This window comes from Chiloscyllium plagiosum, chromosome 33, assembly GCF_004010195.1.
Source record: "Chiloscyllium plagiosum isolate BGI_BamShark_2017 chromosome 33, ASM401019v2, whole genome shotgun sequence".
NCBI classification, from domain to species: domain Eukaryota; kingdom Metazoa; phylum Chordata; class Chondrichthyes; order Orectolobiformes; family Hemiscylliidae; genus Chiloscyllium; species Chiloscyllium plagiosum.
The window spans coordinates 17,707,447-17,779,535 of record NC_057742.1 but is presented as its reverse complement, the minus strand read 5'-3'; the positions used below and the strand labels follow the sequence as shown (position 1 = coordinate 17,779,535).

The window sequence follows — 72,089 nt, the reverse complement described above, 5'->3', positions numbered from 1 at the left end:
AGCATTCCTCCAGGGCCGAGGAGGAACAAATGGACAGAACAAATAACACAATCGTACATGGCATAAAATGCATAAGACGTGCAAAACACACAAGTCACAGTGTAATAGAAGGATGATAAATAATAGACATTGTTCTATTGAAAGCCGTGCAAAGCATTTCAGATGGGAAAGAGTCCGATCGTACTGTGTTAAGGAGCCTGATGGCTTGGGGGAAGAAACTGTTGCACAGTCTGGCTGTGAGAGACCGAATGGTCTGGAATCTTCTGCTAGATGGCAGGAGGGAGAAGGGTTTGAGTGACAGGTGTGTGGGGTCTTCCACAATGCTCTTAGCCTTTCGGATGCAGCATGCGGAGTAAATGTTTGTAATGGAGGGAAGAGGACCCTGACAATCTTCTCAGCTGTCCTCACTATCCGTTGTAGGGTCTTACAATCTGAGACGGTGCAATTCCCAAACCCTCTGTAGAATGTGCTGAGGATGGGGGGTGGGAGGTGGGCTTTCCTCAGCCTGTACAGAAAGTAGAGATGCTGCTGAGCTTTCTTGGCTATGGAGCTGGTGTTGAGGTTCCCGGTGAGATTCTCTGCCAGGTGTACACCAAGAAATTTGGTGCTCTTCACAATCTCCAAAGGGGAGCTGTTGATGTCCAGCAGACAGTAGTCGCTCCGTGCCCTCCTGCAGTCAACAACCATCTCTTTTGTCTTGTCCACGTTCAGAGACAGGTTGTTGGCTCTGCACCAGTCCATTAGCTGCTGCACCTCCTCTCTGTATGCTGACTCATCGTTCCTGCTGATGAGACTCACTACAGTCGTGTCACCAGCAACCTTGATGATGTGATGTGATTTGATCTGGGCAGTGGTGTGTCAGCAAGGTGAACAGCAGTGGACTGAGCACACAACCCTTGGGAGGCCCCCATGCTCAGCGTGATGGTGTTGGAGATGCTGTTCCCAATACGGGCTGACTGAGATCTCCCAGTCAGGAAGTCCAGAATCCAGTTACAAAGGGAGGTATTTCGGCCCAGCAGACTCAGCTTTCCAATCATATGCTGAGGAATGATCGTGTTAAATGCAGAACTGAAGTCTATGGACAGTGGTCTGACCTTCTTCTCCAGGTGGGTGAGGGCCAGATGGAGGGTGGTGGAAATAGCATCATCTGTTGAGCGGTTGGGATGAGACATGAACCGCTCATCCCAATATATTCCTAATCACAACCCTCTAAAAGCACTTCATGATGATGGGTGTAAGCGCAACAGGGCAGTAGTCGTTGAGACAGGACGCTGAAGACTCCTTCGGCACAGGGAGGATGGGAGCAGCCTTGAAGCATATTGGAACTATGGCACAACTCAGGGAGATGTTGAAGATGTCTGTGAGAACATCTGCCAGAACGTCAGTGCATCCTCTGAGTCCTCTGCCAGGGATGTTATCTGGTCCAGCAGCCTTCTGTGGGTTGACTCTGCATAGGGCTTTCCTCTCATCAGCCGTGGTAAGACACAACACCTGGTCATTGCGGGGGTGAGGGGGTGTGGGGAGTTGTTGGACTTTCTCACTGCCATGTCATTTTGTGCCTCAAACCGTGCATAAAAGCTGTTCAACTCATCCAGGAGGGAGGCATCACCAACACAAGCAGGCGATGCTGTTCTGTAGTTGGTGATGGTCTGGATGCCCTTCCACATGCTCTGTGTGTCACCGCTGTCCTGAAAGGGGCTGTGTATTCTCTGTGCTTTTGCTCGCTTTGCCTCTCTGATGGCCCGGGTCAGGTTGGTCCTCGCTGTTGTTAAGGCCGCCTTGCCATCGGCCCTGAAGGCGGTGTCACGGGGCCTCAGCAGCACACACACCCTTGAGCTCATCTACTGCTTCTGGTTGGGCCGAGAAGTATTGGTCTTGGATACAGTGATGCTGTCAATACACTTGCTAATGTAGCAAATCCCCGACGCTGTGTACTCCTCGAAGTTGATGGAATCTCCATCGGTTGCCACCTCCTTGAATACGTGCCAGTCAGTACACCCAAAACAGTCCTGAAGAGCAGAACTGACTCCACCCGGCCAGGTTTTCATCTGCTTCAGAACCGGTTTGACATGTCTGATGAGTGGTTTGTATGCTGGGATTAGCATAACAGACCTGTCGCCTGAGGAGCGAAGGTGGGACTGGGGCTCTGTCCTGTATGCGTTGGGGATGTTTCTGTAAACCAGACCCAGTATGTTCTCCCCTCTCATCACAAAGTCCACATGCTATTGGAATTTAGGGAGCACAGCCTTGAGATTTGCATGGTTCAAATCTCCAGCAACAATAAACATTCCATCAGGATATGCATTCTGCAGACCACTAATAGCCCAATACAGTTCACAGAGTGCCTCCTTAGCATTAGCATTGGGAGGAATATACACCCCAATTGTAAGGACAACAGTGAATTCCTGTGGCAAATAAAATGGTCTACACCTAACAGTTACAAACTCCACCAGTGATGAGCAGTAACTGAAGACTAGTTTGGAGTCTTTGCAAGACCACGATGTACCAGGTTCAATCCCGGGAGTATGTTAAGTAAATCTTAGCTAAGATAATGCCTTTACTATTGAATCTTGTGAGCATGTTCTGGGAGAAGAAACAAAAGAATTAGCAAGGGTTTCCATTTCTGAGTTTTGTCCATCAATTACTTTTGAGTTTATCATCAAACCTGAAGTAAATCTTAGCTAACCAGCCTGCCAACATTCTTCACTCAAATACCTTCATGAATATTGGTCACTTGATTCAGTAGATTGGTCCCTGGATGAGAAGTTCATTCTAAAATGACAGGATTAGTAAACTGTGTTGCTACACTCTGGACCTTTGAAAGACAAAAGCTCATCTCATTGAAGGGGGTCAGTTAGCTCAGTTGGTTGGATATCTGGCTTGCAACACAGAGTAACACCAATAGCCTGGGCTTAATTCCTACATTGGCTGAGGTTACCATGAAGGATTTTCCTTCTCAACCTCCCTGAGACATGGTGACCCTCAGGTAAAACTATCACCAGTTGTCCCTCTTTGATGAAACCCCCTATAGTCAACTTGGCCTATGGCAACCTTTTGTAGTTCACTGAATCAATAAAGATCGCAAAGGTGCTTACGAGGGTGAATATTGAGATGTTGTTTTCCTGACAGAGCAATCAATAAGTGACTGCAGTCTCAGAATAAGGGGTCAATAATTTAGGACTGAGGTGAGGAGAAATTTCTTCACTCAAGAGATTGTGAATCTTTAGATTTCTACGTAGAATCATTGATGGGTCATCATTGAATATATTTAAGGCTGAACTAAACAGATTTCTGGTCTCATCGAATCAAGAGATATGAAGAGTAGACTGGAAATTGAAGTTGAATACGAAGATCAGTTATGATCATTTTGAGTGGTGGAACAATATTGATGTAACATGAGGTATAAATCCTGTTTTTATTTACATTCTCACTGAAATGTTTCCTGGCTACAATAGGCTAACCCAGCTTGCATCAATACTGGCCAGACAAAAGCTGAAATGCTCAGGAAAATCCAGGAGTAAAAATAGTTTGACCCTTTACCAGTTTCTTAATTGAGCAGTAATGTATCATTGTCATTAAACAGAAGGTCTATCGATCTGAGATCGCTGGGTAATTGTGCCATTAGAGTGCTACATTAATGTTGCTAGAGACAAAAAAATTGCAGATACTGGAATCCAAAATAGACAGGCAGGAAACTGGAAGAACACAGCAAGTCAAGCAGCATCAGGAGGTGGAGAAGTCGATGTTTCGGGTGTAACCCTTCTTCAGGACTGAGGGTGGGTGTGGGGGGAGCTGCATTACTGATGCTGGCTATGGTTAGATTAGATTAGATTCCCTACAGTGTGGAAACAGGCCCTTCGGCCCAACTAGTCCACCGACCCTCCAAAGAGTAACCCATCCAGACCCATTCCCCTGACTAATGCACCTAACTCTATGGGAAATTTAGCCTGACCAATTCACCTAACCTGCACATCTTTGGACGATGGGAGGAAACCGGAGTACCCAAAGGAAACCCACGCAGACACAGGGAGAATGCGCAAACTCCACACAGACAGTCACCCGAGGCTGGAATCGAACACTGGTCCCTGGCGCTGTGAGGCAGCAGTGCTAACCACTGAGCCACCATGTCACCCCTTAATTTGTAAACATTCAGCAACTTACAGAAGAACAGATATATGTCATTAGTTCTAAACCTGTACAGATTGCTCAACCATATGTGCTGCTGTGTTATTAGGTCTTGCCAAAGCTTTCAAAAACTTATTGTTGCCTTTCAGCTCTCTGTTGTAGTTACTTGAGGATTGCAGGATTAATGCTGTGATCAACCAGACTGAAAAGAAACAGTATGAGTGACCTGGAATGGTATGATTTACAAACATCACATGACTCTCAGTTTGGTATGTCAGTAAAGAGGCTGCTGCAGCTTTTTTCTCTGCAGACAAAAAATTATTTAAGATTCTTTCATTATTTAACATGGCATTTTTGAGAGTTTATTCTTGCCTGCCTTGTTTTTTCAATTACTGAAAGCTGTACAAGGCAATTACATTAGGACCCAAGTTATTTCTAATGCAAGGAAGGTTAAAGCAGGGCAACGTGCTATTTATGGGACATTCATCAATTACAAAGAATGACCTTGAGGATTTGTAGGGGGTTCAAATATGCCACATGAGGGCATTATGGCTGGAGACTGAACCAATTGCACGCTATAAAGAGGGTACAGGAAATGCAAGTAATTCTATCAATGATAATAGAGGAGTTGATGGCTCTAATTTTTTACAACATTGGTTTCTTCCATTCAAACATTTGGGACACCCTCCTGAGTGGAATTGTGGGTTTACCTACAGCACATGAACTGCAGCAGTTCAAGAAGGTAACTCATCACCACATTCCCATGGCAAAAAATGCTGGCTCAGCCAGCCCATTCCCACATCCCAAAATACTGCAAACTCTGCAAAGGAGTTTTGAGGACTTGCATTCAACTGGTGACAGATACTAGACCATCTAACTTCATTATGCATGGCAAGCTCCCTCTGCCGCGAGGAGACTGGTGCATCAAAGTCCATGGATTTGCTGACTTCCCCAGGGGGTAAAGGTACAGTTGCCATACTCTTAACAGACCATAGGCCTACTCTCGCTTTAGGGAGTTGTCTGGTGGTGGTTTAGCCTGAGGGTCACCACACCTCAGGTGAGGGGAGAGATTGAGAAGGAGAGTCCTTCATGGGAACCTCAGCTGGTAGTAGGAATTGAATCCATGCTGTTGGCATCAGTCTGCATTTCAGACTAGCCATCCAGCCAACTGAGCCACCTGACCTCTTCCCTACAAGAGTATTGGTGGGATCCATTGAACTGGAACACTCTCCTGAGAACCCCATCAACTTTGTCATTAGGTGCACACCTGCTAAATGTGATCAGCATCAATGACAGGTGCCTGAGCTGCTCTGACAGACTCACAGGAATCAATGCCCTACCTACTGACTGTTGGAGATATGATTATAAATATTGCAACTGTTTTCATTGCAGGATCATCTGATGTAAAAGGGAGGTATGTTGTGTATTTGGTAAGTACTGTTACTTTTAGAGTTCAGTCACTTGTCATCATGATGATGCCATTGGCCATTTTAAGAGGGAAACAGCTTAGTTTAACCTTGCTGCCTACAGAGTGAACACCACCTTAATGAAGTTCCTGTTGTTAAACATGTTGGCCTCTTGCTCCTTCTTGAAATGTAACACTTATGAGATCCTTTTAAAATGCTCTGGCCTGTGAGAAAAGCCACTGTCGCCCCTGGCCCCTTGATTCATTACTGATCTTACTGTACTGTTAACAGATCAGCAAGTTTGTTGTACAAACCTAGTGTGAGGTTAACAAGGTGCTCAAAAGCCCAATTTTGTCCATTACCAAAACTGCAATAACAGCAATTGCAGACACTTAATATTTAATACAGATGCTATATATAAAATCATAGTTAGTCTGTGGCATATTTTCCAATCAGCACTGCTCCTGGCCAACACGCTGTGCTAATGAAGTGTGGAATGATTTAATATGAGAGGATCAAGATTTGTATGGAAATGGAGGCTGGTTTGGAAATGATCCCCAGCCTATCAAAGACCCTTTTGCTTAAGCCCACACAGTTATAAGAGAAACAGGAATAAGAGCTTATTTAAGGCTAATAATAATTAATAACCATTTCATGGTTTCTACGTGAGAAGTCACATCGGACTAAGTTGGACAATAATTTGTAACTTGCCTCCAGGAAGTAAATTATTTTCTGAGTAACTGTTTCCAAATGTTGGACAGAAAGGAAAAAGGGCGAAATAAAGATCTCCGATGATTCCAATCAGAGCAGACGTTTTCCAAACCAGCTTCCACAGTTTTTGTTAATTCTAAAACAGGATCAATGTGGGCTACATTTGAAGGACCAGTATCAGTGCAGGCTCAAGCAACTGTTACATTCCCTCTCTGCTGTAATCCAATGATAGCATGACATGGATAGGACAGTGAGATCAGGATTAAACATCAGGTATTTTTAAAACATCAAAATAAAAGGGAATGAAAGGGATTGCAGCAACATGTGTTATGGGCCAAGCCAAACCCCTCAAGAGATTTTAAGAAGGTAGCCCAGACCCTAACCTTTTTAGTTGTTTTAAGTAGATGTATAGTGGATGTTCCAGGAGTGATGCAGCTGGTCAAACCACTCAGTTTTAAATAAAACAGAGTTTACTTACAGACTACCGAATGAAACATGAACAGAACAGAATATGGAATAACTTAACCTATCAGAAAACCCAACCAACTCTAATGCAATGTAATGCTGCAGTTCTAATTTCCTGCAACATCCTCATAAACACACCCCATTGGCAAAAAAAAAAGTAAAATCAAACCCAGGTTCTTACAGGAGAGATGTTAGGGAGAGAGAGAATCAGCCAGGGATCATTTGCTGAAGCATGGAACCTCTTTTCGCTGTAGCTACTTCTCTGTGTCTAGCAGTTTCTAACCAAACTAGAAAAATCCCTGAAATTGGAGAACTGGCCATTCCCCTTTCATTGCATAACTGTTTTTAAAAAAAATGTAAAAGCCTTTTCCCTGATTGCTGCCTTTGGCAGTATCTGTTAGCCATTATAAAGACCCAAATGCCAGACAAATCAGAACCTCTGCCTTTTACAACCCCTCTTGAAAAAGCCAAGAACAACATAACCTTGTTAGAGGAGCAGCATTGTCACATGTAGATATAGGATTGGCTAAGTGATAGGGCATTGTGGGTGGAATCTTATAGAGAACTGAGCATTTGGGCGATGGTGGGATTTGTGACAAAATCTGATGAGAAGTTCAGTAAAGCCAGTTTAGACACTGGGAAGATCTCACTCCTTCTTTACACCTTTGACATGAGTGCAGTGAGTTGCCAGTTAAGGGCTTTTATTGTTTACTAGCTGCCTTGTTAATAACCCAACTCAGCTCTTTGATATTCAGCTCCCCATCTTACCAAACTTGGCAAATGAGCCAGACTTTGGGAAAATTTAAATGGACGTTAAAGTGGCTACCTGGTGAATTCAGCTTCATGTTTACCCTGAAGGCCCTCCATGTTGGACACCAGGCATCAACATCTCATGGCAAATTCCATGGGCACCAGCCACACCCACTCCACATATTGACATCTGACGTGCCAGTTTCTAAAAACAGTTATGGCACATCAGCAATCAATTAACAGCACACTTCTGCAAGTCAATGCCATACATTTACTACACTGAAAAATTTCACTGTAATACTGCAGTAAGGACACTGTGTGCTCAGTGGCATACACTAAGCTGATGGACTGGGTCAGGCTGCAACTCCAGGCTCTTGTCTCACTGTCATATGGCTCATTCACTCTGAATCTATCTGGATGGTCACAACATCCCTGTCTTGCTTTCTATATGAGGGTTGAGGGGACAAATATCAGGGCAGCCCACCCCCCCCATCTTGAATTGAATTGAATTGAATGTATTGTCATGTGTACCAAGGCACAGTGAAAAGCTTTGTCTTGTGAGCAATACAGGCACAGATAAGTAAATAATAGGTAAACAGCGGCAAAAACCAAAACACAGGTACAGGCCTTAAGACACCACCTTAGAATTAGAGGGGGTAAATTCAGAACAGAAATGCGGAGACATTTCTTCAGCCAGAGTGTGGTGGGCCTGTGGAATTCATTGCCGCAGAGTGCAGTGGAGGCTGGGACGCTAAATTCTTCAAGGCAGAGATTGATAAATTCTTGATGTCACAAGGAATTAAGGGCTGCGGGGAGAATGCGGGTAAGTGGAGTTGAAATGCCCATCAGCCATGATTGAATGGCGGAGTGGACTCGATGGGCCGAATGGCCTTACTTCCACTCCTATGTCTTATGGTCTTATGGTCTTTAATGCTAAGAATTTGTGAGTCCGTTCAGTATTCGAACAACAGTCGGGTAGAAACTGTTTCAAAACTAACTGTTGCTTGTGTTCAGGCTTTTGTACCTTCTCCCCGATGATAGAAAAGCATTGCCAGGGTGGGGTGAACCTTTGAGAATGCATGCGGCTTTTCCTTGACAACGGGCCTGGTAGATGGGTTCTATAGATGGGAGGTTGGCCTTTGTGATTGTCCGGGCTGAACTCACCACTCTCTGTAACCAGTTTTCCTCATGGAATGAGAAAGGGGCAGCTATTAAGGGGGATGAAATTACTTTTGATGCAAGTAAGGAGGCGGCCCAAGGGAATGATTGGGCAACCAGAGGGCATGCAGTTGTGTCAAGACATTGGGTGGGTGAAAACAAGGGCTGCAGATGCTGGAAACCAGATTCTAGACTAGAGTGGTGCTGGAAAAGCACAACAGTTCAGGCAGCTTCCGAGGAGCAGGAAAATCGACGTTGCGGGCAAAAGCCCTTCATTAGGAAAGGTGGGTGAGAGTGACAGAGGGAGGGAAAATGTTGCAGATGATAATGACAGTGGTATAGCATGAGCTTTCAGGTGGGTACTGTAGCAATGATGCAGTGAGTGTGGGGTATTAGAGTGAAGATGGTGACACTTACACTTGGAGGGTGGTGAAGGACATTGACTTTCTTCCTACAGTGCTGTGCGTTCCTCCAAATGGTAGAGATTGCTTTAACCCAGGTTATTACCAAACTGGCACGGTCTGCTATCGTGGTCTCCACCGCAGGTCCTCAGGGAAGAGGGCGTCCTGATTGTTTCATCCCTTCCAGTAGGCCTTCCAGGTCCCTTCATGCAAAGCACAGCCCCAATTTCCTCCTGTCTTCAATGTCTGGGGCAAATGTCAGGAACTGTGCAGGGCAGCTCTGGTCTGACAGGGTGAGTCTGAGTGTACAATGCATTTTCAAAGATGGAGCAGATGTAAGGGCTGCCAGGAATTTGGGGACATCTGCTGAGTGGCAATTTGTTCTGGGAATGGTGCTGGGTAAGATGTGACTGGAATCAGGTGAGGAGGATACTTGAGGGAATTTTGATCAGATACGGTAAGAATTCTTGCTAGACCTTCCACCATCCATAAAAATACACCACAACTCAGACTTAGCCAACATAACGTAGGATTCATCCCCATGTGATTGTTTTATGAATATTTTGCAGGAATGTTTGTAATAGAATTCCTCAGGGATTGGTATTTGGACCCTTCTTTTTCCTGATCTATTGTACGGGGGACAATTTCAAAGTTTGTAGATGGTCTAAAATATGGAAACATTGTAAACTGTGAGGAAGGCATTATAGAACTGAATGGGAAGACAAGCGACAGGTGAAGATCAATGTACAGATGCTTATGGTGATTCATTTTAGTAGAAAGCACACAGAGAGAGACAGTATAAGGGCATTATGCAAAATATTTAGCATAAACACCTGGGTGTGTATGTGCACAAGTCATTAAAGGTGGCAGGACAGGTAGACAGGGCAGTTAATAAAATATGCAACATCCGAGACTGTATTAATAAGGTCATGTGTACAGTTATGGTTTCCACACTCAGGAAGGATGTAAATATCTTGAGAACACTGAAGAAGTATTCGAGAGTGATTCCAGGATGATACACTTTAATTATAAAAAGTTGGATAGATTTCTTTGTAGAAAATGGCAAGAGAAGATTTGATGGATGTTTTCAAAATCACGAGGGGTCTGTGTAGAGTAGATAGGGAGAAATTGCTCCCAGTCTTAAAAAAATCAAAAACAAGTGTTAAGAGACTTAAAGTAGTTTGCAAATGAATCAAAATATTTTTCTCACACAGCGTGCAGTTGGAGGTTTCCAAGTCTTGACCACCTGGAATCATGGTCAAGACAAGCTCAAGCAGGTGAATGAGCAGGGTTACATGGAAAAAATTGGAGAATGGCACTAAGTCATAATGCTCATTTGGAGAACTGGTGCAGACCCAAAGGGCTGATTGGCCTCATTCTGAAGAACCACAATCCCTTGATGTTATGTGATCGTGATTTAGAGTCAAAGATTCATATAGCATAGAAAACAGGCCCTTTGGCCCACCATGTCGATGTTAACCAACAAACACCAAACTACACTAATCTCATTTACCTGCACTTAGTTCATAGCCTACTGTGCTCTGGCACTTTAAGTGCTCATCCAGATGCTTCTTAAATGTTTTGAGAGTACCTGCCTCCGCCACCCTCTCAGGCATCATGTTTCATATATGCGCCACCCTCTGGGTGAAACAAAAGTCTTCAGATTTCCTATAAGTCATTATTCCTCACCTGAAACCTACACCCTCTGATCCTAGACACATCTGCCATGAGGAAGAGACCCTCACTCTCTATCCTGTCCAAGCCTGTCATAATTCTGTACGTCTCAATTAGATCTCCCCCTCCCCCTCAGTCTCCTCTGCTCCAAAGAAAACAAACCCAGCCTATCCAGTCTCTCCTTGTAATTGAGACTTCTCATCCTAGACAACGTCCTGGTAAAAATGTGATGCAGACAACGTCTCTATTCTGCATTTATACTAATGTGTCTTAAAAGACGTGCTCGGTACTGTCAGAAGGACATCAGTTATATCAGAACTCACACAGTTACCACAAAGACAAAGATTATTTATTACAAATCACGGCAAAACCAGAAATAAAATAAAATAAACCTCTTCTATATTATTCTCCAATGCTAAACACAGTGATTAAAATTAAATACAATGGAATTTATCGCATACTTTCCACCGTATTTCCACTCCAGCCACTGTAGCCCACAATAAAAATCTACAAATTATTGTTTGCAATATTGAATGAACATTTCACACTTCAATATGCTACTTCCCTGTCTTTTAACAAAATCCTGGCAATAAGCTACTTATTAGTATGTACATTTTGGAATTTGTTTTTGCTATTGACAAATTTTCACTGGAGTCTTTAAAATTTTTAAGAACTGAAGCATCCACATCATCACACATAAATAGTTAGAAAAATTAAATCTTCTGCATTCAAAACGCAATTACAAATTTACAGACAGGTTCATCCAAATTCAGCCAGATGCCAACATGACCGTGAAAGTTGGATCCCAGTCTTAAAACCTCATATCTATATTACAGCTTTCTAACCCATCACTTAACTCAACCACACAACCTAAGCTACAGGTCTCACCAACGCAAAGCAATGTCTTCATACATAGAAATGAGTGACTGCATGAGATTGATGTTCCTTACATCCCTTCCTCTAAGCCATATCACACGATTAATCCAGTACCCTACACTGAACTTTAAGCAATAATAACATCCTGATGCCAACATCAAATTTTAAATAATGTAATCATTTGGAATGTGGTATCAGTTGTTTAACTGGTGGGTTGGACTAAGTAATACATTTCAAAAGCTGCATGCTTACTTCAGCCGGCAGAGAGAGAGAAAGAAACTATGTAGATGCTGTAAATTAAGTGTTCTCTTTGATCACTGGCCTGTTGTGCATTTGCTTTGTTAAAGGCATATTTTACCTTGTTCCTCTGTGATTAACATCAGCTGAAACTTTTGGAAGGTAGTTCGTCAGAACATAAGTGCACTTTGTGTTTGCTGGAGAGTTAATCCTATCCTGCAATATGTTACTCAACATGAACTTCAATATAAATTCAAAAAATTGGTACCAGTCCCAAACCACACTTCCCAGCTACTGACTTTTTCCTTCTCCCTGGCAACTGAGTCTAAGCTAATCTGTTTGCAATGTTAGTGTTATGTTTGACACTGAGGTGAGCTTCCAACACGCATAATCAATTCCTCCCATTTCTACCTTCTTAACAACTCTGGACTTTGCCCCTGCCTCAGCTCATTTGTTGCTTCAAGTCTTTGTTAACTCTGGCTGTGCCTATTTCAGTGCAGTCCTGGCTGTTTTCCCACATTCTACCTTCCATATTTTGACATTACCAAACCCCTCCTGCCTGTGTCTTAACTTGCACCAATCTTGTTCACCAGTCATTTCTGTGTTTGATGACACAATTTAGCAGTCAAGCAAGATCAGGATTTTAAGATTCACATTCTTGATTGCAAATCCATTGATGGTCTTCCTATCTCTGTAATCTCCAATCACATGACCCTCTGAGGTATCTTCATTTTTCTTGTGCAGCCTGAATTTTACATGTTTCACCATTGGTGCCCACACCTTCAGTTGCCAGTAGATCCTAAACTCTGGAATACCATCCCTACACATTTCTGCCTCTCTCCCTCTCTTTCTCCCTGTAAGACTCTTTAAAACCTACCTCTTTGACCAGAGTTTTGGTCAATTTACCTAATATCTCTTTATGTAGCTCATGTACCAGGTTTTGCTTCATAATGTGTCCTGCAAAATCTGGTACCATGTTGGTTAGGTATCATGTTCTGATAGACATATAAACTGGCATGTTGTGTGAAACTATTGACAGAGTTGAAAAGTGTGGCGTTGGAAAAGCACAGCAGGTCAGGTAGTATAGGAGGAGCAGGAGAGTTGACGTTTCAGGCATAAGCCCTTCATCATGTATTCGGACCCTTCCTTTTCCTGATATATTTCAATGATCTATTATACAGGGGATAATTTAAAAGTTTACAGATGGTCTAAAACATGGGAATACTGTAAACTGTGAAGAAGGCATTATAGAACTGAAAGGCAGACATGTGACAGATGAGGATCAAAGTACAGAAGCTTGTGGTGATACATTTTGGTAGAAAGCACATGGAGAGGGACAGTATAAAATAAAGGGTACTATACAAAAGAGTTAGCATAGACACCTGGGTGCGCACGTGCACAAGTCATTAAGGTGGCAGGACAGGTAGACAGGGCAGGTTAATAAAGTATACAATATTCTAGACTGTACTAATAAGGTCATTGTGTACAGTTATGGGTGCCACACTCAGGAAGGATGTAAATGTCTTGGAGAGTACTGAAGAGGTATCCTAGAATAATTCCAGGGATGATACACTTTAGTTCTAAAGGTGGATTCGAAAAGTTGGGACAGGTTTTTGACAGAGCAGAACATAGAGTAGCATATAAGGAAATGAAAAGATGTATATAAATCAACAGTATGTGAAGCTGATACAGCAAGCAGACAATACAGTAAACATTGTTTAACAATGTACTGTATGGAGACAACATGTGCCTCACGGAAGTCTTAAGAACAAGATGAATAAATGTGCAATATTGATTACAAAGAGCAGGGCTTTCCAAAGTGGAGGTCTGGTGGGGTTGTGAGCTAAGATTTTGAGATCAGGGCTCTACAGACATGTGAACATACAAACTAGAAATAAGGGAAGGCCATTCAAGCCTTTAAGCCTGCTACACCATTCAATATAATCACAGCTGACCTGATTCTAACCTCAGTTCTCCAATCCTTCATGTCCCTAATAATCCTGTTTTTATACTCCCAAAAAATAGGAAGCTATTAGGATGTAACATGATGTACAGATATACTTAGGCATTGCTATCAACTTGCAATATTGCAATTGATTGTGCATTAAATTCAGTCGCAAACCCCTATAACGTAGCATGTTGTCTATACCCTGGCTTTTATATCAAAGTACTATATGGTAAAGTGAAGGCAAAGTCTTATCAGACCATTGGGCTGCACTCCCATTAGAGATGACTGGTGATGGTTTAATCTGAGGGTGGCCACACACCTCAGGCGAGGGGACTGGTAGGGAAGGAATGGCCTTCATAGTAACCTCAACTGGTGTGGGACAACATTGGATCAATATGGTCAAATGTGACAATTTATTTAAGACTTTAGTCGAGGAGTCTGCAACCTGTGGCTCCAGAGCCACATATAGGACTTTGAGAATTCCTCTATACATACAAATATACAAACAGGCAAACATATAGAGACTGCCATGGATCTTTGATTGAGTTATAGCAGACATAACCCTACTTCAATAGAGCCGGTGAAACAAAGTTCAAGCCATGAAATGGGGTCACAGTGGTAAAAGGTTAGGGAAGTACTGACAAGAGACTGTACACAGAACATATAATAATGGTACATATTTTTCTGGCCAGACTGTTTTGATTGGTCAGTTTAAGGGAAGTGTCGATTGGTGGGTTTATTTGGTGGGCGGTGCATGGTGTTTGAAGAAGCATGTGGACTTTGAGGAGGACTGGAGTGTGTGGAGGCACCTGTGGCCTGTCAATGCATGGCATTGTCAGAGTTAAGGGGGGGATGGACAGGGCCTTCCACATCAAAAACAGCAGAATCCAAGCAGAGCTCATCAAGAATGTGGCCCTGAATGGAACAGTTGTTACCATGAGGAATGGGATTGATGTGAGGGATTGGGATGGCATGGGGTAAATGGAAGGGATGAAATGAGGAGTGGCATGAGGGATGGCAGAGAATGCTGGAAGAGTGTGGGATGTGTATGTCATGGGACGGATGGGTGAGGTGATGGAATTTGTTATATGTGGCAAAATGGCAGGGGCAATTATTTGAAAGCTATTCTTTGTGCTAAAATTGAAGATTCGCGAGATTTGAGTGGAAGAAGTTTTAGAAAAGTTATCAGGTGAATTAAAAGAATCCTTCACTGTTGATTCTATGGACAAAGAAGATGATAAGTGTGGACCTTCTGAAATTTCTACACAGTCTAATTCCAGTGGGCACACCTATGTACAAAATTCAATTGAAGAAAGGAGGAATAATAATGCAGAACTTGAATCTTAGAAAAGGACTATGTTAAGATTGGTAGTTAGGAATCTGTTTCCTTTGATGATAGATGCAGAAATTATAATGAGCAGTTTTTAAGATAATTTATATTCGTTGAATAAGATTGAAACCACCCAATGCAAACCTGTCTTTTCAACTCAGAAAAAAAAGTTCCCAATTAGACTTTCATGTTCTTGGATTATAAAGAAGTATCAAAGAAAGATTCTTGAGAAAACTTGTACCTATATTCACAGATCTGCTTTAATGCATTGTGTGGCTTTCTTCCATGTTAGCTGTTGAAACTTTATTGCTGGAACAGCACAGCAGGTCAGGCAGCATCCAGGGAACAGGAGATTCGACGTTTCGGGCACAGGCCCTTCTTCAGGAATGATTCCTGAAGAAGGGCCTGTGCCCGAAACGTCGAATCTCCTGTTCCCTGGATGCTGCCTGACCTGCTGTGCTGTTCCAGCAATAAAGTTTCAACTTTGATCTCCAGCATCTGCAGACCTCACTTTCTCCTCCATGTGAGCTGTCCCAGTCTTTAGTGAAAGAACAGCTAGAAATCCCAAATTTAAAGAAGTACTGTTGCAATGCTAATTTGACTATAAATGCTGGGGGAGGTCTCTGCTGGCAAGGACATATAGCCTATCCCATACAGGTCAACAGTGTTCTATTGCGCAGAATAAATAGAAAAAAAAGCTTGAATTTATAAAGCACCTTGTATGACCTTAGTCCCTGAACACTGTACAGCCAATTGTATGTTACATATCTTCACACATCCATTTTTTTCCTCCTTGGGGAATAAGGGGAAGAGTTGTCTGGATTAGCTTCATTAACTTGTTGAACCATGTCATGAACACTCCTTCTATGACCAAAAGGTCCTGGAGTGGGACTTGAATACAGAGTTTCTGACTCAGAGGTGGAAGGATTACCTACTTAGCCATAAGACATCTCCCTAGCAGTCAATAAATCTTCGCATGCTGGCAGTTTAACATTGTGTACGTACAATCCTTTAATAAAAGTATTTTAACTGTGAAAATAATAAGTTACTTTTGAAGTGTAGCTACTGCTGTGATGTATGAAAGGCAGCAGCCTATTTGTACATCCCCAAACAATCTCTTTCATTGTGATGTTGATTGATCAGGAAATTGGAGATCACTCCCCTGCTCCTCTTCCCAATACTGTGTTGAAATCTTTTATGTCCACCTCAGGCTAGAGAGGGCCTTGGTTTATTATGCCATTTGAAAGATGGTTCCTTTGACAATTCATGTAACTCTCCTTCAGCATTGCTCTGTTGCATCAGCCTTGATTATTATGCTCAAGTCCTAGAGTGGGACTTGAATCTAAAACCTTCTCAGAGGTGAGTGCATTACCAATGAAGCACTGGCTGACTCAATATGCAATTATACAGCTCCGACACAGGCAATTTGTATTACCATCAGGACACAATGCTGACGTTCAGAGTTGTAGCTGAATAAATACTTGAAAAAATTAAAATCCATATCTTAGTCAGGACTGGTACAGCTGAATTTATTGCTGCTATTCAGTCATGAAATTGTCACCACAATCACAAAATATTTGAGTTTCAATCTGCGGTTTATGAGGTCAAATTCATTTTGATGGAGTTAAGAGGTTAAGAAAGCATGAAATTAAGTACTCAGCCAATCAGACTCCTCCCTCGGTTCATGAACAATGTATCCCAATTTAGTGTCACTTGTTGCCAGCCAGTCATTGTTTCTGTGGTGAATCATTATACAAACGACCAGTGGCTCCGATAAACAAAGCTAACTGTGAATCAAATATTACTTCACTAAGACTATGTTTTGGATCTGCTCTGTTAATGTTTCTGGAAACAAAATAATCGTATCTCACTTGGTTGACAAAACATAAATCACAGAGAGTCTGTATTAATCAGGTCAGAATTATTTGAACATTGCCTAATGTACATTGTGGTTCTTCTTCATTCACTATTATATATAGGTCTATCGTTACAGAATAGTACTTCCAGTCAAAGTATCACTAAAAATATCATTAGATCATGGGTGACTACTCCAATTAATTTAGTGGGAGCGTTTTCACCAACAGGAAGGCAAAATTAGCAAATTGCAGTTTTAAATTTGGTTATTAGTGCGTGCTTGCTTCTCTGCAATCCCTCCCTGGCTGTCCTTAAGAATCATCCACCTGACAGACACCAGACTGCTTTGCAGCAGCACTAGGCACAGACAAGCAAACACCAGAAAATCCGCAGCATCACACGGAACACAATGAATGGACGATCCTGTCATGTCAACCACTACAAGACGGGTCAGAGGGTCACCAAGGATACCACCATTACCCGTTAGGGACACCACCCATCGTGTACGTGGCAGGTACTCATGTGACTTGGCCAACATTGTCTATCTCATACGTTGCAGGCAAGGATGCCCTGAGGCATGGTACATTAGTGAGACAAAGCAGAGGGTATGACAACGGATGAATGGACACCGCACAGCAATTGCCAGGCAGGAGTGTTCCCTCCCAGTCGGTGAACACTTCAGCGATCAGGGACATTTGGCCTCGGATCCTTGGGCGACCATCCTCCAAGGTGGACTGCGGGACAAACAATAACACAGAGTGGTTGGGCAGAGGCTGATAGCCAAGTTCAGTAACCATGAGGATGGCCTTAACTGGGACCTTGGGTTCATGTCACACTACAGGTGACCCCATTACACTATACACACACACACATAAACACACATACTCACAGACTTTACCAAGCTTTCACACACGCAAATGCACACTCTCTCGTGAGCACTCACACTCACACTCACATGCACACACTCACTCTCTCATGCATGCGCACACACATATAAGCCTACGGGGTGAATTTGTATTTGCAATTAATTCTATTTTGCTTAAAAAAATGTACAAACTGCAGGTAGTCAATCCATGTAATTTTTTTTTAAATTCCCCTTTGGAAATGGAACCTGTCTGACTCAAGATTGGGATACAGCCAGACTCTAACCTCACACTTTTAACGCATTGTCTGAGCTGAGATGTCACCTTTTGTTATAAAACCTTAAGTTATCTCAAGAAGGTGACTTAAAAGAATTTTTGGATTTACATATTAATGAACTGAAACCTGCAAACCATTCTAAAAGATGAAAGACAACAACAATCCAGGTTTATTCAATATATCATTTTAGTTGCATGACACTGTAACGTTTTGCTATAAATTCTGTGTCCTATGAACCTGTTCCACAGCTACCTGATGAAGGAGCAGCACTCCAAAAGCTAGTTTTTCCAATTAAACCTGTTGGACTATAACCTGTTGTTGTGTGGTTTTTAACAATGAGTGGAAGAATTGGGTTGAGTACTCAATGAGTACTCCACAGAATGGCAAGGAAGCCATACATGTGTATGCCTGATGCTGTAGAAATATAATAATTTTAGAAATAAGCCTCTTAAAAGTTTTTTTTTAATTTGTGTAATTTATAGTCACAAGCAGGTGCACTTCTTCAGATCTAGTATTTTTGTATAAGAGGGATATTAGTTTCACAATGTGTGTTTATCCCCCCCATGTCAATTTCTGAACTTAGCACACAGATGAATTTCTGATATATTTTGTGCTGTTGGGTTTAGTTTCTGTCACATTGGCCATTAGATCTGACTGCGAGATATGCATATGAAACATGTTATACCTCATCACAAAGTGGTGGAATGTCATGTGATCTCGCCATCTCTCGCAAACTCTTGGCAAGGTGAAGCCAGAATAAAATGTTTTTAAAATAAAATTATAGGGTCATAGAGGTGTACAGCACAGAAACAGACCCTTCGTTCCAACTCGCCCCCAACCAAATACCCTAACTTAAGCTAGTCCCATTTGGCCCACTTCCCTCCAAACCTTTCCTATTCATATACCCATCCAGATGCCTTTTAAATGCTGCAATTGTACCAGCCTCCATCACTTCCTCTGTTAGCTCATTCCATACATGGACCACCCTCTGTGTGAAAAAGTAAATGTTTTTCTTCTCTCTGTATGACTCTGTAAATATTCTTTACTAGCATGTCAAGACTATGAATAATATAGTTTCCTATTATCGTATGTACTCACAATGATCTCTTGTATGGTTTTGCCTGACCACCAGTCAGCATCTTGGTTGGAAATTAGCTTGTCTTGAAAAAAAGCTTAGAAGGAAGAAAACAAATGTTTTGGCTTAAAGTTTCTTTCAATGAAATTGTGAATGTGAACCATCTCTGTACTGTGTCTCTGAATTTGTTCTGTCAAATTGTCTGTCAAATTATATTGTGGAACAGAATCTACAAAGGCATGTGGAACAATAGAGTCATAGAGATGTACAACACGGAAACAGATCCTTCGGTCCATGCCGACCAGATATCCCAACCCAATCTACTCCCACCTGCCAGTACCTGGCCCATATCCCTCCAAACCCTTCCTATTCATATACCCATCCAGATGCCTTTTAAATGTTGCAATTGTACCAGCCTCCACCATTTCCTCTAGCAGCCCATTCCACACATGCACTACCCTCTGCAGTCAGTCTGAATGAACATTGGAGCACAGACAGCTTCATACAGGGCACCTCACACCTTCAGTGCACTATCTGGGCCAACATGACACCTATTGGTAAACTTCACTTGAGAATGTAACTTTAAGAAAGTTGTAGGATATGTATATGAAAGAACTGAAACCAACATGATCATTCTAAAAGATGAGAGACGTAACAAACAATCCTAGTCTTTTTCAATATACAATTTCAGTTACGTCACATAGTAAACTTTTGATATAAATTCTATACCCTACGATCTTATACTCCACAACGAACCTGATGAAGGTGCAGCGCTCCGAAAGCTAGTGCTGCACTTTGTACTGCCCTAAGTTGGTTTGTACAGAGATGAATGCCTGAAGTTTAACACGCTCATCCATGTGTATAAATTCTTTCTAGTCTTGACTGGTCTTAGATTCACAACTTATTTCTAAGAGTCACTCCAGCCCATTACCTCATCTCACATTCTCCTTGAAACATTTCAGAATAAGTTTTTGGTTGGCCCTATTTAAATCTCCCAATTTAGGTCAGTGTCAGTTTTAATTTCCCTTACTTGTTTGGTAATCAACTTGTGTTGTTTTATCAAATTATAGATATATAAAAACAAATTCTTCCAAGTTGCTGCAAATTTAGGATACTTTTGCTTTTAGGAAAAGGCCCTTTTTTCACAATGAAACATCGCCATTATGAGCCTTATCCCACAAAACATGAAATGTTGAAATGTTTGACTAAAGTAGCACAAATAAAATGCTAGTGGCTTTACATTTTAATGGGACTTATGCTTTGCAAGTTTCCCAAACAAACAGAATTGAAAGAACATTTGTAGTTAAGCCGTGAAAAAAAACACATTTGTTGACATTGTTACAGGGAAAACTGTTCTAAATTTGGGTGTATCTGAGTTACTTGAAAAAGAAGAGAATACGCCAAAAAAAACAAAGACTTTGTGGCTTTAACTCCAATTTCGTTTGCTGTTTTCACCTTTTCTAGTAATCTTTAACCATGGATTGCTTTGTCCTGCCAGAAGGGATTAGAATAAAACAAAGAGACACAGGTGTTCTTTATATCAGCAATTTACCTCAAACTGATAAAGGGATCGCTGATTGATTTTGACCTGTGACCAGAGGGCTGTAAAAGTCAAATTCACAGTATTGTTTATGCATCTTTTTCAATATATTGAAGTCTGGGTTTACTTGTTTAAAATGTTAACGTCTTCAGTTTCAAACTATACCAAAAGGTTTACAACATTTTCTTAAAATATGAAAACCAAATGCCAACAAATCTACTTTATCAAAGTACTTACCAATGGGAGTTGCCATATAGACTAACCCCAAATAGGCAGTTATAAAATACATTTTGTGCCAAGACACAATCCTTTGAATATTTCATTGTTTATAGAGTATTTCAGATATGAAGCCATTCAAAACTAATTAAACTCCAAGGTGTGAATTCAATTCCAGACAGTTTTCTGCCTTAGCACTTAACTTCACAACAAGTGCAGCTGAATGGCAATGTCACAGAGTAGTACCCAGCAGGGAAATAGAATCTTTGGTCCAACCCGTCCATGATGGCCAGATATCCCAAATTAATTTAGTCCCACTTGTCAATATTTGGCTCATATCCCTCTAAACTCTTCATGAATGTCGCAATTGTACCAACCTCCGGCACTTCCTCTGGCAGCTCATTGCATATGCATACTGCCTCTGTGAGAAAACTTTGCCCCTTAGGTCTCTTTTAAATCTTTTCCCTCTCACCTTAAACCTATCCTCTCTAGTTTTTGATTCCCCTACCCTGGGAAAAAGACCTTGGCTATTCACCTTGCTCATGCCCCTCATGATTTTATAAACCTCTATAAGGAACCTCTCAGCCTCTGATGCTCCAGGGAAAACAGCCCCAGCTTATTCAGCCTCTCCCTACAACTCAAACTCTCTAACACCGGTGACAAAACAAACATTAAGCTGTCTTTCGGGTTTTTCTAAACAAAATCTTTTTATCATGAGGATTGAAGCAAAGGGCTCATTCTCATTTTTTTCATAAAATAAAATTAAATGTCATCCAGACTCTTTTAGCTAGTACTGGCATATCTAAAGGCCACTGTAGAACTTGCACGATGGCTTGGTGTCTTTGCAATCTTTATGAATACCAATTCTCAAACTAGTTATATTACAATCAACTTGAAATACATCCAGGCATAGTTCCAACCAATATCCTATTTTGGTTAAATAGTGTTTAAAGGTAAGCCATTAGGCCCAATTACTTAGTAGGTGTTAATAGAAATTTCCATCTATTTATATTGACGGTGTTAAACTCATTGCAGTTTACATGCAATAATCTAATGTTCTTCAGCTACCCAATGTTAAAAATCACACAACACCAGGTTATAGTCCAACAGGTTTATTTGGAAGCACTAGCTTTTGGAGCGCTACTCCTTCACCAGGTAGTTGTGGAGTATAAGATCATGAGACACTGAATTTATAGGTTACAGTGTGATGCAACTGAAATGATGTATGAAAAAGACCTGTATTGTTTGTTAAGTCATTCCCTCTTGCAGACCCTCTCTCATACACAAGCTCTCTCTCATACACTCATGCATACCCACTCACAGACTTATATCTCTTTACACTCACACTCATGCACATACATACACTCTCTCACAGACACTCATAACCCCACACATACACACACACACATATACACAAGTTTGTGGGGTGAATTTGTACTTGCAGAATTGCATTTTATTTTACTCAAAAAGTATACAAATCCATCTGAGATTCTGTAAATCCCTTTTTTAGATATGAATTAGTCTGAACATTTGGGCACAGACAGCCTCACACAGGGCACCTTACACCTTCAATGCATTATCTGGGCCAACATGGCACCTATTGTTAAAGTTCACTTGAGAATGTAACTTTAAAAACAAGTTCTGGAATTTACATATGAAAGAACAGAAACCAACATGGTCATTCTAAATGATGATTCGGAGATGCCGGTGTTGGACTGGGGTGTGCAAAGTTAAAAATCACACAACACCAGGTTATAGTCCAACAGGTTTAATTGGAAGCACACTGGCTTTTGGAGCGACGCTCCTTCATCAGGCAAGCACCTGATGAAGGAGAGTCGCTCCGAAAGCTAGTGCCTCCAATTAAACCTGTTGGACTATAACCTGGTGTTGTGTGATTTTTAACATTCTAAATGATGAGAGACTTAACAAACAATCCAAGTCTTTTTCAATATATAATTTCAGTTACATCACACTGTAACTTTTGCTATAAATTCTGTCTCTTATGATCTTATACTCCACAACCACCTGATGAAGGAGCAGCATTCCAAAAGCTTCCAATTAAACCTGTTGGACTATAACCTGGTGTTGTGTGATTTATAGTCTAGATTAAAGTGGTGCTGGAAAAGCACAGCTGGTCAGGCAACACCTGAGGAGCAGGAAAATCTGCTCAGGCAAACCTTTGTACACGCCAGTCCAACACCAGCACCTCCAAATCAGCCACACAACAGTTTGGTTGGGCTTATTTTTATATGTGTGTGTCTTATGCCAGTTACAGATTCAAAGGAAGAAAGAATACCCAAACCATTAACAAAAGAGGTTTAATATTAAATCAATGTATGAAGCAAAGAAGCCATTTGTGATGTTTGGACAGGATCATAGATTTATATGAAGTAAATAATGCTATCGGTCTTGTACAAATATTAAGCCTCAAGTCCCTGGAAAATGACAAATGAATGTGGTTTGTGAAATAAAGAAAATGTCATTTTGCTCACAAAATGATTACTTTAACCAGTGAGGAGATGGAATCACTCAGTGGTCACTCAGTCTAGTGGCAACAACTCATGGACATGTTTACTGCTTCTCATCTTTCAGTCTTTTTAAGAACGTTGTTTTCCTTTCGAAAAACACAGAAAGATTATCACAATATCCTTTTGCTGCTTTACCAGGTAGCTCTGACATAGTCAATTGGGAAATATTTTGTCAGCCCACACATTATGAATGGAATGTTTTCGGCATTGGCTCATTCGTGACACTTACAACAGATGAGAATGACGTGGTCACTTAGCACATTACAGCATTGTCATCCCATAGATTTTTGAGCCCATGACTGTAATTCCTCACATAGTAAATTAGTAATCGGCCATTTGGCAACTTCTCTTTGAAAGATGGGCAAGTTGGAGGCAGGGATTTTCTTGACTACTCTGTGTCGGTAATTATTCAGAAATAGCGACAGAGGTTAGGATAGAGCAGTTTGCACTGCCCTCTCAACTGGGCATGGCACATGTCATTGACAGATCAATGAGTGTATGGAGCTTTAAGATTTTGCTTTGATATGATTCCTTAGGGCACTGAAGTCCAGCGCATGGTGAAAGTAGACAATAGGCTCCTCTCTCAACAGCTCTTTTTGATAAACAGTTCTCTCCATTCAAGAACATATGAGAGAGCAAATTCAAGAGACAATTTTCCTGTGATTTTATTTGTCAGTGAAACAAACTCAAAACTGTCAAAATTACTACTGTTACATCACAAATCAGGGAGTAGTTTCTATCAGTAAAATATAAACAATGTCACTTTCCATTTTAATTTTTTCAAGTTATGATACTGCTTGCATCCTAGCCAATTTTATCCCTTAACCAACATCTCTTAAATAGACTACCTGGTTATTATCTCAATGCTGATGTGTGCAATGTGGCTGCTGTATTTCCCGACAATGCAGCATTAATTCTACTTCAGAGTGCCTAATTAATGCATTAGAACATTCTTAAATCATGAAATGTGCTTTCTCAATGTAAATTCTTTTGTTTCACATTTTACCACTGGATATAATATTAAATCCAGAGTCGAGAGTGTGGTGCTGGAAAAGCACAGCAGGTCTGGCAGCAACCCAGGAGCAGGAGAATCGATGTTCCAGGCAAACAGCCTTCATCAGGAATGAGGGTTGTGAGCCAAGGGAGTGGACAGATAAATGGGAGGGGGGGTAGGGCTGGGGGGAAGGTAGCTGAGAGTGCGATAGGTGGATGGAGGTGGGGGTGGGTGCCCGAAACATCGATTCTCCTGCTCCTGAGTTGCTGCCTGACCTGCTGTGCTTTTCCAGCACCACACTCTCGACTATGATCTCCAGCATCTGCAGTCCTCACTTTCTCCACAATATTAGATCCAGTCAGGTCAAATCCTCAGGTTTATTACATCATTAAGATACAAGCTGTTGCCAAAATAAGAAATCCTTTCAATGGTAAATTATAGATTCAAAACAACATTTGTTTTAAGTATCACAAATACTACTGCAACATGTTTTGGCATATGAAATAATTTTTATTGACTTTTGCTTACATTAGTTCTTTCATTATTCATGAATATAATTATATAATGAAATCAAATGCAAAGTGGCTGAGGTTGTAAAAGATTGGTTTCAATTAAACTGAAATGAAAGACTCAGCCAGAAATAATCCATTAAAGTAGGATGACCTGTATCAATTTTCCCATTTTACATTAATAATTTTATGCTTCCTTAATCCAACAAATTATTTGAAGTTATCTATTACAATTGTCAACTTACTAATGAATCTGTTATGAAAAGTTTTCTTTCCTTTTATGGAATTATTTACAAAAGGTTGTGGATGAGGACCAATGGTAGTTTAATGAAAACTGTTTTTTGTCCACCTTTCTCTCTCATTTCTTTGCTGATAGCACCTCACATTCTTGATTTTTATTTTTAGTTTCTTTTATGGTATGTGGGCATTGACGGGAAGACCATGCAGACCAAAGTAGCTAAAGAACCAAATGGATCTTTAAAACAATAATCAATGATTGCTCTTGTGGTCACCATCCCTGAGAATAGTTTCCAGATTTAATTTTGACATTTAGATTTCACTGGCTACCATGGTGGGGTTTGAAATTTTGGTCCTCAAAATTACTAGTCCAGTGACATTACCACTGTATCCGGAACTGTGAAAGTCTTCACTGAACAGTACTGGCGATGGTTATTATAATAAGAAAAAAATGGACAAATAGTTCTCTTCCCATATCACAGTTTCATTGCCCTTGCACACTGAATGAGATTTCCCCACAGCAAAATGATCTGTGGGGATTGATTGAGGTTCAGCTTTCGTGATCCATTTCAATCCTCAAGCATTTGAACTATTCTTCTTCTTATTTTGAAATAACAATTTCCTGATACACGATCAGTTAATTCAATGAGTAATTGCATCGCAAAGACCAGAAGAATCCCAGGTTAAGTTCCTGTTGCTGAATCACCCTGAGACTGCAGCAGAAATGCTACAGTTGACCTCAACATCGCGACTGGTAAAGTAATGACTGTTTCTGTTCCTGGTCTAAATTCTAAATGAGAACAACAATTTGGTTTTGTTGTAATAATAGTACTGGTGACGTGGTTAGAAAAGCATTACCAACTTGATATGCTAACTCAGTTTCTCTTTCTACTGATACTGATCAACTGGCTGAGCATTTCCAACATTTCTTTCAGATTACCAATGTTCAATATCTTACCTTCCCTTGGTTGAATTGTGAGCCTTCTGTGACAAATGGTAATCGGTCATGCACTATTAGGATATAGGCAAAGTCATCTAAGGGCTGTTCTTTCATTACAGAGAAATGAGAAGTGGTGGTTTAACCTGAGGGTAACCATGCCTTAGGCAAAGGGTGAGGCTGAGAAAGTGGGGCCTTCATAATAAACTCAGCCAGTGCAAGAATTGAACCTATTCCATTGCTGTTACTTTGCAACACAAACTAGCTAATCAGCCAACTGAACTAAACAATCCCCAAGGACCTATGTAAATTCTGAAACATGCCTGGCAGCTAATGTCAGAAGGACAAGAACACAGCTATGGGCAAAGAAACATTAGAGTAAAAATGATGTAAAGAAATCCAGACAGTTGAGAACTATGATGTATCTATAGTTCACACAAATGAATTCAACCTTGAAGACATTTTAATGGCATTTTCAGTGGCACAGATAGAAGACAAAACATGTGCTTGTGCTGAACTACTATATATATATTGTAGGCTTTGTTCAGCTTAATGTCGCTTCCAATTCAAATAGAAAAGTGAGGAATCAATAAACTTTGAAATATTTACTAAAAAACCTAACTATACAGAATCATTAATTAACTGACATACCCACCTTTTGAAGCACTAGTTGAAGACCAGTATCAATTACAAGGTTATTGTAGTTCGGTCTTTTGAAGTCAAGAAGTAGCTTGATTGGGAAATTAAGATGACTGTCACTGGACAACTGCTGTACATTCACTATGTTTTTATTGTTCTGGTTGTAAGGTCAATGTTTGCAGTGAGTGCCTCATGGTACAGGTCATATGGCTATATCAAGCCAGGCGGGATATTAGTATGGGAGCAAATTTCCGCAGATGCTGGAATCTGTACTGAAAACAAAAAAATACTGAAGATCACAGCAGGTCAGGCAGCATCCATCTTGACCAGAATCATCTGACTCAGAATGTTAACTTGCTTTCTCTCCAAGAATGTGGCATGTTAGTATCATTGTACTTTTATATGAAAAATAAAAGAACAAAAAAATGCATGTTTTATCATTTACACTGAGAGTTACTCATCATTTATACAACTGCTCTCATGCATTAGCAGTTTGTTCATCAGTCTTTGCCTGTGCATTAAACATGTAGTCATGAAATCATACTGATCTCTTAGTCGTGCTCATATATGTTACTGTTGGCTGTTATGTTTGATCATCTCTTCTTTCAACTCTCCATGGAAAATGACTTTTTTTGTATAATATGCCTCTTGAGCTTTCACTTCCTCTCTGTACGTCTAAAATGCCCTTATTAAAACAGGCATGTTCTTGATACTTTCAAGCCAACCTTTCATCACTAGCTTTTGCAACACTTGGGAGGAAGGGGGAGGGTTGCACCTTGTTTGGCAGTTCCCTTGATTTGAGCAAGGAACTTGCCTTTTAGACACAATATTTCTGCTGAGCACGTTGAGCCGCTGCATTGCATTGAATCTGGAAGCTTTCATGTTCTGTCATTGCACCCTCTATGTTTTTTTTATGTGGAAGGGTGCTTTCAATACCATGTCAGTGATGTACATCTCTTTCTCTTGCTTGGGTGTCATGTCCAGATGATATTTGTGTGACCATAGTAGTGTGCTTTGCAGTTGATTTGGAGCAAATAAAAATAGTTCAAGGAAAAAGCATTTAGTGTCTTGTTGTTGGATTTGGTTGTCAATTTGTCTCCACATTGGTGTTAATACAAATATTCACAAACAAAGACAATGAACATGCATTCTGTGCCACCCTAAGCACAGTACCTTCCCCTTTGTGTTAATGCCTCAGATGCAAATATAACCAGTTATCTTTGCTGCATTGGGGTTGTTCCAAATCCAGCCTCACTGGCATCAGATGGTAGGGTGACTTCTGAAGAAGGGTCATTGGACTCAGAAAGTTATCTTTGCTTTTTCTCCACCAATGCTGCCAGTTCTGCAGAGTTTCTCCAGTAATTTCAGTTTCCGTTTCAGATCTGAAGTTGTTTGTTTTGTCTTAGTTGAATAAATATGGTTTTGAATTGTTGCAGCTCATCACCATTTTCTCAAGGGCAACTAGGGAGAAGCAACAAATGCTGGCCAGCCAGAGGGGCCCATGAGTGAATAAAAAATATTCCATTAAGATTGCTTACATTAAAATGGTGGTAGCAAGTGTATTAACAACCTACAAAGTACAGAAGTGAGTGGTGCAATTTCTGAGATGACATTGGCTCAAGCAGGGAATGGGAACCCCCTGCCCCCCAATGCCATAGAGTATGTACCACTTACCAGAACTGAAGGGTCACTGGACCTGAAATGTTAATTCTGATTTCTCTCCACAGATGCTGAGTTTTTCCAGCAATTTCTGTTTTTGGTACTTAGCTGGACAGGTCAGTTTCACCTTCCATTCAAAGCAGCATTGCCAGCAAACTGGACTGGACAATAAGGCTTCACATTGGACTAATGTTTTGGCATGGGGAAAAAAAAACTAGCTCTGTAGCCATTATCTCAGGATGCCCCAAACCACTGTACGGCCAATTAAGTACTCGAGAATCATTGTTCCTGTTGGAACATTCAAAACCCAGCAGCCAATTTATACACAGCAAGATTTCACAAACAGCGATAATGTGAGAATGACCAGATCATGTGTTTTGTTAAAAAGGTGATGGATAAATATTAGCCCTAACACTAAGGATAAGGTTAAAAATCACACATCACCAGGTTTTAGTCCAACAGGTTTAAATTGAAGTATTAGCTTTCAGAGCACTGCTCCTTTTTCAAGTTGCTCCTTTACCTGATGAAGGAGCAGCACTCCGAAAGCTAGTACTTCCAAATAAATCTGTTGGACTATAACCTGGTGTTGTGCGATTTTTAACTTTGTCCACCCCAGTCAAACACCAGCTCTTCCACATCATCACTAAGGATAACCTCATTTTCCATTCCTCATTTGTCATGATGTCTCGGGATCCTTTATATCTACCTAAGAGTGCAGTCGGGGCCTCAGTTTAATGTCTAATCTGGAAGCCAGCATCTTCCAATGGAGTATCAGTTTCAATTACTGTCTGGAGTCTGCAAGGCTCTGGAGTGAGACTTCAACCTTCTAATCCAGAGGCATGAGTACTACCCACTGACTCACAACTGATACCAAACAGAAAAATGATATTTTGGCTCAGGGACCACACTGTGACTTAAACAATCTATGCTAACATCTTATGACAATTCTCCTACTAAACTAACATTTCTTTTGGGCATGAAGCTGAGGAAACCACAATGAATATTCTCTGCTACTAAAAAATAAACTGAGTTATTTACTTAGTCCACTGACAACATTCCTAGCTCTACAGCAGCACCCAGTGGCAGGAGCTAGTATTGGTTAGAGACAAAAAAAAACTGCAGATGCTGAAATCCAAAGTAGATAGGCAGGAGGTTGGAAGAACACAACAAGCCAGGCACATCAGGTGGTGGAGAAGTTCACGTTTCAGGTGTAACACTTCTTCAGGACAGGGGATGGGTGTGGGGAAAGCTGCAATGAAGGGGGTGGTGGGGGCAGGGTGGTGAAGTGGGGATAGGTGAAGACAGGTAGAGGGTACGACCTACTTGGTCAATGGGAAGAATGAATCCAGTTGTTGGCAGGGAGGAATGGAAGGTAGGGCTAGGGGCTGGGAAGGGATTCGAGGGATGGGGAGGGAGGTTATTTGAAATTGGAGAACTCAATGCTGAGTCCTCCAGGCTGTAGGCTGCCCAAGCAGAAGATGAGGTGTTGTTCCTCCAATTTGCACTGTGGTTCATTTTGGCAATGGAGGAGACCAAGGATGGTCATGCCAGAAAGGTAGTGGTTGGGGAAATTGAAATGGGCAGTGACTGAGAGGTCAGGTCGGCCTGTGGGCCCGGCTGAGATGCTCAGTGAACCATTCCCTAAGTTTCTGTTTGGTAACCCTGGGGAGACATCTTAGTCCCTTTAGGAAATTAATCTTGCAGATAGCAATCTGAATTTGAAAACAAATGTTTTTTAAGTCAGATGACAGTTATGGAATGTGCAGATTAGGTCAAAGAGTTTTAAGCATACTTCACATGGGCCAGGTCAGTCAACACAACCCCTTTCACCCTACTGATCTACAATAGCAGGCTCAGTAGATGGGAACAGGGTTGTCTTAAGCTTAATAGGCCAAGGGAAGGTTCCAAGATTTCAAACAGTGTTGCCACAGTTCATTGACCAATGCAATGAATGGATTAATAGATGGAGAAAGTGAGGACTGTAGATGCTGGAGATCAGAGCTGAAAATGTGTTGCTGGAAAAGCGCAGCAGGTCAGGCAGCATCCAAGGAACAGGAGAATCGACGTTTCGGGCATAAGCCCTTCTTCAGGAATGAGGAAAGTGTGTCCAGCAGGCGAAGATAAAAGGGACTGAGTGAGGGACAAGGCAGCAGCACAGTGAGCCTGGTATCTCTGACTGAGGGACAGGGCAGCTGCACAGTGAGCCTGGTATCTCTGACTGAGGGACAGGTTGGGCTATGGGGTGGTTGGGTTGGTTGGTTGGGTGTCCCAGAGGTGTTCTTTGAAACGTTCCGCAAGTAGACGGCCTTCTCCCCAATATAGAGGAGGCCACATCGGGTGCAGCGGATGCAATAGATGATGTGTGTGGAGGTGCAGGTGAATTTGTGGCGGATATGGAAGTGTCCCTTGGGGCCTTGGAGGGAAGTAAGGGGGGAGGTGTGGGCGCAAGTTTTGCATTTCTTGCGGTTGCAGGGGAAGGTGCCGGGAGTGGAGGTTCGGTTAGTGGGGGGTGTTGACCTGACGAGGGAGTCACGGAGGGAGTGATCTTTTCAGAACGCTGATAGGGGAGGGGAGGGAAATGTATCCCTGGTGGTGGGGTCCGTTTGGAGGTGGCGGAAATGACGGCGGATGATACGTTGTACATGGAGGTTGGTAGGGTGGTAGGTGATTAATAGATGGTAACACAATCCCTATAACTATTTGGACTACACCTCCTCCCACCCAGTATCTTGCAAGAACTCCATCCCATTCTCCCAATGCCTCCGCCTCCACTGCATCTGCTCAGTCAAAGAGACATTCCACTCCCAAGCATCCCAGATGTCCACCTATTTTGAACAAGGTGCTTCCTCCCTCTGTTGTCCAGACAGCAAAGCACCGCATCACCTCACTTGCAACTGAAAAAATGCAAAACCTGCTGGTACATCACTCCCTCCCTCACCTCCATCCAGGACCCCAGTCCTTCCAAGTGAGACAGAGGTTCACCTGCCTCTCTTCCAATTTAGTTTACTGCATCATGTGCTCCCAATATGGTCTTCTCTACATCGAGGAGACTGAACATAAACTTAGGGAATGGTTCACCGATCATCTCAGCCAGGCCCACAGGGCCGACTGGACCTCCCAGTCACCGCCCATTCCCCTTCCCACCCCCTTTCTGATACGACCATCCTTGGCCTCCTCCATTGCCACAACAAACAAAACCACAAATTGGAGGAACAACACCATCTTCCACCTAAGCAGCCTAGAGCCCGGAGGACTCAACACTGAGTTCTCCAATTTCAAATAACCTCCTTCCCATCCCCTGACTTCCTTCCCAGCCCCTCCCATCCCTTCCACCGACTGGATTCATTCCTCCCATTGACCAACCAGGTCATACCCTCTACCTGTCTTCACCTATCCCCACTTCACCACTCTGTCTCCGCCACCCCCTTTATCTGCAACTTCCCCTTACACCCACCCTCAGTCCTGAAGTGCAACTTCCCCTTACACCCACCCTCAGTCCTGAAGGATTATACCCAAAATGACGACTTCTCCACCTCCTGATGCTGCCTGGCTTGCTGTGTTCTTCCAGCCTCCTACCTGTCTACTTTGGATTCCAGCATCTGCAGTTTTTTTTGTCTCTAATACAGCCCAAGACTTGTCAATACTCAGGAGAAAACTTACTATTTTAATTTTTCAAACATTGAGATACAGAAAAGCCAAGATGTGCTTCTTTCAGCTGAGGTGAAGAATAGTATATCAGTGATGATGTGCCTTATTGTCTTTAGATGCTTGTGTTTCAGTACAAATCTTACTAGGGTCAACTAGTCTGTCAAAAGAGCTACCAAAATAGATATGAACAAGAAGCAAGATTGAATTAGATTTTTGCTGGTCACACATCATAACAGAGGCATTATTTTTGGGGTGAGACCAAATGCTTTAAGATTATAAAACTCAAGTTATACATAGTCAAGCCACTCATTGATTTACAAGGTCTACATCAGCTGTTGCATCAAATTATTTTGGGTACGGGATGCTCCAGTGGATCCTTAAACTTGACAGACAGCCGAGATAAATACTTGAATCCCTTTGCACCATATGTTTAACTTAAAAGACATGATCTATCACACGGCAAATGTGCTTCCTGGAGTTACGTAGTGTACAAGCATTTGTTTCAGCCACATCCCTTACAGATCACCAGACTCTCAATTTTCTGCAGATGCTATCTTGATCATTTGTGAATTGGTGTGTTTAGAATATTTGTACCACCAGTAATAAGATTTATTTCTACAGTATACTGCTTTCCAAATAAATCTGACCTTGTGGTTAGAGTCAGATAAAGAAGTGGACACTTTTAAGGTCCAGTTGATGCCATTTTGTTTTCATTTACTTTTCTTCTTATAGCTGCAATGGATTGTAATCTCCATTTTGTGGTACACACCCAATATGGCTTGAAAATAGTTTAGTCTCCATTTTAAGTGGGTGACAATTTGGCAGTTGGACAAATGCTGTTTAGGATAAGGGGAAAAAGTCTTGCCACAAGAAATGTGACAACAATAATAATTTGTCTAAGTAGTGAAATCAGTAAGTCTTTCTCCCCTTAGAATTCTTTTTCAGTCCAAGAGCTGGCTACACCCAAGTCTTATGCTTGTTCAGGTGCATGTCTCCAAATCCTTTAGGTCATTTTAGGCCATTATTAAAGCTCAGGTTTACCCCTGCTCACAGCATAAGCCAACTTGAACTAATGCAAGCGAACCAACTAAAACAGGCAGCAGTTCAAGCATGATCACACTGCTAAGCTTCATTAAAGCTCTACAGTCACACTACAAGCTCAGAATTTTTTTTTCCCTTCTCTCAACTGTTTTGCCCTGATTGCCTCAATACAAAACCTGATAAATCTACATAAAATATTCAAAGACAAGCCATTGAGCACAAAGAAATTTTCTCACTTTTGGCAGCATGGTGGCTCAGCGGTTAGCATTGCAACCTCACAGCGCCAGGGACCTGGGTTCAATTCCCATCTGTGTGGAGTTTGCACACTCTCAGTGTGTCTGAGTGGATTTCCTCCCACAATCCAAAGATGTGCAGGTCAGGCGAACTGGCCATGTTACGTGCATTAGTTAGGGTTAAATATAGGGTAGGGGGGTGGGTTACTCTTTAGAGGGCCAGTGTGGACTTGTTGGGCTGAAGGGCCTGTTTCCATACTGTAGGTAATCTAATCTCATTTGCTAGCATACTCAACTGTAGCCTTTTGAAGAGTTATACATTAAAGCTTTTCAGTTTACAAGATTAGTAGAATTGTGTTTGATTATCCTAAATATTTACTAATAATATTGATGTTGTTGTTGGTGAGGCCTCTTCTGGAGTACTGTGTGCAGTTCTGGTTACCCTGTTACAGGAGGGATATTATTAAATTGGAGAGGATTCATAAAATCATTTTCAGAAATGATTTACCAGGATATTGCTAGGGATGGGTTTAATAAAGGCAAGCTAGGCTGGGACTTTCTTCACTGGAGGTCAGAAGGTTGAGGGGTGATCTTATTGAGATTTATAAAACCATGAGGGGCATAGATAAGGTGAATTACACAAGTCTATTTCTCCCCCAAGATGGTAAAGTTCAAAACTAAGGGGCTTATTTTTTAAGATGAGAGAAGAAAGATTTTAAAAAGACACAAGGGGCAATTTTTTTTAAAACAACAGAGTGAGGTTCATATGTGGAATGAACTATCAGAGGAAGTGTTGGATGCAGGTAGAGTTACCATATTTAAAAGACATTTTGATAAATACATGAATAGAAAAGGTTTAGAAGGATACGGGCCAAACGTAGGTAGGTGGGAATAGTTTAGTTTGGGAATACATTTGGCGTGGATTAGTTGGAGAGAACTTTATAAATTAACTTAATGTCTTAAATTGCAATTGTACAATTACTGCTATCGGATCCATGTACTAAATCACAACATAGTGGACTTACTACGTAGAAAACAGGTTATAAAATCTGCAGTTGTGTGGTAGTTGTTAATAAGATTGCTTTATATAACAAAAAATGTATTGAGCTTTTTTTTAAACAGTTGACAATAGTCCACTATTTGAAGAATATTTATTTCCTAAACACAATTTATACATTTGGGTACATTTTCATTGTGTCAATGTAGATTTCATACACTGACTTCCCAAATGATACCCAATGACTACATGGGCAATGGAAAACGTTGTGCACCTACAAACATTTGTAGCAAATACTGAGCTGGGTTGTGTGCAGTTAATGCTCAAGGGATATTCATTTACATTAAACATTGCTACATTAAGCATTTAAAAAAAAATCCGGTATTTTTCTTTAAGCAGAACTTCAGAATAGAACAAAATCAAGTATTAGGTTGGCAGGAATATTTTATTGATGTCAGAAATGGTGCACCACACACTAGCTTGACCATTAATAAAGTTCACATGAAATATTTCATGATCTATACAAAAGAAAAAGGTAGAAGTCATAATCCATTACATAATTTGGATCAAGTGTGAAGCAAATAAGGATACACTGCTCAATTATAACAGAAGGGTTCTTACATAATACAAATATATTTCACATAATGAGTGGAAGTAAACAGTTTCCTTACAAACTTGTAAAAAAATGCACAATTAAACACTTTCTACAAAAACTGCTATTGTGAGGTAAATGTGGTATGTTAATATATAAGGCTAACGGTTTAAATAGAGAGATAACAGATTTTCCTAATTCACAGAATATTGCATTTGTTTTTGGTGCTTTAATAATAGCTGCAAGTGTTGATTTAAGTCTCCACTGCATGACATAGATGCTTTCTATTACAGCATTACCGCAGAACCCTTTTCTGCCCCCTTCACTCATGTTCATTATGCAATCACAAATTTAAGTTCTACACAGGTTGAGAACTAGTCATGTGCAAAAAAAAACAAAAATAAACAGTAGACTCCCTTTAACTGTGTTACATAGGAAAGATCATGAATTCTTTTGGAAATTTAAACTACAAACTTATACATTTACTTTGCCTTTTCATAAGCTTGTAATTAGCAGATTTGATAATATCTTAAAATCCTTGTGTTGGTGTATCAAACGAACTGATGTCAGCCTGTTCACACCTCATGAAATAGCAGGATAAGTAGTCAATAAAGTTGATAATTGAGGTTTATACAGACATGAAACAAAATGACCTCTAAACATTCACACATCTGAATTCTGGTGAAAATATTTAAATATTATAAATGTATAATATTTACAAGGCATACACTGTAATGGCTTTTCATGACAAACGTAATATCTGCAGTTCTACAACAGAACAGAATAGCTCTCGAAGTTTTCATATGTTAGGTTGCTTCAAGGTCTACCAGAAGTCCTGTTAATGCAGTCGCAAGAGTTGCAAGTCGAGAAATATGTTCAATAAGAAGGAAGTTCTTTTATATTTGTGAAATAAAATTTGCATAGATCACCACCTGGATTAATTATCTACAATATTCTGTACTGCTGTTTTCATATTGCCCAGGGTGAGAAGTACTACTGAATTAGCCTTAAGGTGTCAAGATTGAGATGGGGTCAGGATTGCTAACCCTCCAGAATTGCCCAGGAGTCTCCAGGAGTCTCCTGCTGTGAGAAACCTGGAAGAAAAAAAATCATAGGAGCATTTTTCATTGTATTAGTTATGAAAATACTGAAGATGGGAAAATAGCGTTTGGAACGGGCAGTATGGCTGGATGCTAGTGATCACTAGATGGAACCTCCAGGAAAATGTCCAACCAGAGTTGGCAACCATATACGATGCAAGTAAGGCTTTTCTGATATCAGTCTGTAGTTGGTACTAATGTGGACAGGGGACTAAGAGTAACTCCAGGGTTCTTTTATAAGTAGTGTTCTAACACTTTTACTTACAAATCACTGTTTACACCTCTTTTTTCTGAGTATGTGTACGTGTGTGGAAAGGGGAGGAAAAAAGGAACACCAATCTTTCTCTCTTACCACCCACCAAATGAAATGGTACAACCTTTATACAATTTGCAGTTTATTTCTTTATTGCAAAATTAAAATCTACTAAAAACTTGCTAGACATAAATGCAGCTAGATAAAGAAAATATTATGCACTACAGACTACTTCTGAATATTTAAAGGTGGAACCTCATGTTAATCTATTCCGTATTACAAATATTTACCCATATTTGAAGATTTTCAATGTGACAAAGTTACACAGGAATTAATGCACATTCGGATTTCCTACTAGAATTTAAAGTTGAAATACTAGGGCATTTTTTTCTTAGAGATAAAAACCTGAAGAAAATTCCTAACTTCAAAGTTCTAAAAAGAAACACTTGCTCCATATGATGGGTCACAAAATACAAGAAAGGTGGTAATCCACATTAAAGATTGGAAAGAATACAGTGCATGCAAAATGCCCTTTGCTTAATTCAGGGCCCAATGATCAGCAACAAACCCTGACTTTCTGGGACTGATGAAAAATTATTTTAAAATTTGAGCCAGTCTCTGACAGCCCATCCAGGAAGTTCATTTGTCTGTAATTTGTTTCATGAATTATATTGATTATGCAACACAGGAAGCTAATTCTGATCAGTGGTTCATGCAACACCAACATCTAAATAGGCAATTGTGAATAGACGATATTAAAAAAAAAAGACACCATATCTGACATTGAAGATACACAGCCTGATTTCACAATCATGAATTAATAACTTGCACTGTAAGGTCTCAGAAAAGTATCCAGTTCACTTCCCCATATAACTCAATTACATAGAAATCCATTCATGCAGAGTATACTCTGTGACCTTGCAGCACACAGAATAATGTTATTTGAAGCTACATTGTGCTACAGTTCTTCTAATCAGAAATAACCTCCTTGGGAAAAAAAATTGCAAAAAAGATTTTTAAATTAAAAAGGTAGTTCACATTGTACTCAGCATACTAAGCAAGATTAGTTAATTAATTGTAATCACATTGTGGTCACTTCTAGGCAATCAGGCCAGAATTTTAAGAACAAGCATAAAATAGAATATTATGGCAGAAATATAGATTTAAATCTATCTTTTTGGATTCCTCTTTCCAAACTCTGCCTTTCACACTTGGGAGTAGTTTGTGAAAGACATCATTACTGAATCAGTGTCACTGAGTTATACTTTAAAAGCATCTGCTAAATTCGGCTAGATTACAAAGTCACAAATTCTATTATTTTCTAAAATGCATTGTTGAAGATATTCACAGTATTATTGAACCAAAAAGTATTATTGAGCTATAAAATGCCAAATAAGTAAATTTAATTTTGAAAGTAGTTTATAGGAAACTAAGCCTTGATTACTATTTTCAAACAAATCGGTCAAATTAGTTCATAATGAGGTGATAAAAAAAACCTAGCTAGACCTGTTGGAATACACATTATATTATATTTGGAGGAATTTGTTCTTTCCTTTTTATATATTGCTAGGCCGAGCATGTCAGTTGTATCTAGAAATATGCCTACACTGGGCAATTGGCAAACAATAATTACATGTCATAGCACGTAGTTAGAGAAGGGAGATGTGATCTAATAACCCCCTAAAGACAGATCTACAATCTGATCTAAGTTATTAGCAGCAAATAACTTTGAACAAGATTCATAAAGTCTTGCCAGATAAAATGCATTAAAGCACTGGAAGAGTCATCCGAATGACTGATAATAGAATTGACATTAAAAAATGACTAAAATTTTTACATCTTTAGCTGCACAAGTGTGCAATCACTTAAAATAATTTTTACTCTACTCTTTTGCATGGAAGCAGGAAACAGGAATCCACATATAACATTCATTATTGCTGAGGTCATAGGAGGCCTTTGTTTCATGTTGCTAATTAATTAATAACATAACAGTTCAATTTTCTCTAGATGGCGTGATGATCACATAACAAAACCAATTTATAGTACTTGTGCGACTAAAAGTTGAATGTTCCTGAAATCCAAACTCAAAGTTTTCCTTAATCAGTTGAATATTTCACAAAATTTTCAATGGGAAATATTACAGCGACTACAGATTACTCTTACCAACACTGTGGTACACATATTGAGGCGCACAGCGGAATGGTTTAGTAAGTGGCTTTACAGCGCTTAAAAACTTGATTTACTGAGGCCTAATTATGGCTTTAAAGACATAATCTATCGATAAAGGTGCTTGTGGAAAGATGTATTGTATACAGAGTGTGATCTCTGCTAAGAGTAATTTTAAATTGCCAGCAAATTATCTCACCTAATCTACTGAAATTACACATTTAGTATGATGAGTATCTCTGAATATACAATCCAGACTTACTTGACATGTATTTTACAGCAAATAAGCTGATAAAAAGGTAGTTATATACAATACCTGATTCAGTCTATAATGTTTTGGCAAAAGTCGATGGAGTGTATCAGATTAGAATATTCTAGTCACCTGGTTTTAAAAGATTACTTCAAAGGTATTTTATAGCTGGCCATTTATTGTGGCATTGTGGTGAATCCTACATATCAGTGAAAACTGGATCAATGATGAATGAAGTCACTAGCTACACGTAACAAAATTGGAACAAAACTGCAAATCTAAGTTTCCAACTGGACAACTACCAGAAATGGGGCAAAAACAAAAAGGGGTAGCACTTGGCATTTATAATTTCAAGCAGAAAATGGAAATTTGATGTAATTGCTGACTGAAAACGGAAAGCAAAAAAGTCTGCAATAATAATGGAAATAGCAGAAGTCAAAGTGAAATGAATGCTCCACAAAACATGCAATTGCATTAGGACATTATACACAACATACCTTAAACTAGTGTAAACTCCTCTATCCACTTTTAGATAAAAGTAACCAGAAAAGTTAGTAGTAAGTGGCTTGTAGGCATATTCCATTTGGTATAAAATGTTAATTGGAAACTTTTATAACTTTTTTGAACAATGAAAAGTCTTTGATCTCAATAGCAAAAGAATGGTTATGCCTCTGAGATGCAGAACCATTCTGATGTATTGCGACTTTAAAAATGGTCTGAATCCAATTACCAGCAAACTGTTTGCAAAAATAAAAACTGATGAAATCCATTTTTGGGAATCACTTGCTGGTCTCCCGCTTCTGGCAAAAGAAATAATCAGTGCAGAATCATTTCACTTCAATATTACTCCATTATAACAAGGCGAGGATCGATAAATTGTGACAATGATTTAATCTCACTGGGTTGTGGCTAAACATCGTCATCTAAATGCCATGGTTTACTGCTAAAATGAGGATTTGCACTTGAAGAAATTTTCCTAATCAAGACATGCACAACTGGGAAAACTACATCAATGCTTCCTCATTATTAAGATAATTTTTCCTCCCATTGTGTAGCCTGCTCATTGATGCTATTGTGAAGCAAGGGCTTCAATCTTTTCCAGTTCCCTTCCACCAAACAACCCCTTTCCCAACTACGCTCAGTAATGACTCCAAAAAGCATGTGAACAAATCAAAAACTCAACCACTGGATTGGGTTCTGATTTGGTAAAGAATCCAAGTTTACAACTTGATGTGAGGTAAAGTCCATCAACAAAGAAGAAAATAAATATTGGGAGAATTGGCAGAGCGGGTTGGTGGGGCCAAGTGGCCTACTCCAGCTCCTAATTAGTCTCTTCATATGAATAAGGCGATAAGATGGGGCTCTTGCACCTCAAAGAAAATTCCCTGATGAGAAATCAGAGTAAAGAAACTCAAAAGCAATAACTTTAGATAATTCAGGGTAGCAAGATACAAGGATGTGGAGCAGTGAATGGCAAAATTGGGACAAATGGAATGGGTTATCAGGAAGTGTGTTTGATCAGAGGGTACTGGATTAATTTATGAAACAGTTGGTTGCTGCAATGGGGAGACAACAGATTTTGTATTATAAAGAGAACACTAAAATTGGGATGAGGACCTCCTTAATCTGAACCAATCAGGACACTCTAAATTTCAGGTCCTGCAATGTTATAATTTTATCAGTTAAAAAAATCTCATTTCATTACAATGGACAAAGAACAGAGTTAATTTTCTTCCATGCATGTGTTCCATCGGAGACTGAATTAAGTTCTTTGTTCAATCAGGGAACCAAAAATAAGGCAGTGTATTGACTAGCAGGAGACAGCCTCAAACTGAAAAAAAAATAGGATTCCTAGCATTTAGTTTACAATGGTTTAAAGGCTTGGTCATTTTAGCGATAAACTGATGTACTTCAATCAGCAACATGAACACTGCTGGTATCATTTGAAAGCAGGTCTAACACCAGTCTTGATTATAACCAACACACTCAAGGAAAAAGAAGCTGTGGATCTTGATTACTGCTGTTTAGACAATTTTAATCACTTTACCACTAGATGTATTATGGGTTGAAAAGCTCTAGGAGATATCCTTGACTCTAGACTTACAATTCACAACTAGAGTTTACTTACTATTCCACTGGCTTTTCCCAGTTAAGGGAAATTCTCTAACTGCTCCTTGAGATAATTCAAGTCAAATACAACTTTTTCAAAACATACAATATAACTGTTAGCAATCTTACAGATCTCTCTCTGATACTACACAAACTATTTATGAATTATAAATAACAAAGCTTATGTACTGTAATCATTTGAGTCCTTAGGCATTCAGGATGGAATACAGAATCAAAGTAAAATTACTTTGAATATATACAACTAGGTGAATAAATCAGGCATGTGTAGGTTTAACTAAATTTGTTACTTTTGACCATTTCTTGTTTTTAATTTCTTAAAACTCAAAAATAAAGCAGCAAATTACCACACACTTTTAATGGCTATTATAATAGCAGGTTGTTACCATTAAACTGATGGGCAAATCTGAACTGTAACACTATGCTTTTGCAACACTATGAAATGTATAAAAAGACTTTATGTAGCATACTGAACCTTTCAACATACTTTGCACCCATAGTTTTCACTGTACAGAACTGCAGTTTCAACCTTTCACCCTGTACTTTGCAGTTTTCTGAAACAAAGATCTTTTCTCCTGTAAACATCGCTAATGTTAGTGGGAATTATTATATTTACACAATGTTGATTCATGCTACTTGTACTACTGATACTTGCATTGGTACCTGCCTATTCACGGCTTTCAAAATGCAGAATGAGGTAAATAAAGTCTTGCCTACCTAATTTTTTTAAAGATTTTTTAAAACCTTTTTTTATTACTACACTGAAATGAAATTGGTCATTAGTTCCTTTTGACTCAATGAGGTTACTGCTTTACAGCTTCAAAGCTGTTATCAGGGACCAAATGCTTCACGCACAGATGTGCACAGCAAAGTTCCCAACATCAAAGTTCTGCTCCCCTTTCAAGTCAGTGCTTGTGGAATTTGTTTCAATAGAAATCTCCCCTTACTGCATCAAATGTTTCCTGAGTCATACTACAAACTAGAGTCATAGCTCAATATTATTGATGTCTCTATTTTGAAAATTGAACGTTGAGCACTTCCCTGATGTTTTGAGTTACTCTTTTTTCCATTAATAGTACAGTTGAATTTTTAAAAAACACAAATCCCACAAAAAAAACATTTAACCCCATCCAAGTCATGCTATTCTGCTAAAACATTTCCCAATCCACTGAGAAAAAAATTCCAGACTTGTTTAATTTTCTGCCTATCCACTGTGTTTAAAATTTATTCCTAATACAAACTGTTCTAACATGATTACAGACTGAATGCACCAAACAAAATGGTAAAATGTTGCATTGGAAGGGCTTCATACATTTTTTTCTCAGAACCTGATATATAAACATTTGGACTGGCAATGTGCTTACACATGGTCAAAAACATGGTATCAAGCACTCAAGGCCCTCCAGCCTGGTCATACTTATGACCTTACCTGTAACTTTGGCTGGTTGGAGTCTTGGCTCCTGTACTAATTGGCTCATTAGCATCAGACAACAAATTAGTGTACCCTGAGAATTCAGAAACTGTAGTCCTTATTCTGTGGCCTGCCTCTTCGTTGGTGCCACTGCTGAAGGTCATTGGCACTCTACCACCTGACTTAAACTGAGATCCAAAGGCCTGGGCAAAATTCTCAATCTGATAGACCTGATGGTTCAGGCCAGCCTCCAAGTTCTTTTGCTGTTCCAGCTGCCCCACTAACTCCTGAGATGGCGTCAGCCTTTGATGAGCAGCTTCTGTACCAGGAAAATGAATGCCAGGTTGGGAACTTCCAATCAACAAACCAAAATGTGATTTTGGTGAGGTGGTTGGCAATACTGAGGTAATAGATGGACTGAAACCACACTCGAGTGCAGGTGTAGTATAAGCCTGTTTATCAGGGAATAAATTATGGCTGGGGAGACTGGATGGAAGACTAGTGGGACAAAACTGCATCCCTGGGTTTAGTGAAAACCCATCACTTTGACTCGTTCTCTCTAAAGCTTGCTGCAGGTACTTAGAATATTCTTGGAGCATTCCTGTTTTGTCACCACGAGATGCATGTGGATCTGGGCAAACAGCATTCTCATGTATCTCTGGATTTTCTCCTGAAGAATGGATTGGGATATGTTGGTCAGCAATATCAAAAGGAACATCATGCTGGCCCTCATGCTTGTGGGAATATTGGTCTAGAAGGCTTTGAAGGACCTCATCTGGAATTCCAGACTTTTCATGACAGACTTTCACATCCACATTCATTGGAGAAGAGTCCAGCAGAGTAAGTGAGCTTTCATTATCCATAACACTCGCAACTGCTGCCTGAATTACAGACTGTTGAGATGCCATTTGTCCTATACTTACTGCATAGTCATTATTACTGGAAGCAGCCTGCAGGTATCTTTTTTTCTTAAAAAACTGCATTGCATCATCATAGTTGCAGTTGCTAGCCTGTTCTGGTTTATTGCCTGTATTCTGCAGTAAGACAATATTATCCATGCTGGTGCTATTATTCAATGCCAAAGTCCCTTGTTTATTAGTCATCAGCTTTTGCCTCACCAGCTCTGTGGCAGGTATAACTAGAGGCGTTGCATTGTTCGGACCTGTCCTTTGAGGGCTCTTCCGATTCACTTTTTTGATGACAAGTTTTGGTGCTCGGGTTTGCAAATCCTCTTCATTTCCCAATTTCATATTAGAGGACACCATTGGCATCTCAACAGCATATTCATGCATATTATATACAGACAATTTATCTTTGCAGGTGGTTAAGCTACTTGGAAGTTCAGAAATGTTGGATTTGTTCTTTTTGCGAGCTGTCTTCTCCTTAGTCTCCTGAGATGTAGCTTTTGATTTTGTTTTCTTGCGTGGACCTGTAGTTCCCTGAGTTGATGTGAAGCAACCATTCCCCATTTGATTTGATGGCCCAGGCTCCATTCCATTTTCACTTTTACCAAGGACTTCACCACATGTTCGTCTGTGCTTTAATAATCTGTCTGTTCTAGAAAAATACTGGGAAAAAGACAAAAAGATTTATAAATCTCTTGTACAATAATTTACACTCACATACATGCCACAGGTAGAGAATCATAGAATGGCTGCAGTATATATATATAACACTAGTAATGAATGACCACAAACTAAAACTGGAGCTCTATTCCCAAAAATAAATATTTCATAGAAGCAGCAACCTTGAGAGCAGAGAAGTGGAGAAAACTAATAGTAGATAACACTTCTATGATAATGAACAATATGCTGCAGGGTGTCACAGATGACCCTTATATGATGTTGCATATTCTTTTACAAATTTTCAATCTAAGGGGTGAAATTTAGAACACTTCTGCAAATATTGACTATGGTCGCTTCCAACATTTTCAAAAAATCCACCTCCCATCCACTACAAACAGAATTGTAAAAATTGTAGCAATTAATTTGGTTTATACAACATGGACATTTCAAAATAGGTTAACATTTGGCCTACTCTTTGATTACATACTTCATTCTTTACAAGCTCTCTCCTGAAAGTCTCAGCAGCCAGAGAATATTTTACCATATGTTGCCCTGCCACACACACTTCAGCTGGCCTACACACACAGGAAACTGAATCAGCTCTTGGAACGGAGTATAATTAATAAGTTCACTGGTTTAGCAATACTGGCCAACAGGTTTTATGACTTACTTCAACCATTATTATTATAAAACTGTTTAAGTAAAGCAGCACAATATATGGTGGTCCTAATTACAGAGCTAGATTATATAAATCCAGACTCATTCCACAAAACTGTTTTTATTAATTTAACAACACTGCCTTGCTATTTACATCTTTCCCATTCACAGGAACTGCATTCATAAGCAGTCAGTTCACAGATACCTGTTGACAAGTGTGGCACTGATAAGGCTTTTCTCCACTGTGTGTCCGTTTGTGTCGCTCCATGTGATATTTCTGGATGAACCTCATATTACACTGATCACAACAGAATGGCTTCTCTCCTGAGAATGATATATGCATATATACTTTAGATTTTAAACTTGAAAATATATACAAGTATCAATGTCTGTACACAAGTCCACCTGGAAAGAAAGGTATGTGATGTATATATACATGGATTACATTTTGTGTTTGCATTTCAAAGTAATGACATTTGGGTGTTGGTTAATTTTGTGAAGGTATTTTAAAACAAAACCCAATCAACTAGGTCAGAGTCTTTCTGCAACAGTGACCCAAGCTAATGTGTCAGTTAGCCATAAACCCCTTGAGTGTCACATATTGTGGAACCTATGATAGGTAGAGTAAACACCGGAGGCCATTAACTTGCTTTAAGTTCAGAATAATCAAGAATCTCTGTTTGGTTTAGAAAAATAACAGACTTCACATTTTTTGGGCAGCTTGGAAGAGATCTGACTGGTCAGATGCAAGTATAGTCTCTCCTACAAAGGAGCTTTATCAGTAGGTCAGGGAGTAAAATTCTCTCAGTAGAAAAGTTTGGTTTATGCAACTTCCAGACCAGGAATGTTTGATTAGAAGTCTGCAGGTTCATAGGAACTGAGAAAGTCTGAGCTCCCAGTTTTGAGAGTATTCACGCAAGATGATTCTACAGTTCACAGGTCAGAAACTGTGAAGAATCAGTTTGCCCTAGAGTTGGATCATTGCTGGAGGCCTTTAAGGTTATTCTGGCTGAGTTCTGGCTATGTAGAAAGCTTGTTAATTCTATTTGTTTTTGTCTCGTGTAGTAAACATCAGTTCTTTGATTAAAGAGACTCTGCAGCTTCATGTGACTATGTTTCAGTGAATGACCATCATGTTAGCCAAGATTAAAAAAAATGCAAGATTGATTGGGCCAGATTTAGTTCTGGGATCTGACCTGTCCAGTAGTACCATCAGCTAGTATCATAATACACCACATAGGCAATAGTTATAGAATTTTAAGAAGTTACAAGAAAAATTCAACATTGAATTAGCTGAAATAGTTGCCAATAAAATTGCTAGGTGCATACCACTGTGGATCTTCTCATGCCTTTGAAGCAGATACTTCTGAATGAAACACATGTTGCACTGGCTACATTGGAAAGGTCGTTCACCTACACCAAGAACAATTTTAGAATTATCCCTCCAACAAAGGCTGTCAGGTCAAACTAAGTAGTTTCAAACAAGAACTGAAGAAAGAAATTCATCAGTAAAAAAAGAAAAAGCAAATCATTAGGAAAAAGCATTAAGAATTACATGGAAAATATTGGGAAAATTCATAGCTTACTTTCAGTGCTATCAATACTTTTCATTTCTTACCAGTATGAATGAGTACGTGGCGACGAAGATGGTAAGAACTACGGAAGGAGGCACAGCAATGCTCACATATATGAACCTTCGGACCGTGTAGAAGGTTGGTACCGTCTCCACCCGTTGAAGACTACGAGGAAAAATATACTTCGTTAAAGCCCAAGAATTAATTTGATTTAACATACTTTCTGCTTGATACCGTGGTGAGAGTTAAAAACTTAGATGTGATGGTGGTAACTTTATTAATTTAATCAATTTCCTTCTATGGCCAAACATAATTGTAATGCTATGAATTCAGAGAACAATTAATGAGCAAAACTGATAGAACATAGGGGCACAAAATACATCATACACAAGTTGCCAAAAGTTTCAGTAGTATTTAGCAGCAGAGAGTGCAAATGATACTTGGCAACTGTAATTCAGTTTGTGTTTTGAAGTCATATATTATCTTTATTCCTGCATTGTCAATTTCAATTATTTTATCCATATTTGTAATGGATTTACGTCATGACTTAATTATACTCCTGGCATTATGGTCAAGGGAATGCATCATTGAAACATTTAATAGTAAAGAAAGTAGCAAGTAAATGGAAGAATCAACAGGTACAAAAGAACATTTAGGAGGTGTGAAATATAATAACTTGTAAATAAATCTTTTTATTCTGACAAGATGGCATGACTCTTGAACAAGGTGAACAATGACCTACCTTTACATAAATTTCTCAGTCATACCAACATGTTTTCAGTGCACGCACACAGAGGGCTTTAGCAGACTTTAGAAAAGACTACTTTAATCAAGGTTGTACAGTGCTTATAGAATGGCATTCACGCATTATTCTGCTTAATTCCGTCAGAGATTTACTGCAGCTTTTCAAGAGCATTTTGATTGCCCATGAATTATAAGCATTTCTTTTTGAACTAAAAAATTTGATTGTGTCATGTTGTTAATAAAAATAATGACGCATTCAAACCGTATTACCATTTAGATTAATACAGAAAAAAGTGAATTAAATTTTAATATATGAAAACTGGAATATCTAATTAGGGGAGAGCAATTCTTCCAAAATAAGTGTCATACTTTTTAAACAATGTCACACACATGTGTGTGTGTGTGGTGTGTGTGTGTGTGGGGGGGGGGGGGTCCAGTCTTGAGGAATCCAGAATTGCAATCCATGAGATAACTCTTAGTTTCATTTTACGTACAATGTTGAGTATATGGCAACTATCATTAGAAAAATCACTTTTTGCCATAACTTACACTGTCCTTTTTTTAGAAAACAAAGTGTGGTAATTGGCAGCAACAGTTTGGTAAGGTACCAGAAGTAAACAAAGAACATTATCAAACTTGCTTTCATTACTTCAGTTCAATCACGAGGTTAGAGTCAAATCCTCTAAATGGCGCATTTGAACTGATCAGCACTCATCACTCAACCAAATTAAAAATGACCCTCTTCCTTGAGTTTATATTCTGAATACCATTGAAAGTAATGTGGTGCACTGTATTTGGTACTGTAATTTTAATGACACATTTAGTATAATCATCAACAAGCACACTGTTGAGTATTTTAAAATTTAATAGCTGCCCAGTTAATTTCTAAAAGAATTAACTAAAACTGTAACTCATTGAATAGTTAACTTTCCAAGCCATTTTCCATGTAATCAAGGCACTGTGAAAGAAAATCCTTACCTTGGATGTTTCACTTCGTTTTCGCTTGGGTTTTGTATCCTGAGATTGTGAGTTCTGTTTCTTAGCCCTCTTGACATTCCCTTGTTTGGGAACAGTGAGGTAATCTTTTTCATATCTGATTTGAGACTGGAGGGAAACAAATTAAGAAAAATGTCAACAAAAGCAAAATACTGTAGATGCCAGAGATCTGAAATGAAAAAATATTGCAGATGAAACTCAGCAGACCTGGTAGCATCTGTGGAGAAAGAAACAGAGTTAATGTTTTGAGTCTAATGACTCCTCTTTGGAGTACAATAATGGAGAATGTTAATGTCCGGAGGGGCCTTTTGCTTTATCCTGAGTTCTAGAACACGGTCTCCTCGAAGTTTTCAACAAAACGTATTGACAATTTAGAACAGTTCAATAAACATGTCAATTAGTTATTAATTGATATCACATTGAAAAATGGGAGGTACAAAAATGGTTTTAAAGGCTCTTTCTTTTTAAGATGGTTTCTTCTTTTTCTTCATATACCTGGCTTGGCTTAGAAAGGTGATTATGTAACTCACAACCAGAATACTGGCAAATTAACTCTAGTTAACTGGAGGGTGTAAGCATTAAAGTGAGGATCAACCTTACCCGATTGAGTAAAGGTGTCTGGCATCCTTCGAATTCCTTCTTCAGTAAACATAATAAAACAATAGATTTTAGTGCAGAGGAAGATCAGTCTAAAACCCAGAATGTCTATGTGATGAACTGCAATGGTAAGCTACTTCAACTGCTGTCAAAATATTGTCACTGTATGAGTTTCATTAAACTGATATACTGTAACTTATTATGCAGCAAAATAGGATATTCAGGGAATAAACTGTTATATTGATATTTCTGAGAAATACGTTGGCCAAATATTTGAGAAAAAGCACATTTAAGTATTTTCACAGATATGACTGGGCTCAATAAAAAGGCACTCAAAATGTTAAGTTATAAGAATTCTAATTTAAATATTAAAAACACTATGTACTATACATTTGCATTGTAACTTCAATAATGTACAACAGGTCATTCTGGCCTCCAACTCAAAGCACTGAAAGACAGCAAAGAACAAACATATTTAGCAAGTAAATCTTTCAATGAGCTGAACTACTCCTTTGAATGCTGTTCCCCTCCGCTATTGATTCAAATAGTCCGGGCACTTATAAATATTCAAAGTTTCCAAAGCAGTTTTTAGGTAGCAAGCCCCGGAAGTGTAGAAAGATAGGAATTTCAGTATTGTGAATACAGGTGGAAACCGTCAAGTGATAATTCATATTCAATAATAACTGGATTCAGAAAATTGAAATGAAGCAAAATTTGAACTGGTTTCACTTCCCATTGACAAAACCCAACCTGCACGGACTTCAACTCTTACTTGTTATTTAATGAACATAGCAGGAAATTGTATAACTGGGCCACAATCTGGTTATACAGTCATACAGCACGGAAACAGACCCTGCCAACCATGTTCCCAAACTAAACTAGCCCTATCTGCCCATGTTTGGCCCATATCCCTCCAACCCTTTCCTTTTCATGTACTTATCCAAATATCTTTTCAATGTTGTAACTGTACCTGCATCCATCACTTCCTCTGGTAGTTCATTTCACATATGAAACACCCTATGTGAAAAAAGTTGCCCCTCGTTCTTTTTCAAACTTTCTCACCTGATCTTAAAAATATTCCCCCTAATTTTGAACTCTCCCACCTAGGGAAAGGACCCTTGCTATTCACCTTATCTATGTCCTTCTTGATTTTATAAATCTCAATAAGATCAACCTTCAACTTCCTATCCTTAAATGAAAAAAGTCCCAGCCTATATATTTTTTAAAAAACACTCAAATCCTCCTGGTAAATCTTTTCTGAGTCCCCTTCAATTTAATAATATCCTTCTTAAAGCAGGGCGAACAAAACCGCACAAGGTACTCCAGAAGAGGCCTCACCAATGTTCTGTACAAGCTCATCACGATGTCCCAACTCAAAGGTCTGAGCAATGAATGTAAGCATCGAAACCCCTTAACCTGTCTACCTGCAATGCATATTTCAAAGAATTATGTATATGAACCCTTAGGTCTCTCTGTTCTACAATACTACCTGGAGCCCAACCATTTATTGTATAAGATCTGCCCTTGTTTGTTTTACTAAAATGTAATACCTCATATTTATCCAAATTAAACACCATCTGCCACTCCTCAGCCCACTGACCCAATTGATCAAGATCACTTTGTATTCAAACAAAACCACATTCACCGTCCACTATACCACCAATTCTGGTGTCATCTGCAAACTTGCTAACCATGCCTCCTATACTCTCATCCAAATCATTTATATAAGTGGCAAACAAAAAAGTGGACCCAATACTGATCCCTGTGGAACACTGCTGATCACAAACCTCCAGTCCGAAAAAGAACCCTCTACCACCACTGTCTCCTGTTGTCATGGCAATTTTGTAACTTATTGGCAAGCTCACCTCGAATCCCATGTGATCTAACTTTACTAATTAGTCTACCATGCAGAACCTTGTCAAAGACTTTAGTGAAGTCCACATAAACAACATGTACTGTGCTGTCCTCATTAATCTTTTTGGTTACTTCCTCAAAAAACTCAAATCAAGTTTGTGAGACACTATTTCCCTCACACAAAACCATGCTAACTTTCCCAAATTAGTCCTTGCCTTTCCAAATGCACATAAATCTTAAGTTTCAGAACCACCTCCAACAACCTATCCATCACAGATTTCAGACTCTCAGGTCTTTATTCCCAATTTCTCCTTACAGCCTTTTTTTAAATAAAGCACAACACCTTCCAGTCCTCACCTGTAGTTATTGATGCTAATACCTCTGCAAGGAACCCTGCAATTTCTTCCCTAACTTCCCACAGTATCCTGGGATACACTGGAGCAGGTTTTGGAGATTTATCCACCTTTAGTGTATTCTAAAACCTCCAGCACTTTCTCTTCTGTGAACTGTTTTCAAAACTTCAGTAGTATTTATTTCCCAGAGTTCTCTAGCCTGCATTTCTTTCTCCACAGTAAAAACTAACATGAAATATTCATTTAGTATCTCTCCCACCTCCTGAGGGAAACAGTCAACCTTGTTGATCTTTAAAAGGACCCTATTCTCTTTCTAGTTGCTCTTTTGCTCTTACCGTACTTGTAGAATCTCTCTGGATTATCCTCAACCTTATCTGCCAAGGCTATCTCATATCCCCTCTTTGCCCTCCTGATTTCCCTCTTAAGAATGTCTCTCCATCTTTATACTCTTCAAGAATTTCATTTGATCCCAGTTATCTAATATATGATTCTTTCTTATTCATAACTAGAATCTCAATATCATTATTCATCCATTGTTCACTACTCTTATCAGCCTTACCATTCACTCTAACAGAAATATAATGCCTCTGAACTCTCATTGGCATATTTTTGAAAGCCTCCCACTTGTCAGTTTTCTCTTTACCTATGAAGAGTTTACTTCAATTCACATTTTCCTTACTCCAATGAAGAATTTTAACATTTATGGAAGGCTTATCCTTATCCATAACTATATTAAAACTAATAGAATTATGATCACTAGTTCCAAATCAATCCCCTATTAAAACTTCAGTCATTTACCTTGCCTTATTTCCCATGAGAATGAGCAAAACCTGTTTCCTCTAGTCAGTACAATTACATTGATAAAGAAAATTTTCTTGAACACATTTAACAAATTCCTCACCATCCAAGCCAAAAACATGATGCAATGTTTGGAAAAATAAAATACCCAACTATTACAACCTTATTAATCTTACATATATCAAAGATCTCTCTACATATTTGCACTTCAATTTCCCTCTGACACTTGGGAGGGCCTCTGGTACAATCCCACCAAGATGATCCTTTTCTTATTTCTAATTTCTACTCATACAATTTCACTGGACGACCCTTCAGAAATATCGTCTCTAATTACAGTAAAAAGTTTTCCTTAATTAAAAATGCCACTCCTCTTCACTCGCTTCCTTTTCTATTGTTCCTATAGCATCTAAAACTCCGAATATTGAGCAGCCAGTACTTTGCTTCCCTCTGCCAAATTTTGGTAATAGCTATGATCATCCTGTCCCATGTTCCCATCCATGGCCTGAGTTCATCAGTCTTGCATGCAAGGCCCTTGCACTGAAATAAATGAAGTTCAATTTTTCAGTTATCTCATTCTGACTTGCTCTTGATTGCTTTTTCTAACTAAATTGCTCTTTTCTGATTCAGATTTATCCTCAACTGTCTTATTTTTACTGCTACTTAGGAGCCCCCCAAACCTAGTTTTCTAGTTGAAAGGCTCCCAAAATACAACTAGCAAATCTCCCCAGTGGTCCCTTTCCCGTTCATGTGAAACCAATCCCTTTGGACTGGTCTTTTCGCCCGACAAGAGATCCCAACGACCTGAAAATCTGAATCCTTGCATATTGAACCATTTTTTTCTGCCACCGAGTTATATGTCCTATCTTTTTATTCCCACTCTCATTAGAATGTGGGACCGGCAGTAAACCAGAGAGTTGAGGTTCGCTTTTATAGCCTTCTTCTATCTAACCATTTTTATTCACTCTGCAAAGCCTTAACTCTTTCGCTAATTATGCTGTTGTTACCAATGTATAGAACAACTTCTGGCTTTTCAATCTCCCCTTTAACGATACGCTTCAACCATTTTGAGATGTCCTGAACCTTTGCGACAGGAAGGCAATATACTATGCTAATTTCAAACTCTCAGCTGCAAAAATCTCCTGTCTGTGCATTGTGGGACAGTCCCCTATCACAATTGTTGCTTTAAATTTGACAAACCCCACTTAAAATTCATTCTTAGTGCCCAAGGTCTGATTGCCACATCTATTTTCTTGAGAGACCACTCCCTTCAACAATACCCAAAACAGAATATCTATTTGAGAAAGGAATAGCTGCAGAACACTTCTGAACTGTTGTAGTTCTGTTCGCCGAGCTGGAAGTTTTTGTTGCAAACGTTTCGTCCCCTGGCATGCCATTCACCCACAAACTCCATCAACAAACACATCGACCTGGACCCAATATACCAACCACTACAGCGGACAGCTGAAACTGACAACCGGAAGCGGCAGGGACAGACCACTATAAACACCGGAGGAAACATCAAAGAAGCGCTTTGCAGGAGGCTCCCAAGCACTGATGATGTCGCCTAGCCAGGGGACGAAACGTTTGCAACAAAATCTTCCAGCTCGGCGAACAGAACCACAACAACGAGCACCCGAGCTACAAATCTTCGCACAAACTTTGAACTTCTGAACTACCTTCTCATCTTTCCTGATAGATGGGTGACTATCTGACTGATCCTGCTGTGTAACCATCTCTCTAAATGTACTAACCGCCATACTCTGAGTCTCTTAAATGCTCTCAGTGATATTAAAAAGTAGACAGGCAGGAGGCTGGAAAAACCCAGCAAGCCAGGCAGTATCAGATGGTGGAGAAGTCAATGTTTTGGATGTAACCCTTCTTCATTGATATTAAGCTTAAAAAGCTCTTAAAAGCATATTTTCTCATATACATATTTTATATAAGCATATCGAAAATTACCCTTTCTTACACACAGACTTTAATCTTAAGCAAGGAAAAGATAGAATTAAAATCTTTTTAAAAAAAAATCAAGCACTTAGCTAAAACTCTCATTAACCTAAAACGAGACACCTCCTCAAGTCCTCCATTAGTCAGCTTTCAAATCACCAGATAAACAGAGAAAAGAAATCGCTCTCCACAGCCATTGAACAAACACGTGGAAAGGCCTCTCCTTCTTCGTGTTTTTAAAAAAAATTCTTTTGTCGCATTTTTTTTGAACAATAAAAGTATCATACAGAAAAAAATCCCTTTCCAGATCAACACTCAACATGGGCCTCTCCCATAAACTCTTATGTTGGGGGAAAAAATCTCTCCTCCTTCACATTTATTTTCTTTGTATTTTTTTGGATTATAAAAGTTCCAAAAATGATTTAAAATAAAAATTTTCTGCCTCTGCAATATAATAACCATGATAAGTCCGTAATAAAAGTCTGCAACTCAGGGGCAGCTGCAAGATGCATGCCACTTTTGTTCCAAAACTTTTTTTGTTGTGATACCTTCATATATTTCCTCAGTTCACACATGAAAACTTCATTTAGAGGAGGCATTAAAGAGTTGCCAGTTGCTGTGGAACTAAACTCTGATATTAACAAAAAACCTCAGGGCACAATGGGAAGAGTAAGTAAAATTTAACAAATGGGACACATCTTATAGCAACAGTCACTACAATAGTAATTCTAATAAATGTGAAGGGGAGGGGTTAGAAGAATACTTTAGTTTTCACATGGAGATCGCTGATACAATTTTTTTTAAACTAATCTACGAAAGCAATACATTTCCAATAATCAAACAAAGTTCAGCAAATGTTATGGTTAAATTTGGAACAAAAATATGTTGTACTTTGAATATGTTGTAGCTTGAATATTATTTTCCCATCTCTGAAATGTTGTTTTCATTACAGCTAAAACTGCTATACCAAAAATAGCTGTTCTTTCTTCCTTTTTGCTCTAAAAAGGCCTCTAATGGAAAAATAAACTTAATAGGTTTTCTTAATTTCTTGAGTGTTGCACAACATCTACTGTTCATGGAATAGAACAGCTGAATAGCTTCTGGAAGCATGAGGTACTGGGCACGTACATTAAAAGCAGCTTAGCAATGCAACATTGGATACATAGATGGTTCAAAGAATGAAGACAACAATATAAGTTTGCTGATTGATCAGTGCAGGTAAAGTAGGCTCTAACTGATTCAAGCATCATGGAAGATTGAAACAAAAATCAAACAGAAACCAGTTAGACCAACATGACTAACACAGATTATTTGGTGCTTTACTCAACTGTAAAATGTTGAGCCTTGTTGTACACAAGTTACCTGTGTTTCCTTTCCTTAAAGGTGACTACACTTTGAATATTTCAGTAGCTATGAATCATTTTGAACAATCTGAAGGTCCTAAAGATGCTTATATGGAAATGTATTCTTCTACAAAATTGATTGACAAGAATAAATTGTAACCGTAGGTTTACAGCTAATGTATCTAGTAGGTCTCATCACAAAATACTTCTACATTGAGTTGAAGATTATCAGTTGATGCCTCGCATGAACTAATCAAGGCTTTGCAAATAGGAAGAGTAGACATTGATCTAATATTGTGAGCTCTCAATTACCTAGCCTATAATTGAAATGGCTTCAGTTTTGGTTGGAATACTTTACCTGCAAGAGGGTCCTGTGGCACAATGGCAAATGTCTCTACTTCTAGGCCAGAAGTTCCAAGCTCAAATCCTACCTGACCCAGAGGTGTGTCACAGCATGTCTGAGCAAGTGGATTAAAATAATTATTTCACATACAAGAACTCTCCCCGAATGCTAACAGTATATTGCTCAAGAACCACTGTTTAGAAGGGCATAGAAGCATTAGTAGCAGGCCTTTTCAGAAGTGTGACGATCAGACAAATGGGGAAACACATATTTTTATGACAGTGAATTATAACGATCGAGAATGCAGAGAATGGTAAAAGCACATGGAACTGAAAGTAAATTAGCCTTATAATTGAAAGTGGAATATTTACAGTGTATATGGAAGAAAGAAAGGAAAAAGGTTTAACTGAATAGCTTATTTTAATGAATTGCTACAACGGGCTGAATGGTTTCTTTCTTTGTTGCATGATTCTATGAAACTTGTTGCAATCCCCGCAGAGATTGGCAACTTATTTTGAAAAAGAAATTACAATTCCCAGTGACTAACTTAATGGAATTGCATGAAGGGTTGAGTTTTGATTCTCAATGTATTAAACAAATTAAAAGCAACATCAATTAAACTCTATTTAATAGGGAACTTATACTCTAAACTGGAGAAAAATTCCCTTGTTACTGTTTTAATGCAACTGAATATCTCCCATCTACTTCACTCTGTTCCTTCATCAGCGACTTTATTCTTCTCTTCCCTTCCCTTCTCTACTCTTTACAGTTAGATTAGATTAGATTAGATTACTTACAGTGTGGAAACAGGCCGTTTGGTCCAACAAGTCCACACCGACCCGCCGAAGCGCAACCCACCCATTCCCCTGTATTTACCCCTTTTACCTAACACTACGGGCAATTTAGCATGGCCAATTCACCTGACCTGCACATCTTTGGACTGTGGGAGGAAACCGGAGCACCCGGAGGAAACCCACGCAGACACGGGGAGAATGTGCAAACTCCACACAGTCAGTCGCCTGAGTCGGGAGTGGACCCGGGTCTCTGGCGCTGTGAGGCAGCAGTGCTAACCACTGTGCCACCGTGCCACCCAAACTTCCCAACAATGAAATGCTTTTTATTACAAGGAGTACTCTGGAGATTTGTTTTCCTACCCAAAGGTAGGTGAATCTGATTGTCTTGTTTAAATATTCACAAATTGGTCTCTTCACTCAGAGCATACATTCCCACCCACACTCTAGCTGCCGCTATCTTTCAGATCTCTCTCTGACTTCTGGCAGACATTGTGAGGTTCAATGACATTTTTACAAACTCATCCTGTAGGCTAATCCTTCAGTGGATTCCTATTTTCCCCTCTTGAAGCCCATCTCCACGGCAACATGAATCTGACAGGCTTTATATCCATTTATATTCACAATTAAATGGTGAAATTTTTAAAAGTGTAATCGAAGAAGCAGACTTATTAAGTAAAAAACAGGCCTTGAGGGAGAATCCAGGCTTGCAAGTGCTTGGACACGCACTCCCAAGTCGCATCTGAGTTACACACATCGAGTGGGTGTCGACTTGGGTTAACTGTTTGTATGCCAAACAACTTTGTTAATGAGAAAAAAACTTCACAAAAAAAACCTTCGGATATCGGAGCTTCGTATAAAGGATCGTTTGAATAACTCCTGCCTTGAGTGAGACTGTTCATCCTTCATTCTGCATGTGAGAAACATCAAAATTCATGCTGGTCTGGTGAAGGCAATTCATCAGAGATTTAAATTATGCAATATTGTTGAAGTACAGCATCCAAGAATATCTGACCTGGGAATTCTTGTTGCTGACATTGAGGTGTCAAAATGGAAAATAAGTTTTCTACCTTTCAGCTTTGACTGTAATAAGCAAACTGAAGAACTTTCAAAAAGTTGACACACCTTTAAAATGGAAGGCAAAAGGTGTAGACAGGATATGAGGAAAATATTTTTCACCCGAGGGAGTCACGGTCTGGAATACATGGCCTGAGAGGGTAGTTGAGGCAGGTTGCCTTTAAAATGTACTTGGATGAACACGAAGTACATAACATTCAAGGTTAAAGAACTAATGAAGCAGTGTATTTCTGGTGGTGCCAGATGGGTATTTCGATGAGTAGAAGGGCCTCTTCTGTACGACATGATTCTAAAGTGGCGCATGTGGAGAAAGAGAACAAAGTTAACAAATGATGGACTTCCCAGCAATTCAACAGAGAATGCAGCACAATATTGAACCACGGACAGGTTTGATCACAAGTCTGTGCTGAGCTCATTGATCTGGTAATGGACAGCTTTACGGATACAGAAGAGGGAGAAAGTAAATGTGCCATCTTTCATTGATGGTGTTGGGTTACCTAAGGGAAAGCACAAGATGACAATAAATTATGGTTAGCTAAAACAAAATCATTTGCACATGGTAAAATAGTACGTCTGTCTTGAGTTTAAATGTGAAGGGTGATCTCTCAAACTCAAGGGTGACTTTGAAAACAGAGTCAAGTGATCTGCTCCAAAGATTTAATTGCAGCAATAAAATTCAAGTATGCTGCTAGCACAATCTAGGCAGATGACAGAATTTTGTTCATTGATGTACAGGGCAAGAAATAAATTTACTAACGAGCAGTATCAGAGATGGGATGGTAATGCAATACTTACTACACTGGTGTGAGTCAGACTGTGGGTTAAGATGCTCTGTCCCCTGCCCATTTCCTCTTCTTCGAGAAGTTTATTCTTAAAAAATACAAATCCATCATGTGCGGAGAACTTTTTCTCTTTAACATCCGAGGTGGGTTGCATATAGTCTGAAGGATATTTTTCTGCTGGAGCATCGGGATCCTTTTTAAGGATCAAATCCTGAGGTACAGCTGGTGCGACAGAATGAGCAGCAAGGGTGGAAAAATTTGTGATTGGTGGGAGGTGACTGAACATAATCATACCAGAAGAGAAGTTTGGTTCCATCCCACCGTTCCTGAGGAATTCGTTCGCTAGTTTATCGTGAACAATACTCATGATGTAAAATCCAAAACTATTCAAAGCCAGATCGGCAGCACACTCCTGAAATAGAGATGAAAATATAAGACAGCTGTCATGGCGATATGCACAAAATTATACATTAAATCATGTATAGAGTAGATAAAAATATTGTAGTATGGTTTACAGGTCACAGCAAAACTTGTAACATTTATGTTGCATCGGATATATATAAGTTTGCAGTCCTAATACATGGGTGAAGAGGGATATTCATGTTGAAATTAGTAATTAGGTACGAGTACCTTTTACCTGTAAAAGTAAATTACAAAGACACAACCCAGATCAGGAGGTATAGTTGTAGATCAAGTTCCGCTTATAAGCCAGTCAAAAACCTTGCTCTCGATACTTATGACATCATAATCACTCAGTTTTGTTGTTGCCTAGTAACAGCTTCTTCTCCATTGTTTTTGAATTTTACAAAAAAGTGCTGGTAGGGCTCAACTTTGATACCTAGTTTTTTGGAACTGTACTCTCCCAACAGACAAATTACTCAAGTCACATAACAGAAAGTGTAACTCTTTGCCTGGAAACAACATGTCCACAACAAAGTACTGAATCAAAAATAATTAGACATTAACCTAGATAGTACTGAATTAAGGCAAAACAGGATCAAGTGTTTGTTAACAGGATTTTTTTTGTTTGAAAAACAGAGCAACTTTCTTCATTTAATTTCATCACAGGACAACCTGCCTTTGCCATCCCCAGGTTACTTATTTGGTTACGAGAAGGCGGTACGTTCGGAAGACCAATGCTCTGCTTAAGAAAGCACTGCTGACTCCTCTTTCAGCTGGATAACACACAAGTTCATTCTTCATCACTGGTTCTCTTAATGGTGAAGCAATAGATATAGAACACTGATTACATCACTATTCAAAGACAAGTACAAAACATTCAACATGCCCAAATGTGTTATAATGTTTGAGTGCAATTAAAACTAATGATGGCTATTACATGAACAAACCAAAGAGTGTTAACTACCTACCACATCAGGTAACAGTATTAATTATTTAAGCCTTAAGGGTGGTATTAAAGTCATGTCAACGATATGAATTTCCTCAAAGGAAGGTCAGTTTATGATACTGGTTCTCAATATTTCCCTACCACCTCTTCTAACTTCTTGGATTAATAGACAATAGGTGCAGGAGTGGGCCATTCTGCCCTTCGAGCCAGCAGCACTATTCATTATGATCATGGCTGATTAGCCTCACCTGAAAGAGGGTGTGGGGTTGCAAGTCAAAAATGCCTTGAGAACTCTACCAATATTACTCCGTTAGAAGCCAACTTTTTCTTACAGTCTGACTTCATCAACACCCAACCTATCATTTTAGTCGAGCTCATATTTTGGCAGTAGATGCTAGGACTCAGACACAGACATTGCCACTTATTAACTGTGTACATGTTTTGCACAGCACAGACTGAATAGTTGCCCGGGAGGCTCAGAGTTTATCTGATGTAATACCAAGTTGTAAAAACCAAGAAGGTTCCAGTTTCAACCACTGTAATAGCCAAAGATCAACTGGACTTGAAACAAATGCCTTTTAAAACCTCTAGGATAGGGAGGGCAAAGCTGGCCAACCCACTGTTTCACTGCTAAGCTGCACCTGTAGCATTATGAAAACAAAATATTGCAGATGCTGGAAATCTGTCACAAAAGCTTGTGATACTGTAAAGCCTTTAGGCAAGGAGAAAATTGCCAAATAAATGGCCAACTTATTACAAATAAAAGAAAACCTGGTTTCACTGCTCTCTCACCTCTAAGCCCAAAACAAATCTATTGTCTGTCTTTTGGATATGAAGATTCTACAGGAAATGAGATTGGGCAGTCTAGTTCTCTCTGTGTCTGCTTTATAAAGCCTTCTTTCATCATCAGACAGACATCATTGGTTCATGAATATAAACTTGGCATCAATTTAGTTTTACTGATTATCATTAGGCAATCAACCCCAGCTTGCTGATATTTCTAGTCAGGTTAAGTAATTAAGCCAGAGTTCATCAACTGAAAATTACAGATTATGGTGGACCTGGCTTTTTAAAAAAAATCAGTATTCATGCAATATTAAGGACATATACTGCACACTTTCATTTAAGAGGAGCTCATACTATTTATTAAAATTGCCTAGCACAAGTTTTAAAATCAAGTAATATTTCAATGGTGTTAAAAAATGAAGTCTTGAGCTGGCATGCAAGTAAGACTATCTGAATCTGAGTATAGAGAAAGGTATTAAAACCTTGATAACTCTCTTCTTTTAATAACACCTAATGGTCCAGATGTTACAATAAAAATAATGGCAATACCAGCCATGTTCTCAATTTAAAAGAGTAAAACAGACAGCAACTTCCCACAATGCGTGCAGTTAAATACAGAAATCAGGAAGTTATTATCTGAGATGGCCTCCACCACTAGAGGTGTTTCTATAATGGTATTTCTCAGAGACTCAGCATGGGAAAGCATGATATTCATCTATGTACAATGACAGGTACCAATTAAACTTGACAGAAAATCTCAGGCTTATTCATTCAAATATAGTATATAGCATGATAACTACTGCCAAACCAACTCTCTTGCATTTAAAATTTACTTTTAAAGTGTGAAGTTCCATTCTTTCAGAAATTGATTGTTGTTGAAAGTTTTAAAATCATTTATGTCATTTTCTTTGTGCCTTTTATCTATTTCTTAATCCTTTTCTTTATGTGGCTTTCTGCACATACTTTGGTCCTTTTATTATTAAGGAAAGCACATATATTGGAAACAGTAAGGAGAAGGTTCACTATAATTATTTCTGAATTGTGAGCTTCAAATGAAGCCAAGTTGAGAAGGTTGGGTCTACAAACACTGGAGATTAGAAGAATGAGATGTGATCCTTTTGAAACACAAGGATCTAGAGAGGTGTTGAACAGACTAGATGCTGATAGGATATCTCTCTTCACAGGAAATCCAGAACTAGGCAGCACAGTTTAACATTCAGGAGCTTCCTATTAAGAGCAAGTTAGGAGGATTCTTTCTTTCTTTCTTTAATATAATTCAAAGGTATTTGGCATTCTTTCCCCAATGAATTGTGAAGGCTAGATTACTGAATGTATTCAAGGTTGAGTTAGACAGATTTTCAATTAACAGGGGAATTGAGGAACATTGGAGGGGCAGAGAGAGTAGTGAAGTTCAGGCCAGAATCACATTAGTTATGATTTTACTGAATGGTGAATCAGGGTCAAGATGCCAAATGACCTACTCTGTGTTTTACATGGCTCAGGAAATTTGAATAAGGAGATACACAGTTGTTTGCCCTGTTACCACAGTCCCAGAACATGTACAATGGTTGTTGCACAGCTTTCAATTCTAGATCAGTGCAAAATTCCACAGATGTGTAGACAATCAGAAGTCTAATGAATGGCTTGCATCATTTGTTTGCTCATGACTGCAAGATCCAGGTGTTACACTCATAACTGACTTGCATATGACATCGACATTACATATTTAAACATTTTTGTCTGTGCATTTATATAAATAAGAACATTACAACATATATACTAATGTATACACACTTAAATTTTTTACTTAGATGGAACTTTTCTAACCAGATTCATGACCTATTAAATGTAATCGTAACTATGAGTCATCCAAATATTCAATGCTTTAAAAGGGGCAATTCCTAACTTTAGGACAGAGATGAGGAAAATCTTTCTGCCAAAGCATGTGAGACTTTGAAAAGTGCTACGTCAGGCAGTGATGGAAGTGGGGTCATTGAATATTTTTACGGTAGACTGATTGATTCCTTTGCCTAACAGAAATCTGAGGTTATTAGGAGTATATGGAAGCATGGAATTCCAAACTCAAACAGATCAGTCAGGATCATATTAAATGGCAGAGCATGCCTGTAGGGTGAAATGCTAATTTTTTCTCTCTTTTCCCTGTCATGCCTCGCTGAGTTAGTCTGCTGGAAATCAAGCTCCACTATTCCTGAAGTTGACACAAACATGAAATGATAATTAGTCAGGTTTCTGTACTCAAACAAGAAAATAACTTTCTTTGGAACAAATAATCTTTTAACTAATGGCAAAGAACAGATACGAATTGCTAACTTATGACTCTACAACTTAAACTTTATCTCAAATTCCCTCTTCACAAATAGACGCAACAGGAAGACACACAGGATATGTATATTAAGAGAAGATGAAAGAAAAGAAAAATGTCAGGGAAACACAGTTCAATAGCACCAATCTGGACCACAGGATTCAATGAGTTATTTTCTTTCTGTTCCTTGGAATTCTTTGCCAATAAGATGAGGTTGTTTGTACACTTATTCTCTTTCATTCTCTGGTTGAGTTTGCCTTTTGCTGTCATTAAAGGTGCTTAGCTCCTCTTTCAACACAGGACTTGCAGAGAAAAAAGGATGAGTGAAAGATAACCAGTTTTAATGGACATCTTCCAGTACCTACACAAGAGATAGACACAGATTTTTTGGTGCTTTCTCTTTGTAGGCTAGGTGGTTCTTTGCCGCACTGCTCCCACACAAGGCACAGTCATGTGGTCAGGAGGTAATCAAAACATTGGAGTCAAGTAGTTTTCCCTTAGTTCGTTACCATTCATTTTGTGGTGTTTGCTTTCACTGCCTCAGGAACGTTCAACAATGTATACAACTCACAACATGTTTGAGTAAACATGATTTAAAACAAAATAACTCTAGCTATCACTTTGCACAGTCACCTTGCTTTAAAGCAGTATCTTCTTTTCTAGGTCCACATATAAAGGAAATAAAAGTTGTGGTCTTTACATCCCACATGTAATCCCCCCACCCCGGACATACAACATTAGTTTTAGTTGAGAGATGGGTTGGGTATGCAATTATAGAAATCTTTGCCAGCTTTACCAATATCGCTTGGTTGGAAGCCAAACGTTTTCTTACCTACTCACTTTATCTACAACTAACACATCATTTTATTAAAGCTCATACTTTGGCAGCAAGGCTAGGATTTAGACACAAATCTTTCAATTTATTACATGCAATTGTTCTGCTCAGTGTAAACTGAACAGTCAGTGAGGACCAAGTAAGAACCAAAAGTTCTGGATATAGCATCTTCTACTATGACAGAACAGAAACAAGCAAAGTGAAATTTGAAGGTGTGAAGATTGTCAAAGGCTTTGAAGTACAAAGTAAATAATTTCACTTGGGCTATATTTCATCAGTTATGCGACAAGTACACTAAATTGACTACTCTAAAGGTATTGCTGGAAAAGCGCAGGTCAGGCAGCATCCAAGGAACAGGAGAATCGACGTTTCGGGCATAAGCCCTTCTTCAGGAATGCCCGAAACATCGATTCTCCTGTTCCCTGGATGCTGCTTGACCTGCTGCGCTTTTCCAGCAACACATTTTTAAGCTCTGATCTCCAGCATCTGCAGTCCTCACTTTCTCCTACTCTAAAGGTATGACACCCATTACTTAGTTCTCCCTCACTGCCATACTTAATGCTTTCAAAATTCCAGTTGGAGAACACATACAGTCATGTTTTATGCACAATCCGTCATTGATAATGCATTCAAAGCAGAAGAAACGTATATGGGTGGTAGAAAGGTGCAATCAATACAACATTTTCATTCTCATAAAATAAATTATCTGCTTACAAAAATATTAATGCTTGCTGTTGTAAAGTGATCCACTAGCATCAATTACAGGGAGCACCCTGGGCAGGCACTGTCATACACACCATTTGGTACTTTAAATGACTCAGTGGCCAGTCTGCAGAAGTCCTAAACTTGAAAACCACAATACTGCGTGAGAATGCAAAATTCCAAACTTTAGTTAGGCTTTCAGGAATTTGGCAGTCCTCCAATTTACTGAATGTACATTTGCTATTGTGATGTGACAATTTAGTATCATATTTATAATCATGCAGACTTAGTTAAAAAAAGACTATTGGAACGTTTAGCATTCCACACATCAGACATCCACTTCAAAACTGTTCTGACACAACGCTACATGCTGTTCTTAATTAAACACAATTGATATGCGAATTTCAGAAAGGTACAAAGATGGGAAACATAATAATGCAGTTTACATAGTTAAGGTTTAAACTCTGAATTCAGAACAGTAACTGTTTACTTTGGAAAGTAACCAAAAATCCACAACAGGACTTGACTTAAAGGAGAGAAAACCAGAAGGTAGTAGTGCTTTAAAATTGAGAAAAAACACCCTCCAATCCATACTATGGGACGTGCTAACCTCCGAAGAAATGTATGCAAATCTTAAATAATTTGCAACAGCATAGAGTGACACATGTTCTTGTGAAGAGAATTTCAACTACATTGTCAAAAGGAAGCATGCCTGTGAGCACAAATAATTCCATGGGAAACGGAAGGTTCAACTACAATTGAGTACCAATTCAAAAACACTATAATGCTAGCACTCAAGTCTGATTCACGTTGATTCCTATGGGGCTGCTGTGGTGGGGGGGCGGGGTATTATTCTCAGTGATTGTCAACCTTGGGGCTAGTGAGTTTCAACATCCATATGGAAACCAAAAATCAAACGTTCCTGATGTTAACAATTCATAGATGGGAAAGCATTTCTAAATAAAACCAACCTCCCTTTCGCATAAAATACCTGATGGTTAGCAAATGAAGTATACTCATGCATCACTTCGGGTTTAGCCATCAGGCCGGCCAAAAGACTGGTAAAACTGCTTATTTCCGAGTGTTTGGATGAAGATTTTAATTTTAAATGCTCAGGATTGCATTACCCCTGTGGACTTACGCATTTTGCTGCAGGCATCAGTTAGAAAAGTGCCTGAAAATCGTGAAACACGTACATACAAAATCAACAGTGGCACAGGCCCCCGTTTTCCAACGGGCCAGAACTTCCAAGATATTCGCCTCACTTAAGTTAAGCCAATTGGAATGAAGGAGGGAGGGCGTCCTTGGCTTTGTCTCCGACGCCGGCAGACTGAGGGCTGCGCTGCGCTAGACTGCTCGGATTAATTCTATCTGGCCAAGTCCTTTTTAAACCCCACTCCCCGGGGCTAGCTTGAGGAAAAGGAGGAGGCAGCGGGGCAGTTCTGGAGGGGACGCAGGGGCAGCGGCGCTGTGTCCGGCTTTTGCGCCGCTTTTGTCCCGCTCTCGCTGCGAGACGCCTCTCGAGCTCCATGCCCTCGGCCGCAGCCGCACATTGATGCTGCAGAGAGACACTCGCCCGCCCTCTCCCTCCCCCCAAACCAACCTTTACTCGCTCCATCTCGATGCTTCCCCGGCCGCCCTTTCGGCCTCTTACCTCGCATCGCCGGGCTCCGCGAATCCAAGGCCCGATCCCGTCTCTAGTTTGTCAACATCGTTCGGCCGCTCGGCCCCGCCATCTTGGTTCCCCGCTGCACGCTGGGTAATACGGGCTCTCGCACGGGGACAATTCCGACGCGACCGAGCCCTTCGCGCAGGCGCAGTGCTGCGCTGTCCCAGCTATGGCCTGCACTCCAGCCTTGGCTGAGCATTCCTGCTCTGCTTTCCATTGCAGGCCACCTTCACAACGTATTCTTGTTCAAAACCAACAACAACAAAAAAAAGTCACCACCAACCAAAATTACTTGTAAAATTACGAGACAGATGACATTCTAATGATTGAATTCATGTTCACTGGGTTAACTCGAAATGATCTGACTCTGTTCATCTAAAGAATATTGACTGTGCCCCATTACAGCATACAAGTGCCACCTTTTGAAGATGCTGCTACTTCTCTAAAATGTTGCTACCTCTTTATGACACTCCCACATCTCTAAAGTGCTCCGACATCTCAAGATGCTCCAGCCTGTTTATGATGTTACTACCTCGTTATGATGCTCCTACCTCTTCTGCATTTTTAAGATTTGGAGATGCCGGTGTTGGACTGGGGTGTACAAAGTTAAAAATCACACAGCACTAGGTTGTAGTCCAACAGGTTTCATTGGAAGCACACTAGCTTTCGGAGAGCCGCTCTTTCATCAGGTGTCCTCCACAGATTGTGTCCTCCACAACCACCTGATGAAGGAGCGGTGCTCCGAAAGCTAAAGTGCTTCCAATGAAAACTGTTGGACTATAACCTGGTGTTGTGTGATTTTTAATTTTGCCTTTTTAAGGTGCTCCTTTCTTGGATACCTTTACCTCTTTGCTCAAACTTTTGATCATCTGCCCAAACAACTCATTTTATGCCATGATTTGGAGATGCCGGTGTTGGACTGGTGTGTACAAAGTTAAAAATCAAACAACACCAGGTTACAGTCCAACAGGTTTAATTGGAAGCACACTAGCTTTCGGAGCGGCGCTCGCTCCGAAAGCTAGTGTGCTTCCAATTAAACCTGTTGGACTATAACCTGGTGTTATGTGATTTTTTAATATTTTATGCCATGTCATTTTTTTTGTAATGCCTCTGAAATGTGTTGAAATGTTTTATTACATTAATGTTGTTACCAAAATACAAACTATCCTTGATTCTTCATCAACTTTACTGATCCTTTTATATTAAAGGTGTATAGTTGATCCATGCAAATCATTGTTGATTGTTTGGGAAGTATGGAAATCATGACATTATAATCACGTCTCACTAAATGTAATTGGATAATTTATCAGTAAATGTTTTAATTGCTGAGGGAGAAATGTTGGCCAGGTCCTTCAAAAGTGGAGTCACACGTAGAAAGAATGGTGAAAGAGGCTTTGGTATGCTTTCTTTATTGGTCAGAGTACTGAGTATAGGAGTTGGCAGATTATGCAGCTGTACGGGATATTTACTAGGCCACTTCTGAAATATCGTGTGCAATTCTGCTGTCTCTCTTGTAGGAAGGATGTTGTGAAACTTGAAAGGGTTCAGAAAAAATTTACAAGGGTGTTGCCAGGGTTGGAGGATTTGAGCTATAGGGAGAGGTTGAATCATCTGGTGCTGTTTTCACTGGAACCTCAGAAGTTGTTTATAATGTCATGAGGGCCATGGATATGGTAAGTAGACAAGGTCTTTTCTCTGGGGTAGGGGACTCCAGAGCTAGAGGGCATAGGTTGAGAGGGGAAAAATTTAAAAGGGACCTAAAGGGCAACTTTTTCCTGCAGAGGGTGGTGCCTATATGGAAGTGGTGGAGGCTTGTATAAAAGATGGAATATGAATAGGAAGGGTTTAGAGGGATATGGGCCAAGTGCTGACAAATGGGACTTGATTAGGTTAGGATATCTGGTTGGCATGGACAAGTTGGACTGAAGTGTCTGTTTTTGTGCAGTACATCTCTATGACTCTATGACAGGTAAAAATATTCATACATTTCTTCGAAGCTATTAGCAAGGGGTTTAATATCAATCTGCAAAAGTGGACTATCTCACTGACAATGCAGCATTTCCATACTTCTACATGAAAATTTCAGTTTAGATTATAAATACACAAACAGGTAAGAACACATCACTATAGTATTCACACCTAAATTATTTAGAAAGAGATTTAATATTTTGGTGGTCATGTGTTAAAATTGGTATACTGTTTCGATTAGCTGATTTGAAAATGGAAAGGAACAAAAATAAATTTGTGTTACCACTTGAGATGTTTGGTATTAAGTTTTCCTTACAGTCAGAACATTAAATACTGTCGATATTATGAACAATCTGTTGAATAAATTCTAAAACATGTCTGTATCAATAATTTTGAATTCAGACTCTTGAAAAGTCTATAAAGTTGATGAAATATGTATCACAATAGAGAAAGCCACTCATGTTTATGGAACACCACTTACTTAAAACACCATAAGGTAATTCAGAGATTGTAGTGGTGTCACAAATGTGGTTGGTGAGACTTAAACAAAAATTGATAAAGATTCATGGGAGATGGCTGAAAATGTAGCTGAAGGGAAAGGTTTTGAGGACATTTAAAGATTAGGTGAAAAGTAACAAAATATATTGGGTTAGATCAGAATTTTTCTACAAAGGAAGACACATGATGGCTTTGCCTAAGAAACAATGACATTAATGCATAATAGATTAGAGTTGGAAGAATAGCAGGCTGGAGGAATAATGAATTTTGAGGATGTGGGATATATGATGGAGGAGAACCAATCAATGTAAGTTAGGGTAGAATGACATCAGAGTGGCAAGAAAGCTGATGGTTTAGAACATGTGGAGATTCATGCTTAGGAGAGTGACAAAGAAAATATTGGAAATGTTTGGTCTACGGTGAAAAGCATCTCAGTAGCATGGAAGTGAGACATTATTGGAGAAGGATAATGCTTTGAAGGTCAAATAATCTTGGCTTTTGGAATGACTATAGAATTTGAAGTCCAGTTCAGGATTGAGCAGCACATTAAAGCTGTGCATCATAATGTACAAATTAAGAGCAGGAGTGGCCTTCCAAGCTTGTGCCACCATTCGATAAGATATGATTTTAAACTCAAGTCCACATTCCTGTCTACACCTGATAGTGTGTCACCCCTTTGCTTACAAAATATCTATCAACCACTGCCTTAAAAATATTCAACGATTCTGCTTCCACTACCTTTTGAGAAGAGAATTCCAAAACTTACAAACCTTTGCGAGAAAACAAATTCTCCTTCTTCTGGCTTCAGTAAGTGACTTCTTATTGTCCAGTCTCCTCAGGATCTTTTGTGTTTCAATCAAACTTCAACAGATACAATCCTATTGTGTGTCCAGCTTTTGCTCATAAGTCAAGCTTCCATTTCCAGGTATTAGTCTACCTGAACATTTAGGAGAGGGGAAAGAAGTTAAGACAATGTTTTGACCAAAGCTCACCAGGATGACTTTGGTCATGCCAATGCAGAGCTGCAAAATGTTTTGGGTCATTCATTTCGTGATGACAAGCAGAAAACACAGTGACCGTAGCATGAGAATTAAATCTGGTAATTTACATACATATATTAACCCCATACTTAAGAAAAATATTTTCAAAAAGCAATATAGAAATGAGAAAAACGAGATGGCTCACGATGAGTTTTTGGAGGAAATGCCATGAGTTCAGGAAGAGAAGCCTTTACAAGAATGAGCTATGTCTTTAGTCAGCAGGAATATAATTATATTAGGACAGTATCAGAGTGGTGTATAATGAAATGGGATAGTGGAGGAGGATGATTGTGTTAAATAAAAACTTCAAAGATGCAATGTGTCAATCATACAACATTTTGTTGATAATTTTCATCAGGGCTCTGTTAGTTGTGTGAACTGTATGGGAAGTGATGAGTAACGTGTGTGCCACTTAAGCGCTGGACAATGATCAATTCCAACAAGGCAGAATCTAACCATCACCCCCCCAACATTCAAAGACATCATTGACCAAAATCCGATCTGGATGGCTACAAGAACTGGTCAGGAGCAAGGGATCATCAGTGAGTAACACACCTTCTGACTCTTCAAAGTCTGTCCATTGTCTGCAAGGCATAAATCAGGAGTATGATGGGATACTATTCTTTTGCCTGGATGAGTGCTATTACTGAAGAAGCTTGATACCATCTAGGACAAAGCAGCCCACTTGATTGGCTCCATATTCACAAATGTTCACCCCTTTCACCACTGAGAAAGCAATAGTGTATACAATCTATAAGGTGCACTGAAGAAATTCCAAACCCATGACCACTAAAACCTGGAAGGATGGAGGTCAGGAGATACTTGGGATCATCTACATGTTCTTTTCCAAGTGCCCTCAACATTCTAATTTGAAAACATCAAAGTTTTTCACAGTTGCTGGGTCAAAATCCTGGAACACCCTCCTTATCAGCACTGTGGGTGTACCTACCATGTCAAGAAGGCAGCTCATCTTTGCAGACAGTTAGAGATGGGCAATAGATGCTGGCCCAATCAGCCAAGACCACATATTATGAATATATTAAAAACCTGATGGAATAGGGAGCAGTGTTAAAAGAATTAACATTTGAAAACCCTCAGTGGGAAAGATGAGATTGAAGGTTACCGACAGAGTATCAAGGTCATCAAGATCCAAGTAAACTGATGGTGCAGTTGCCAACAGGTGAGTGGTTAGGAGCTAAGTTATGAGATAGACCTCATTGGGAAATTAATCTGGTGAGTACTGGTATGAAGCAAGGGACAAACTGTAACATTCATTTTGTATGTCGAGTGAGTTGGACATAGTTAGGGAATCATGAATTTGAGCAGAGTGAGGCAGATAAGTGAATAGTCTTAATTTTGGTGACAAATAAATGAGATGAGATATTGCAATTGTATAAAAACAACAACAGGAAGGAGAGTTCAATAAGACATTATTAATTTCAATTGTTGCAAAATTTGCCCTGGATAACAGAACAGTATACCTTCCATTACTTATTAAAGTTAATGCAGATTTTATGCATTAAATTCAGACAGTTTATAAGGCTGAACGTATATCAATGTCTTCCAAGCAAATCGATCATCTTAAGTTGAACATATATATTTCAAAAATAATTTGTAGTATGTATTCAAGATATTTGTTTGTGCAATAGAAAAAAAACATTCACATTATACAACCTCATACTGTCAAACCCAAGATAAGCAACCTGCAGCCAAGGACAAAGTACATTAACAAGAAGATCATGTACTCTTGTGACTGGATGTATGATGTAATGCACATTAGTGCTACAGGCTAACAGCACTGCTTTATTTTAAAATGCATTAAGCTGCAGTACTTCCCATTCAAAGCACTTTAATCTTCTGTCAAATTAATTTAACTCTGTTTCGAAAAATGAAAAATAAAGAAGATCATGAATATTCATGCAAAGAATAACAGGTTAAATTAGTTATGATACAATGCTTTGTGAATGTTTGAAAGAGTATATGTGGAGGTGTTGGTGGGGGGGGGGGGGGGTGTGTGTGTGGGGGAGGTGGGCAGCAATATCATATACGTACACAGAATTGCTGTCAGTTGGTGCACCAAGAGATTGAATGGAAGAATTAAGAAAATAGACATTGGAGTCTGAAATGGTTTTGTTATAAAACTTAAGTGCATTGACCTGCAATATTGTGGTTACGCATAATGTTAAATTACTACAGGATAGCCTGGAAAAGTAGACGACTAAATTTGTGACTAACCAGAAAGCAATGTTTGAAATCATTCAATTGCTTGTGAAGTAGTCGGAGTGCTTGAAGATCTGAAAGGTAGTTACAGAACATATGCAGACAAGCGACATGACTGATGGAGCAATATTAGTTACAAGTTTATGTAGCTTTTCAACTAATAGTAAAATTACTGCTCAGTAAAATCCTTGTTGTGTTTGTGTGCTGAAAATTATAATGTAGGAGAAATAGCTGCCTACAGATTAAGATCTTCTCCCCTGCAACACATTCACTCATCAATGATATTTTGAGGACATTCAATCTTACCAAAATATTCTGCTTGCTACTTCCCTCAGTTGAATGTGACAGTGAATAATGTATAAAATATTATGTAATATGTAAAATATATAGTTTAAACAGTGACCTTGTGATTATTGTCTTAAGGAACATTGGGCTGGATATTAATTTGTGTGGGAATGAGTGGGTGATGACTTGAGGTTTGCCAGTTATGTGAATGGGTTTCCCTGCTGGATTTAACATTAAGTCTTGGTTAGCAACTTTTATCTCTGTTTCCCAGTCACAGTCAGGCAGTTTGGGAGGTTGGTTGCCTTAGTCACCATGGCAACAGCCATGGAGCAAAGAGAAGCAAGAAAGAGGAATCAGAGTGTTTGAAGGTTGGGGGATGATTAGGGTGGAAGGTTGTGGGTGGAGATCACAGGGAGGATCACATCCAAAGAAGGGGAGAGATTAGAATATGATTCAGAGGCCTGAGTCTATTGGAGAAGCTTAGAAAGAATGTGGAGAAGATTGGAAAAGTTGCAGGAGGAGAACAAATGGGTTATCAAACAGATGGATAAGATTGGAGGATATGGGTCCTATTAGAGGAGTGGGGTTTGGGAAGTTGTTGCTAAAACAGACATTTGGAAGATATTGACAATGTGTTGCACAGGAAGCTGGTAAATAAGATGAGTCTAGTTTTTAAAAAAATTCGTTCATGGGATTGGGTGCCACTGGCTGGAAGAATTTATTGCCCACCCCTAATTGCCCAGGGTATCTGGAGTCACACATAGGCC

General features: G+C 39.4%; 1 protein-coding gene across 3 annotated transcripts; it reads right to left on the bottom strand.

Moving 5' to 3' along the window:
• Nucleotides 1-40,041: 40,041 nt before the first annotated feature.
• On the bottom strand, nt 40,042-65,860 carry znf281b (zinc finger protein 281b). 3 transcript variants are annotated; one of them, XM_043675054.1, is made up of 8 exons: nt 65,297-65,860; nt 57,662-58,060; nt 48,364-48,402; nt 47,746-47,871; nt 46,068-46,188; nt 45,779-45,862; nt 44,655-44,773; nt 40,042-43,795 (listed from the first exon to the last, which is right to left on the bottom strand). In XM_043675054.1, exons 2-8 carry the CDS (start codon nt 58,013-58,015, stop codon nt 42,242-42,244), a joined length of 2,397 nt encoding a protein of 798 aa, XP_043530989.1. In that variant the 5' UTR covers nt 58,016-58,060; nt 65,297-65,860; the 3' UTR covers nt 40,042-42,241. The 3 variants fall into 3 exon arrangements, with proteins under 3 accessions (XP_043530989.1, XP_043530987.1, XP_043530988.1); XM_043675052.1 differs by lacking the exon at nt 65,297-65,860 and adding an exon at nt 64,634-64,696; XM_043675053.1 differs by lacking the exons at nt 48,364-48,402; nt 65,297-65,860 and adding an exon at nt 64,634-64,695.
• Nucleotides 65,861-72,089: the final 6,229 nt, after the last annotated feature.

What these genes read in the sequence shown, in the direction of transcription:
- znf281b (XM_043675052.1), bottom strand. Translation starts at nt 64,684, where the DNA reads ATGGCTAAACCCGAAGTGATGCATGAGTATACTTCATTTGCTAACCAT. An exon ending in AACGAAGTGAAACATCCAAG is followed by an intron (nt 46,189 to 47,745) that starts GTAAGGATTTTC and finishes TTTTCCTCGTAG; the next exon opens with TCTTCAACGGGTGGAGACGG. An exon ending in CCACGTACTCATTCATACTG is followed by an intron (nt 45,863 to 46,067) that starts GTAAGAAATGAA and finishes TTCTTGGTGTAG; the next exon opens with GTGAACGACCTTTCCAATGT.